Source organism: Convolutriloba macropyga, chromosome 13 (assembly GCF_964194025.1).
Source record: "Convolutriloba macropyga chromosome 13, txConMacr16.3, whole genome shotgun sequence".
NCBI lineage: Eukaryota > Metazoa > Xenacoelomorpha > Acoela > Convolutidae > Convolutriloba > Convolutriloba macropyga.
Genome location: NC_134480.1, coordinates 5,878,498 through 5,950,586, shown reverse-complemented (window position 1 = coordinate 5,950,586; position 72,089 = coordinate 5,878,498).

Genomic DNA, 72,089 nt, shown 5'->3' with positions numbered 1-72,089 from the left:
CGTCCACAATTGTCCATGATTCCAGAGTCTCGTTCACAATAGTCCGTGACTCCAGAGTCTCGTTTACAATAGTCCATGATTCGAGAGACTCCCTCACAAAAGTCAATGATTCCAGAGTCTCGTTTACAATTTTCCAAGATTCGAGAGTCTCGTTCACAATAGTCCACGATTCCAGAGTCTCGTTTACAATAGTCCATGATTCGAGAGTCTCGTTCACAATAGTCCACGATTCCAGAGTCTCGTTCACAATAGTCCATGCTTCGAGAGACTCGTTCACAATAGTCTATGATTCGAGATTCTCGTCCACAATAGTCCATGATTCCAGAGTCTCGTTCACAATAGTCCATGACTCCAGAGTCTCGTTTACAACAGTCCATATTCGAGAGACTCCTTCACAATAGTCCATGATTCCAGAGTCTCGTTTACAATATTCCATGATTCGAGAGTCTCGCTCACAATAGTCCACGATTCCAGAGTCTCGTTTACAATAGTCCATGATTCGAGAGTCTCGTTCACAAAATTCCATGATTCGAGAGACTCGTTCACAACAGTCCATGATTCCAGAGTCTCGTTCACAATAGTCCATGATTCGAGAGTCTCGTTCACAATAGTCCACGATTCCAGAGTCTCGTTTACAATAGTCCATGTTTCGAGAGACTCCTTCACAACAGTCCATGGTTCGAGAGTCTCGTTCACAATACTCCATGATTCGGGAGACTCGTTCACAATAGTCCATGATTCGAGACTCGTTCACAATAGTCCATGATTCGAGAGACTCGTTCACAACAGTCCATGATTCGAGAGACTCCTTCACAGCAGTCCATGATTCGAGAGTCTCCTTCACAACAGTCCATGATTCGAGAGACTCCTTCACAGCAGTCCATGATTCGAGAGTCTCGTTCACAATAGTCCATGATTCGAGAGTCTCGTTCACAATAGTCCATGATTCCAGAGTCTCGTTTACATTAGTCCATGATTCGAGAGACTTCTTCACAACAGTCCAGGATTCGAGAGTCTCGTTCACAATACTCCATGATTCGGGAGACTCATTCACAATAGTCCATGATTCGAGAGACTCGTTCACAATAGTCCATGATTCGAGAGACTCGTTCACAACAGTCCATGATTCGAGAGTCTCGTTCACAATAGTCCATGATTCCAGAGTCTCGTTCACAATAGTTCATGGCTCCAGAGTCTCGTTTACAATAGTCCATGATTCGAGAGACTCCTTCACAACAGTCCATGATTCGAGAGACTCCTTCACAGCAGTCCATGATTCGAGAGTCTCGTTCACAATAGTCCATGATTCGAGAGACTCGTTCACAATAGTCCATGATTCGAGAGACTCGTTCACAATAGTCCATGATTCGAGAGTCTCGTTCACAATTGTCCATGATTCGAGAGACTCGTTCACAACAGTCCATGATTCGAGAGACTCGTTTACAACAGTCCATGATTCGAGAGTCTCGTTCACAATAGTCCATGATTTGAGAGTCTCGTTAACAATAGTCCACGATTCCAGATTCTCGTTTACAATAGTCCATGATTCGGGAGACTCCTTCACAACAGTCCATGATTCGAGAGTCTCGTTCACAATACTCCATGATTCGAGAGACTCGTTCACAATAGTTCATGGCTCCAGAGTCTCGTTTACAATAGTCCATGATTCGAGAGACTCCTTCACAACAGTCCATGATTCGAGAGACTCCTTCACAGCAGTCCATGATTCGAGAGTCTCGTTCACAATAGTCCATGATTCGAGAGACTCGTTCACAATAGTCCATGATTCGAGAGACTCGTTCACAATAGTCCATGATTCGAGAGTCTCGTTCACAATTGTCCATGATTCGAGAGACTCGTTCACAACAGTCCATGATTCGAGAGACTCGTTTACAACAGTCCATGATTCGAGAGTCTCGTTCACAATAGTCCATGATTTGAGAGTCTCGTTAACAATAGTCCACGATTCCAGATTCTCGTTTACAATAGTCCATGATTCGGGAGACTCCTTCACAACAGTCCATGATTCGAGAGTCTCGTTCACAATACTCCATGATTCGAGAGACTCGTTCACAATAGTCCATGTTTCGAGAGACTCGTTCACAATAGTCCATGATTCGAGAGTCTCGTTCACAATAGTCCATGATTTTAGAGACCCTTCCACAATAGTCCATGATTCGAGAGACTCCTTCACAAAAGTCAATGATTCCAGAGTCTCGTTTACAATTTTCCATGATTCGAGAGTCTCGTTCACAATAGTCCACGATTCCAGAGTCTCGTTTACAATAGTCCATGATTCGAGAGTCTCGTTCACAATAGTCCGTGACTCCAGAGTCTCGTTTACAATATTCCATGATTCGAGAGACTCCTTCACAATAGTCCATGATTCCAGAGTCTCGTTTACAATATTCCATGATTCGAGAGTCTCGCTCACAATAGTCCACGATTTCAGAGTCTCGTTTACAATAGTCCATGATTCGAGAGACTTCTTCACAACAGTCCAGGATTCGAGAGTCTCGTTCACAATACTCCATGATTCGGGAGACTCGTTCACAATAGTCCATGATTCGAGAGACTCGTTCACAATAGTCCATGATTCGAGAGACTCGTTCACAACAGTCCATGATTCGAGAGTCTCGTTCACAATAGTCCATGATTCCAGAGTCTCGTTCACAATAGTTCATGGCTCCAGAGTCTCGTTTACAATAGTCCATGATTCGAGAGACTCCTTCACAACAGTCCATGATTCGAGAGACTCCTTCACAGCAGTCCATGATTCGAGAGTCTCGTTCACAATAGTCCATGATTCGAGAGACTCGTTCACAATAGTCCATGATTCGAGAGACTCGTTCACAATAGTCCATGATTCGAGAGTCTCGTTCACAATTGTCCATGATTCGAGAGACTCCTTCACAACAGTCCATGATTCGAGAGTCTCGTTCACAATACTCCATGATTCGAGAGACTCGTTCACAATAGTCCATGTTTCGAGAGACTCGTTCACAATAGTCCATGATTCGAGAGTCTCGTTCACAATAGTCCATGATTTTAGAGACCCTTCCACAATAGTCCATGCTTCGAGAGACTCGTTCACAATAGTCCATGATTCGAGAGTCTCGTCCACAATAGTCCATGATTCCAGAGTCTCGTTCACAATAGTCCGTGACTCCAGAGTCTCGTTTACAATAGTCCATGATTCGAGAGACTCCTTCACAAAAGTCAATGATTCCAGAGTCTCGTTTACAATTTTCCATGATTCGAGAGTCTCGTTCACAATAGTCCACGATTCCAGAGTCTCGTTTACAATAGTCCATGATTCGAGAGTCTCGTTCACAATAGTCCGTGACTCCAGAGTCTCGTTTACAATATTCCATGATTCGAGAGACTCCTTCACAATAGTCCATGATTCCAGAGTCTCGTTTACAATATTCCATGATTCGAGAGTCTCGCTCACAATAGTCCACGATTTCAGAGTCTCGTTTACAATAGTCCATGATTCGAGAGTCTCGTTCACAAAAGTCCATGATTCGAGAGACTCCTTCACAACAGTTCAATATTCGAGAGTCTCGTTCACAATAGTCCTTGATTTGAGAGTCTCGTGCACAATAGTTCATGATTCCAGAGTCTCGTTTACAACAGTCCATGATTCGAGAGTCTCGTTCACAATAGTCCATGATTCGAGAGATTCGTTCACAATAGTCCATGATTCGAGAGACTCGTTCACAACAGTCCATGATTCCAGAGTCTCGTTCACAATAGTCCATGATTCGAGAGTCTCGTTCACAATAGTCCACGATTCCAGAGTCTCGTTTACAATAGTCCATGATTCGAGAGACTCCTTCACAACAGTCCATGGTTCGAGAGTCTCGTTCACAATACTCCATGATTCGGGAGACTCGTTCACAATAGTCCATGATTCGAGAGACTCGTTCACAATAGTCCATGATTCGAGAGACTCGTTCACAACAGTCCATGATTCGAGAGTCTCGTTCACAATAGTCCATGATTCCAGAGTCTCGTTCACAATAGTTCATGGCTCCAGAGTCTCGTTTACAATAGTCCATGATTCGAGAGACTCCTTCACAATAGTCCATGATTCGAGAGACTCGTTCACAGCAGACCATGATTCGAGAGTCTCGTTCACAATAGTCCATGATTCGAGAGACTCGTTCACAATAGTCCATGAGTCGAGAGACTCGTTCACAATTGTCCATGATTCGAGAGACTCGTTCACAATAGTCCATGATTCGAGAGACTCGTTCACAACAGTCCATGATTCGAGAGTCTCGTTCACAATAGTCCATGATTTGAGAGTCTCGTTCACAATAGTCCATGATTTGAGAGACTCGTTCACAATAGTCCATGATTCGAGAGTCTCATTCACAATTGTCCATGATTCGAGAGACTCGTTCACAATAGTCCATGATTCGAGAGACTCGTTCACAACAGTCCATGATTCGAGAGTCTCGTTCACAATAGTCCATGATTTGAGAGTCTCGTTCACAATAGTCCACGATTCCAGATTCTCGTTTACAATAGTCCATGATTCGAGAGACTCCTTCACAACAGTCCATGATTCGAGAGTCTCAATCACAATACTCCATGATTCGAGAGACTCGTTCACAATAGTCCATGATTCGAGAGTCTCGTTCACAATAGTCCATGATTTTAGAGACTCGTTCACAATAGTCTATGCTTCGAGAGACTCGTTCACAATAGTCCATGATTCGAGAGTCTCGTCCACAATAGTCCATGATTCCAGAGTATCGTTCACAATAGTCCATGACTCCAGAGTCTCGTTTACAATAGTCCATGATTCGAGAGACTCCTTCACAATAGTCCATGATTCCAGAGTCTCGTTTACAATATTCCTTGATTCGAGAGTCTCGTTCACAATAGTCCACGATTCCAGAGTCTCGTTTACAATAGTCCATGATTCGAGAGTCTCGTTCACAATAGTCCATGATTCGCGAGAGTCCTTCACAACAGTCCAAGATTCGAGAGTCTCGTTCACAATACTCCTTGATTCGAGAGTCTCGTTCACAATAGTTCATGATTCCAGAGTCTCGTTTACAACAGTCCATGATTCGAGAGTCTCGTTCACAATAGTCCATGATTCGAGAGACTCCTTCACAATAGTCCATGATTCCAGAGTCTCGTTTACAATATTCCTTGATTCGAGAGTCTCGTTCACAATAGTCCACGATTCCAGAGTCTCGTTTACAATAGTCCATGATTCGAGAGTCTCGTTCACAATAGTCCATTATTCGCGAGAGTCCTTCACAACAGTCCAAGATTCAAGAGTCTCGTTCACAATACTCCTTGATTCGAGAGTCTCGTTCACAATAGTTCATGATTCCAGAGTCTCGTTTACAACAGTCCATGATTCGAGAGTCTCGTTCACAATAGTCCATGATTCGAGAGACTCGTTCACAACAGTCCATGATTCCAGAGTCTCGTTCACAATAGTCCATGGTTCGAGAGTCTCGTTCACAATTGTCCATGATTCGAGAGACTCGTTCACAATAGTCCATGATTCGAGAGACTCGTTCACAACAGTCCATGATTCGAGAGTCTCGTTCACAATAGTCCATGATTTGAGAGTCTCGTTCACAATAGTCCACGATTCCAGATTCTCGTTTACAATAGTCCATGATTCGAGAGACTCCTTCACAACAGTCCATGATTCGAGAGTCTCAATCACAATACTCAATGATTCGAGAGACTCGTTCACAATAGTCCATGATTCGAGAGTCTCGTTCACAATAGTCCATGATTTTAGAGACTCGTTCACAATAGTCTATGCTTCGAGAGACTCGTTCACAATAGTCCATGATTCGAGAGTCTCGTCCACAATAGTCCATGATTCCAGAGTATCGTTCACAATAGTCCATGACTCCAGAGTCTCGTTTACAATAGTTCATGATTCGAGAGACTCCTTCACAATAGTCCATGATTCCAGAGTCTCGTTTACAATATTCCTTGATTCGAGAGTCTCGTTCACAATAGTCCACGATTCCAGAGTCTCGTTTACAATAGTCCATGATTCGAGAGTCTCGTTCACAATAGTCCATGATTAGCGAGAGTCCTTCACAACAGTCCAAGATTCGAGAGTCTCGTTCACAATACTCCTTGATTCGAGAGTCTCGTTCACAATAGTTCATGATTCCAGAGTCTCGTTTACAACAGTCCATGATTCGAGAGTCTCGTTCACAATAGTCCATGATTCGAGAGACTCCTTCACAATAGTCCATGATTCCAGAGTCTCGTTTACAATATTCCTTGATTCGAGAGTCTCGTTCACAATAGTCCACGATTCCAGAGTCTCGTTTACAATAGTCCATGATTCGAGAGTCTCGTTCACAATAGTCCATTATTCGCGAGAGTCCTTCACAACAGTCCAAGATTCAAGAGTCTCGTTCACAATACTCCTTGATTCGAGAGTCTCGTTCACAATAGTTCATGATTCCAGAGTCTCGTTTACAACAGTCCATGATTCGAGAGTCTCGTTCACAATAGTCCATGATTCGAGAGACTCGTTCACAACAGTCCATGACTCCAGAGTCTCGTTTACAATAGTCCATGATTCGAGAGACTCCTTCACAATAGTCCATGATTCCAGAGTCTCGTTTACAATATTCCTTGATTCGAGAGTCTCGTTCACAATAGTCCACGATTCCAGAGTCTCGTTTACAATAGTCCATGATTCGAGAGTCTCGTTCACAATAGTCCATGATTCGCGAGAGTCCTTCACAACAGTCCAAGATTCGAGAGTCTCGTTCACAATACTCCTTGATTCGAGAGTCTCGTTCACAATAGTTCATGATTCCAGAGTCTCGTTTACAACAGTCCATGATTCGAGAGTCTCGTTCACAATAGTCCATGATTCGAGAGACTCCTTCACAATAGTCCATGATTCCAGAGTCTCGTTTACAATATTCCTTGATTCGAGAGTCTCGTTCACAATAGTCCACGATTCCAGAGTCTCGTTTACAATAGTCCATGATTCGAGAGTCTCGTTCACAATAGTCCATTATTCGCGAGAGTCCTTCACAACAGTCCAAGATTCAAGAGTCTCGTTCACAATACTCCTTGATTCGAGAGTCTCGTTCACAATAGTTCATGATTCCAGAGTCTCGTTTACAACAGTCCATGATTCGAGAGTCTCGTTCACAATAGTCCATGATTCGAGAGACTCGTTCACAACAGTCCATGATTCCAGAGTCTCGTTCACAATAGTCCATGATTCGAGAGTCTCGTTCACAATAGTCCACGATTCCAGAGTCTCGTTTACAATAGTCCATGATTCGAGAGACTCCTTCACAACAGTCCATGATTCGAGACTCTCGTTCACAGTACTCCATGATTCGGGAGACTCGTTCACAATAGTCCAGGATTCGAGAGACTCGTTCACAATAGTCCATGATTCGAGAGTCTCGTTCACAATAGTCCATGATTCGAGAGACACGTTCACAATAGTCCATGATTCGAGAGTCTCGTCCACAATAGTCCATGATTCGAGAGTCTCGTTCACAATAGTCCATGATTCGAGAGACTCGTTCACAATAGTCCATGATTCGAGATACTCGTTCACAACAGTCCATGATCCGAGAGTCTCGTTCACAATAGTCCACGATTCCAGAGTCTCGTTTACAATAGTCCATGATTCGAGAGTCTCGTTCACAATAGTCCATGATTCGCGAGAGTCCTTCACAACAGTCCAAGATTCGAGAGTCTCGTTCACAATACTCCTTGATTCGAGAGTCTCGTTCACAATAGTTCATGATTCCAGAGTCTCGTTTACAACAGTCCATGATTCGAGAGTCTCGTTCACAATAGTCCATGGTTCGAGAGTCTCGTTCACAATAATTCAATGATTCGGGAGACTCGTTCACAATAGTCCATGATTCGAGAGACTCGTTCACAATAGTCCATGATTCGAGAGACTCGTTCACAACAGTCCATGATTCGAGAGTCTCGTTCACAATAGTCCATGATTCCAGAGTCTCGTTCACAATAGTTCATGGCTCCAGAGTCTCGTTTACAATAGTCCATGATTCGAGAGACTCCTTCACAACAGTCCATGATTCGAGAGACTCCTTCACAGCAGACCATGATTCGAGAGTCTCGTTCACAATAGTCCATGATTCGAGAGACTCGTTCACAATAGTCCATGAGTCGAGAGACTCGTTCACAATTGTCCATGATTCGAGAGACTCGTTCACAATAGTCCATGATTCGAGAGACTCGTTCACAACAGTCCATGATTCGAGAGTCTCGTTCACAATAGTCCATGATTTGAGAGTCTCGTTCACAATAGTCCATGATTCGAGAGACTCGTTCACAATAGTCCATGATTCGAGAGACTCGTTCACAATAGTCCATGATTCGAGAGAATCGTTCACAACAGTCCATGATTCGAGAGACTCGTTCACAATAGTCCATGATTCGAGAGTCTCGCCCACAATAGTCCATGATTCCATAGTCTCGTTCACAATAATCCATGACTCCAGTTTCTCGTTTACAATAGTCCATGATTCGAGAGTCTCGTTCACAATAGTCCATGATTCGAGAGACTCGTTCACAATAGTCCATGATTCGAGATACTCGTTCACAACAGTCCATGATCCGAGAGTCTCGTTCACAATAGTCCACGATTCCAGAGTCTCGTTTACAATAGTCCAAGATTCGAGAGTCTCGTTCACAATAGTCCATGATTCGCGAGAGTCCTTCACAACAGTCCAAGATTCGAGAGTCTCGTTCACAATACTCCTTGATTCGAGAGTCTCGTTCACAATAGTTCATGATTCCAGAGTCTCGTTTACAACAGTCCATGATTCGAGAGTCTGGTTCACAATAGTCCATGGTTCGAGAGTCTCGTTCACAATACTCCATGATTCGGGAGACTCGTTCACAGTAGTCCATGATTCGAGAGACTCGTTCACAATAACCATGATTCGAGAGATTCGTTCACAACAGTCCATGATTCGAGAGTCTCGTTCACAATAGTCCATGATTCCAGAGTCTCGTTCACAATAGTTCATGGCTCCAGAGTCTCGTTTACAATAGTCCATGATTCGAGAGACTCCTTCACAACAGTCCATGATTCGAGAGACTCCTTCACAGCAGACCATGATTCGAGAGTCTCGTTCACAATAGTCCATGATTCGAGAGACTCGTTCACAATAGTCCATGAGTCGAGAGACTCGTTCACAATTGTCCATGATTCGAGAGACTCGTTCACAATAGTCCATGATTCGAGAGACTCGTTCACAACAGTCCATGATTCGAGAGTCTCGTTCACAATAGTCCATGATTTGAGAGTCTCGTTCACAATAGTCCATGATTCGAGAGACTCGTTCACAATAGTCCATGATTCGAGAGTCTCGTTCACAATTGTCCATGATTCGAGAGACTCGTTCACAATAGTCCATGATTCGAGAGACTCGTTCACAACAGTCCATGATTCGAGAGTCTCGTTCACAATAGTCCATGATTTGAGAGTCTCGTTCACAATAGTCCACGATTCCAGATTCTCGTTTACAATAGTCCATGATTCGAGAGACTCCTTCACAAGAGTCCATGATTCGAGAGTCTCAATCACAATACTCCATGATTCCATGATTCGAGAGACTCGTTCACAATAGTCCATGATTCGAGAGTCTCGTTCACAATAGTCCATGATTTTAGAGACTCGTTCACAATAGTCCATGCTTCGAGAGACTCGTTCACAATAGTCCATGATTCGAGAGTCTCGTCCACAATAGTCCATGATTCCAGAGTCTCGTTCACAATAGTCCATGACTCCAGAGTCTCGTTTACAATAGTCCATGATTCGAGAGACTCCTTCACAATAGTCCATGATTCCAGAGTCTCGTTTACAATATTCCTTGATTCGAGAGTTTCGTTCACAATAGTCCACGATTCCAGAGTCTCGTTTACAATAGTCCATGATTCGAGAGTCTCGTTCACAATAGTCCATGATTCGCGAGAGTCCTTCACAACAGTCCAAGATTCGAGAGTCTCGTTCACAATACTCCTTGATTCGAGAGTCTCGTTCACAATAGTTCATGATTCCAGAGTCTCGTTTACATCAGTCCATGATTCGAGAGTCTCGTTCACAATAGTCCATGATTCGAGAGACTCCTTCACAATAGTCCATGATTCCAGAGTCTCGTTTACAATATTCCTTGATTCGAGAGTCTCGTTCACAATAGTCCACGATTCCAGAGTCTCGTTTACAATAGTCTATGATTCGAGAGTCACGTTCACAATAGTCCATGATTCGCGAGAGTCCTTCACAGCAGTCCAAGATTCGAGAGTCTCGTTCACAATACTCCTTGATTCGAGAGTCTCGTTCACAATAGTTCATGATTCCAGAGTCTCGTTTACAACAGTCCATGATTCGAGAGTCTCGTTCACAATAGTCCATGATTCGAGAGACTCGTTCACAACAGTCCATGATTCCAGAGTCTCGTTCACAATAGTCCATGATTCGAGAGTCTCGTTCACAATAGTCCACGATTCCAGAGTCTCGTTTACAATAGTCCATGATTCGAGAGACTCCTTCACAACAGTCCATGATTCGAGAGTCTCGTTCACAGTACTCCATGATTCGGGAGACTCGTTCACAATAGTCCAAGATTCGAGAGTCTCGTTCACAATACTCCTTGATTCGAGAGTCTCGTTCACAATAGTTCATGATTCCAGAGTCTCGTTTACAACAGTCCATGATTCGAGAGTCTCGTTCACAATAGTCCATGATTCGAGAGACTCGTTCACAACAGTCCATGATTCCAGAGTCTCGTTCACAATAGTCCATGATTCCAGAGTCTCGTTCACAATAGTCCATGACTCCAGAGTCTCGTTTACAATAGTCCATGATTCGAGAGACTCCTTCACAATAGTCCATGATTCCAGAGTCTCGTTTACAATATTCCTTGATTCGAGAGTTTCGTTCACAATAGTCCACGATTCCAGAGTCTCGTTTACAATAGTCCATGATTCGAGAGTCTCGTTCACAATAGTCCATGATTCGCGAGAGTCCTTCACAACAGTCCAAGATTCGAGAGTCTCGTTCACAATACTCCTTGATTCGAGAGTCTCGTTCACAATAGTTCATGATTCCAGAGTCTCGTTTACAACAGTCCATGATTCGAGAGTCTCGTTCACAATAGTCCATGATTCGAGAGACTCCTTCACAATAGTCCATGATTCCAGAGTCTCGTTTACAATATTCCTTGATTCGAGAGTCTCGTTCACAATAGTCCACGATTCCAGAGTCTCGTTTACAATAGTCTATGATTCGAGAGTCACGTTCACAATAGTCCATGATTCGCGAGAGTCCTTCACAGCAGTCCAAGATTCGAGAGTCTCGTTCACAATACTCCTTGATTCGAGAGTCTCGTTCACAATAGTTCATGATTCCAGAGTCTCGTTTACAACAGTCCATGATTCGAGAGTCTCGTTCACAATAGTCCATGATTCGAGAGACTCGTTCACAACAGTCCATGATTCCAGAGTCTCGTTCACAATAGTCCATGATTCGAGAGTCTCGATCACAATAGTCCACGATTCCAGAGTCTCGTTTACAATAGTCCATGATTCGAGAGACTCCTTCACAACAGTCCATGATTCGAGAGTCTCGTTCACAGTACTCCATGATTCGGGAGACTCGTTCACAATAGTCCATGATTCGAGAGACTCGTTCACAATAGTCCATGATTCGAGAGCCTCGTTCACAATAGTCCATGATTCGAGAGACACGTTCACAATAGTCCATGATTCGAGAGTCTCGTCCACAATAGTCCATGATTCGAGAGTCTAGTTCACAATAGTCCATGATTCGAGAGACTCGTTCACAATAGTCCATGATTCGAGATACTCGTTCACAACAGTCCATGATCCGAGAGTCTCGTTCACAATAGTCCACGATTCCAGAGTCTCGTTTACAATAGTCCATGATTCGAGAGTCTCGTTCACAATAGTCCATGATCCGAGAGTCTCGTTCACAATAGTCCACGATTCCAGAGTCTCGTTTACAACAGTCCATGATTCGAGAGTCTCGTTCACAATAGTCCATGATTCGAGAGACACGTTCACAATAGTCCATGATTCGAGAGTCTCGTCCACAATAGTCCATGATTCGAGATACTCGTTCACAACAGTCCATGATCCGAGAGTCTCGTTCACAATAGTCCAAGATTCGAGAGTCTCGTTCACAATAGTCCATGATTCGAGAGACTCGTTCACAACAGTCCATGATTCCAGAGTCTCGTTCACAATAGTCCATGATTCGAGAGTCTCGATCACAATAGTCCACGATTCCAGAGTCTCGTTTACAATAGTCCATGATTCGAGAGACTCCTTCACAACAGTCCATGATTCGAGAGTCTCGTTCACAGTACTCCATGATTCGGGAGACTCGTTCACAATAGTCCATGATTCGAGAGACTCGTTCACAATAGTCCATGATTCGAGAGCCTCGTTCACAATAGTCCATGATTCGAGAGACACGTTCACAATAGTCCATGATTCGAGAGTCTCGTCCACAATAGTCCATGATTCGAGAGTCTAGTTCACAATAGTCCATGATTCGAGAGACTCGTTCACAATAGTCCATGATTCGAGATACTCGTTCACAACAGTCCATGATCCGAGAGTCTCGTTCACAATAGTCCACGATTCCAGAGTCTCGTTTACAATAGTCCATGATTCGAGAGTCTCGTTCACAATAGTCCATGATTCGAGATACTCGTTCACAACAGTCCATGATCCGAGAGTCTCGTTCACAATAGTCCACGATTCCAGAGTCTCGTTTACAACAGTCCATGATTCGAGAGTCTCGTTCACAATAGTCCATGATTCGAGAGACACGTTCACAATAGTCCATGATTCGAGAGTCTCGTCCACAATAGTCCATGATTCGAGATACTCGTTCACAACAGTCCATGATCCGAGAGTCTCGTTCACAATAGTCCAAGATTCGAGAGTCTCGTTCACAATACTCCATGATCCGAGAGTCTCGTTCACAATAGTCCACGATTCCAGAGTCTCGTTTACAATAGTCCATGATTCGAGAGACTCGTTCACAATAGTCCATGATTCGAGATACTCGTTCACAACAGTCCATGATCCGAGAGTCTCGTTCACAATAGTCCACGATTCCAGAGTCTCGTTTACAATAGTCCATGATTCGAGAGTCTCGTTCACAATAGTCCATGATTCGCGAGAGTCCTTCACAACAGTCCAAGATTCGAGAGTCTCGTTCACAATACTCCTTGATTCGAGAGTCTCGTTCACAATAGTTCATGATTCCAGAGTCTCGTTTACAACAGTCCATGATTCGAGAGTCTCGTTCACAACAGTCCATGATTTCAGAGTCTCGTTCACAATAGTCCATGATTCGAGAGTCTCGTTCACAATAGTCCACGATTCCAGAGTCTTGTTTACAATAGTCCATGATTCGAGAGACTCCTTCACAACAGTCCATGATTCGAGACTCTTGTTCACAGTACTCCATGATTCGGGAGACTCGTTCACAATAGTCCATGATTCGAGAGACTCGTTCACAATAGTCCATGATTCGAGAGTCTCGTTCACAATAGTCCATGATTCGAGAGACACGTTCACAATAGTCCATGATTCGAGAGTCTCGTCCACAATAGTCCATGATTCGAGAGTCTCGTTCACAATAGTCCATGATTCGAGAGACTCGTTCACAATAGTCCATGATTCGAGATACTCGTTCACAACAGTCCATGATCCGAGAGTCTCGTTCACAATAGTCCATGATTTGAGAGTCTCGTTCACAATAGTCCACGATTCCAGATTCTCGTTTACAATAGTCCATGATTCGAGAGTCTCGTTCACAATAGTCCACGATTCCAGAGTCTCGTTTACAATAGTCCATGATTCGAGAGACTCCTTCACAACAGTCCATGATTCGAGACTCTTGTTCACAGTACTCCATGATTCGGGAGACTCGTTCACAATAGTCCATGATTCGAGAGACTCGTTCACAATAGTCCATGATTCGAGAGTCTCGTCCACAATAGTCCATGATTCGAGAGTCTCGTTCACAATAGTCCATGATTCGAGAGACTCGTTCACAATAGTCCATGATTCGAGATACTCGTTCACAACAGTCCATGATCCGAGAGTCTCGTTCACAATAGTCCATGATTTGAGAGTCTCGTTCACAATAGTCCACGATTCCAGATTCTCGTTTACAATAGTCCATGATTCGAGAGACTCTTTCACAACAGTCCATGATTCGAGAGTCTCGTTCACAATACTCCATGATTCGAGAGACTCGTTCACAATAGTCCATGATTCGAGAGACTCGTTCACAATAGTCCATGATTCGAGAGTCTCGTTCACAACAGTCCATGATTTCAGAGTCTCGTTCACAATAGTCCATGATTCGAGAGTCTCGTTCACAATAGTCCACGATTCCAGAGTCTCGTTTACAATAGTCCATGATTCGAGAGACTCCTTCACAACAGTCCATGATTCGAGACTCTTGTTCACAGTACTCCATGATTCGGGAGACTCGTTCACAATAGTCCATGATTCGAGAGACTCGTTCACAATAATCCATGATTCGAGAGTCTCGTTCACAATAATCCATGATTCGAGAGACACGTTCACAATAGTCCATGATTCGAGAGTCTCGTCCACAATAGTCCATGATTCGAGAGTCTCGTTCACAATAGTCCATGATTCGAGAGACTCGTTCACAATAGTCCATGATTCGAGATACTCGTTCACAACAGTCCATGATCCGAGAGTCTCGTTCACAATAGTCCACGATTCCAGATTCTCGTTTACAATAGTCCATGATTCGAGAGACTCTTTCACAACAGTCCATGATTCGAGAGTCTCGTTCACAATACTCCATGATTCGAGAGACTCGTTCACAATAGTCCATGATTCGAGAGACTCGTTCACAATAGTCCATGATTCGAGAGTCTCGTTCACAATAGTCCATGATTTTAGAGAATCGTTCACAATAGTCCATGCTTCGAGAGACTCGTTCACAATAGTCCATGATTCGAGAGTCTCGTCCACAATAGTCCCTGATTCCAGAGTCTCGTTCACAATAGTCCATGACTCCAGAGTCTCGTTTACAATAGTCCATGATTCGAGAGACTCCTTCACAATAGTCCATGATTCCAGAGTCTCGTTTACAATATTCCATGATTCGAGAGTCTCGTTCACATTAGTCCACGATTCCAGAGTCTCGTTTACAATAGTCCATGATTCGAGAGTCTCGTTCACAATAGTCCATGATTCGCGAGAGTCCTTCACAACAGTCCAAGATTCGAGAGTCTCGGTCACAATACTCCTTGATTCGAGAGTCTCGTTCACAATAGTTCATGATTCCAGAGTCTCGTTTACAACAGTCCATGATTCGAGAGTCTCGTTCACAATAGTCCATGATTCGAGAGACACGTTCACAATAGTCCATGATTCGAGAGTCTCGTCCACAATAGTCCATGATTCGAGAGTCTCGTTCACAATAGTCCATGATTCGAGAGACTCGTTCACAATAGTCCATGATTCGAGAGACTCGTTCACAACAGTCCATGATTCGAGAGTCTCGTTCACAATAGTCCATGATTTGAGAGTCTCGTTCACAATAGTCCACGATTCCAGATTCTCGTTTACAATAGTCCATGATTCGAGAGATTCCTTCACAACAGTCCATGATTCGAGAGTCTCGTTCACAATACTCCATGATTCGAGAGACTCGTTCACAATAGTCCATGATTCGAGAGACTCGTTCACAATAGTCCATGATTCGAGAGTCTCGTTCACAATAGTCCATGATTTTAGAGACTCGTTCAAAATAGTCCATGCTTTGAGAGACTCGTTCACAATAGTCCATGATTCGAGAGTCTTGTCCACAATAGTCCATGATTCCAGAGTCTCGTTCACAATAGTCCATGACTCCAGAGTCTCGTTTACAATAGTCCATGATTCGAGAGACTCCTTCACAATAGTCCATGATTCCAGAGTCTCGTTCACAATAGTCCACGATTCCAGAGTCTCGTTTACAATAGTCCATGATTCGAGAGTCTCGTTCACAATAGTCCATGATTCGAGAGTCTCGTCCACAATATTCCATGATTCGAGAGTCTCGTTCACAATAGTCCACGATTCCAGAGTCTCGTTTACAATTGTCCATGATTCGAGAGTCTCGTTCACAATAGTCCATGATTCGCGAGAGTCCTTCACAACAGTCCAAGATTCGAGAGTCTCGTTCAAAATACTCATTGATTCGAGAGTCTCGTTCACAATAGTTCAGGATTCCAGAGTCTCGTTTACAACAGTCCATGATTCGAGATTCTCGTTCACAATAGACCATGATTCGAGAGACTCGTTCACAACAGTCCATGATTCCAGAGTCTCGTTCACAATAGTCCATGATTCGAGAGTCTCGTTCACAATAGTCCACGATTCCAGAGTCTCGTTTACAATAGTTCATGATTCCAGAGTCTCGTTTACAACAGTCCATGATTCGAGAGTCTCGTTCACCATAGTCCATGATTCGAGAGACTCGTTCACAACAGTCCATGATTCCAGAGTCTCGTTCACAATAGTCCATGATTCGAGAGTCTCGTTCACAATAGTCCACGATTCCAGAGTCTCGTTTACAATAGTCCATGATTCGAGAGACTCCTTCACAACAGTCCATGATTCGAGACTCTCGTTCACAGTACTCCATGATTCGGGAGACTCGTTCACAATAGTCCATGATTCGAGAGACTCGTTCACAATAGTCCATGATTCGAGAGTCTCGTTCACAATAGTCCATGATTCGAGAGACACGTTCACAATAGTCCATGATTCGAGAGTCTCGTCCACAATAGTCCATGATTCCAGAGTCTCGTTTACAATAGTCCATGATTCGAGAGACTCAATCACAATAGTCCATGATTCGAGAGTCTCGTTCACAATAGTCCATGATTCGAGAGACTCGTTCACAATAGTCCATGATTCGAGAGACTCGTACATAATAGTCCATGATTCGAGAGACTCGTTCACAATAGTCCATGATTCGAGAGTCTCGTCCACAATAGTCCATGATTCCAGAGTCTCGTTCACAATAATCCATGACTCCAGTTTCTCGTTTACAATAGTCCATGATTCGAGAGACACCTTCACAACAGTCCATGATTCGAGAGACTCCTTCACAACAGTCCATGATTCGAGAGTATTGTTCACAATAGTCCATGATTCGAGAGACTCGTTCACAATAGTCCATGATTCGAGAGACTCCTTCACAATAGTCCATGATTCCAGAACCTCGTTCACAATAGTCCATGATTCGAGAGTCTCGTTCACAATAGTCCACGAATTCAGAGTCTCGTTCACAATAGTCCATGATTCGAGAGACTCGTTCACAACAGTCCATGATTCCAGAGTCTCGTTCACAATAGTCCATGATTCGAGAGTCTCGTTCACAATAGTCGGCGATTCCAGAGTCTCGTTTACAATAGTTCATGATTCCAGAGCCTCGTTTACAACAGTCTATGATTCGAGAGTCTCGTTCACAATAGTCCATGATTCGAGAGACTCGTTCACAACAGTCCATTATTCCAGAGTCTCGTTCACAATAGTCCATGATTCGAGAGTCTCGTTCACAATAGTCCACGATTCCAGAGTCTCGTTTACAATAGTCCATGATTCGAGAGACTCCTTCACAACAGTCCATGATTCGAGACACTCGTTCACAGTACTCCATGATTCGGGAGACTCGTTCACAATAGTCCATGATTCGAGAGACTCGTTCACAATAGTCCATGATTCGAGAGTCTCGTTCACAATAGTCCATGATTCGGGAGACACGTTCACAATAGTCCATGATTCGAGAGTCTCGTCCACAATAGTCCATGATTCCAGAGTCTCGTTTACAATAGTCCATGATTCGAGAGACTCAATCACAATAGTCCATGATTCGAGAGTCTCGTTCACAATAGTCCATGATTCGAGAGACTCGTTCACAATAGTCCATGATTCGAGAGACTCGTAAATAATAGTCCATGATTCGAGAGACTCGTTCACAATAGTCCATGATTCGAGAGTCTCGTCCACAATAGTCCATGATTCCAGAGTCTCGTTCACAATAATCCATGACTCCAGTTTCTCGTTTACAATAGTCCATGATTCGAGAGACTCCTTCACAACAGTCCATGATTCGAGAGACTCCTTCACAACAGTCCATGATTCGAGAGTCTTGTTCACAATAGTCCATGATTCGAGAGACTCGTTCACAATAGTACATGATTCGAGAGACTCGTTCACAATAGTCCATGATTCCAGAACCTCGTTCACAATAGTCCATGATTCGAGAGTCTCGTTCACAATAGTCCACGAATTCAGAGTCTCGTTTACAATAGTCCATGATTCGAGAGACTCAATCACAATAGTCCATGATTCGAGAGTCTCGTTCACAATAGTCCATGATTCGAGAGACTCGTTCACAATAGTCCATGATTCGAGAGATTCGTTCACAATAGTCCATGATTCGAGAGTCTCGCCCACAATAGTCCATGATTCCATAGTCTCGTTCACAATAATCCATGACTCCAGTTTCTCGTTTACAATAGTCCATGATTCGAGAGACTCCTTCACAACAGTCCATGATTCGAGAGACTCCTTCACAACAGTCCATGATTCGAGAGTCTCGTTCACAATAGTCCATGATTCGAGAGACTCGTTCACAATAGTCCATGATTCGAGAGACTCGTTCACAATAGTCCATGATTCCAGAACCTCGTTCACAATAGTCCATGATTCGAGAGTCTCGTTCACAATAGTCCACGATTTCAGAGTCTCGTTTACAATAGTCCATGATTCGAGAGACTCAATCACAATAGTCCATGATTCGAGAGTCTCGTTAACAATAGTCCATGATTCGAGAGACTCGTTCACAATAGTCCATGATTCGAGAGACTCGTTCACAATAGTCCATGATTCGAGAGTCTCGTCCACAATAGTCCATGATTCCAGAGTCTCGTTCACAATAATCCATGACTCCAGTTTCTCGTTTACAATAGTCCATGATTCGAGAGACTCCTTCACAACAGTCCATGATTCGAGAGACTCCTTCACAACAGTCCATGATTCGAGAGTCTCGTTCACAATAGTCCATGATTCGAGAGACTCGTTCACAATAGTCCATGACTCGAGAGACTCGTTCACAATAGTCCATGATTCCAGAACCTCGTTCACAATAGTCCATGATTCGAGAGACTCGTTCACAATAGTCCATGATTCCAGAACCTCGTTCACAATAGTCCATGATTCGAGAGTCTCGTTCACAATAGTCCACGATTTCAGAGTCTCGTTTACAATAGTCCATGATTCGAGAGACTCAATCACAATAGTCCATGATTCGAGAGTCTCGTTAACAATAGTCCATGATTCGAGAGACTCGTTCACAATAGTCCATGATTCGAGAGACTCGTTCACAATAGTCCATGATTCGAGAGTCTCGTCCACAATAGTCCATGATTCCAGAGTCTCGTTCACAATAATCCATGACTCCAGTTTCTCGTTTACAATAGTCCATGATTCGAGAGACTCCTTCACAACAGTCCATGATTCGAGAGTCTCGTTCACAATAGTCCACGATTTCAGAGTCTCGTTTACAATAGTCCATGATTCGAGAGACTCAATCACAATAGTCCATGATTCGAGAGTCTCGTTAACAATAGTCCATGATTCGAGAGACTCGTTCACAATAGTCCATGATTCGAGAGACTCGTTCACAATAGTCCATGATTCGAGAGTCTCGTCCACAATAGTCCATGATTCCAGAGTCTCGTTCACAATAATCCATGACTCCAGTTTCTCGTTTACAATAGTCCATGATTCGAGAGACTCCTTCACAACAGTCCATGATTCGAGAGACTCCTTCACAACAGTCCATGATTCGAGAGTCTCGTTCACAATAGTCCATGATTCGAGAGACTCGTTCACAATAGTCCATGACTCGAGAGACTCGTTCACAATAGTCCATGATTCCAGAACCTCGTTCACAATAGTCCATGATTCGAGAGTCTCGTTCACAATAGTCCACGATTTCAGAGTCTTGTTTACAATAGTCCATGATTCGAGAGACTCAATCACAATAGTTCATGATTCGAGAGTCTCGTTCACAATAGTCCATGATTCGAGAGACTCGTTCACAATAGTCCATGATTCGAGAGACTCGTTCACAACAGTCCATGACTCGAGAGACTCGTTCACAATAGTCCATGATTCGAGAGTCTCGCCCACAATAGTCCATTATTCCATAGTCTCGTTCACAATAATCCATGACTCCAGTTTCTCGTTTACAATAGTCCATGATTCGAGAGACTCCTTCACAACAGTCCATGATTCGAGAGACTCCTTCACAACAGTCCATGATTCGAGAGTCTCGTTCACAATAGTCCATGATTCGAGAGACTCGTTCAAAATAGTCCATGATTCGAGAGACTCGTTCACAATATTCCATGATTCCAGAACCTCGTTCACAATAGTCCATGATTCGAGAGTCTCGTTCACAATAGTCCACGATTTCAGAGTCTCATTTACAATAGTCCATGATTCGAGAGACTCAATCACAATAGTTCATGATTCGAGAGTCTCGTTCACAATAGTCCATGATTCGAGAGACTCGTTCACAATAGTCCATGATTCGAGAGACTCGTTCACAATAGTCCATGATTCGAGAGACTCGTTCACAATAGTCCATGATTCGAGAGTCTCGTCCACAATAGTCCATGATTCCAGAGTCTCGTTCACAATAGTCCATGACTCCAGAGTCTCATTTACAATAGTCCACGAATTCAGAGTCTCGTTTACAACAGACCATGATTCGAGAGACTCAATCACAATAGTCCATGATTCGAGAGTCTCGTTCACAATAGTCCATGATTCGAGAGACTCGTTTACAATAGTCCATGATTCGAGAGACTCCTTCACAACAGTCCATGATTCGAGAGACTCCTTCACAACAGTCCATGATTCGAGAGTCTCGTTCACAATAGTCCATGATTCGAGAGACTCGTTCACAATAGTCCATGATTCGAGAGACTCGTTCACAATATTCCATGATTCCAGAACCTCGTTCACAATAGTCCATGATTCGAGAGTCTCGTTCACAATAGTCCACGATTTCAGAGTCTCATTTACAATAGTCCATGATTCGAGAGACTCAATCACAATAGTTCATGATTCGAGAGTCTCGTTCACAATAGTCCATGATTCGGGAGACTCGTTCACAATAGTCCATGATTCGAGAGACTCGTTCACAATAGTCCATGATTCCAGAGACTCGTTCACAATAGTCCATGATTCGAGAGTCTCGTCCACAATAGTCCATGATTCCAGAGTCTCGTTCACAATAGTCCATGACTCCAGAGTCTCATTTACAATAGTCCACGAATTCAGAGTCTCTTTTACAATAGACCATGATTCGAGAGACTCAATCACAATAGTCCATGATTCGAGAGTCTCTTTCACAATAGTCCATGATTCGAGAGACTCGTTCACAAAAGTCCATGATTCGAGAGACTCGTTCACAATAGTCCATGATTCGAGAGACTCGTTCACAATAGTCCATGATTCGAGAGTCTCGTCCACAGTAGTCAATGATTCCATAGTCTCGTTCACAATAGTCCATGACTCCAGATTCTCGTTTACAATAGTCCATGATTCGAGAGATTCCTTCACAACAATCCATGATTCGAGAGACTCCTTCACAACAGTCCATGATTCGAGAGACTCCTTCACAACAGTCCATGATTCGAGAGTCTCGTTCACAATAGTCCATGATTCCTGAGACTCGTTCACAATAGTCCATGATTCGAGAGACTCGTTCACAATAGTCCATGATTCCAGAACCTCGTTCACAATAGTCCATGATTCGAGAGTCTCGTTCACAATAGTCCACGATTTCAGAGTCTCGTTTACAATAGTCCATGATTCGAGAGACTCAATCACAATAGTCCATGATTCGAGAGTCTCGTTCACAATAGTCCATGATTCGAGAGACTCGTTCACAATAGTCCATGATTCGAGGGACTCGTTCACAATAGTCCATGATTCGAGAGTCTCGTCCACAATAGTCCATGATTCCAGAGTCTCGTTCACAATAATCCATGACTCCAGTTTCTCGTTTACAATAGTCCATGATTCGAGAGACTCCTTCACAACAGTCCATGATTCGAGAGACTCCTTCACAACAGTCCATGATTCGAGAGTCTCGTTCACAATAGTCCATTATTCGAGAGACTCGTTCACAATAGTCCATGACTCGAGAGACTCGTTCACAATAGTCCATGATTCCAGAACCTCGTTCACAATAGTCCATGATTCGAGAGTCTCGTTCACAATAGTCCACGATTTCAGAGTCTTGTTTACAATAGTCCATGATTCGAGAGACTCAATCACAATAGTTCATGATTCGAGAGTCTCGTTCACAACAGTCCATGATTCGAGAGACTCGTTCACAATAGTCCATGATTCGAGAGACTCGTTCACAACAGTCCATGATTCGAGAGACTCGTTCACAATAGTCCATGATTCGAGAGTCTCGCCCACAATAGTCCATGATTCCATAGTCTCGTTCACAATAATCCATGACTACAGTTTCTCGTTTACAATAGTCCATGATTCGAGAGACTCCTTCACAACAGTCCATGATTCGAGAGACTCCTTCACAACAGTCCATGATTCGAGAGTCTCGTTCACAATAGTCCATGATTCGAGAGACTCGTTCACAATAGTCCATGATTCGAGAGACTCGTTCACAATATTCCATGATTCCAGAACTTCGTTCACAATAGTCCATGATTCGAGAGTCTCGTTCACAATAGTCCACGATTTCAGAGTCTCATTTACAATAGTCCATGATTCGAGAGACTCAATCACAATAGTTCATGATTCGAGAGTCTCGTTCACAATAGTCCATGTTTCGGGAGACTTGTTCACAATAGTCCATGATTCGAGAGACTCGTTCACAATAGTCCATGATTCGAGAGACTCGTTCACAATAGTCCATGATTCGAGAGTCTCGTCCACAATAGTCCATGATTCCAGAACCTCGTTCACAATAGTCCATGATTCGAGAGTCTCGTTCACAATAGTCCACGATTTCAGAGTCTTGTTTACAATAGTCCATGATTCGAGAGACTCAATCACAATAGTTCATGATTCGAGAGTCTCGTTCACAATAGTCCATGCTTCGAGAGACTCGTTCACAATAGTCCATGATTCGAGAGACTCGTTCACAACAGTCCATGATTCGAGAGACTCGTTCACAATAGACCATGATTCGAGAGTCTCGCCCACAATAGTGCATGATTCCATAGTCTCGTTCACAATAATCCATGACTCCAGTTTCTCGTTTACAATAGTCCATGATTCGAGAGACTCCTTCACAACAGTCCATGATTCGAGAGACTCCTTCACAACAGTCCATGATTCGAGAGTCTCGTTCACAATAGTCCATGATTCGAGAGACTCGTTCACAATAGTCCATGATTCGAGAGACTCGTTCACAATATTCCATGATTCCAGAACCTCGTTCACAATAGTCCATGATTCGAGAGTCTCGTTCACAATAGTCCACGATTTCAGAGTCTCATTTACAATAGTCCATGATTCGAGAGACTCAATCACAATAGTTCATGATTCGAGAGTCTCGTTCACAATAGTCCATGATTCGGGAGACTCGTTCACAATAGTCCATGATTCGAGAGACTCGTTCACAATAGTCCATGATTCGAGAGACTCGTTCACAATAGTCCATGATTCGAGAGTCTCGTCCACAATAGTCCATGATTCCAGAGTCTCGTTCACAATAGTCCATGACTCCAGAGTCTCGTTTACAATAGTCCACGATTTCAGAGTCTCGTTTACAATAGACCATGATTCGAGAGACTCAATCACAATAGTCCATGATTCGAGAGTCTCGTTCACAATAGTCCAAGATTCGAGAGACTCGTTCACAAAAGTCCATGATTCGAGAGACTCGTTCACAATAGTCCATGATTCGAGAGTCTCGTCCACAGTAGTCAATGATTCCATAGTCTCGTTCACAATAGTCCATGACTCCAGATTCTCGTTTACAATAGTCCATGATTCGAGAGATTCCTTCACAACAATCCATGATTCGAGAGACTCCTTCACAACAGTCTATGATTCGAGAGTCTCGTTCACAATTGTCCATGATTCGAGAGACTCGTTCACAATAGTCCATGATTCGAGAGACTCGTTCACAATATTCCATGATTCGAGAGTCTCGTTCACAATAGTTTATGACTCGAGAGTCTCGTTGAAAATAGTCCACGATTCCAGAGTCTCGTTTACAATAGTCCATGATTCGAGAGACTCCTTCACAACAATCCATGATTCGAGAGACTCCTTCACAACAGTCCATGATTCGAGAGTCTCGTTCACAATAGTCCATGATTCGAGAGACTCGTTCACAATAGTCCATGATTCGAGAGACTCGTTCACAATATTCCATAATTCGAGAGTCTCGTCCACAATAGTCCATGATTCCAGAGTCTCGTTTACAATAGTCCACGATTTCAGAGTCTCGTTTGCAATAGTCCATGATTCGAGAGACTCAATCACAATAATCCATGATTCGAGAGTCCCGTTCACAATTGTCCATGATTCGAGAGACTCGTTCACAATAGTCCATGATTCGAGAGACTCGTTCACAATTGTCCAAGATTCGAGAGTCTCGTCCACAATAGTCAATGATTCCATAGTCTCGTTCACAATAGTCCATGACTCCAGATTCTCGTTTACAATAGTCCATGATTCGAGAGTTTCCTTCACAACAATCCATGATTCGAGAGACTCCTTCACAACAGTCCATGATTCGAGAGACTCGTTCACAATTGTCCATGATTCGAGAGACTCGTTCACAATAGTCCATGATTCGAGAGACTCGTTCACAATATTCCATGATTCGAGAGTCTTGTTCATAATAGTCCATGACTCGAGAGTCTCGTTGAAAATAGTCCACGATTCCAGAGTCTCGTTTACAATAGTCCGTGATTCGGGAGACTCCTTCACAACAGTCCATGATTCGAGAGTCTTGTTCACTATAGTCCATGATTCGAGAGACTCGTTCACAATAGTTCATGATTCGAGAGACGCGTTCACAATAGTCCATGATTCGAGAGTCTCAATCACAATAGTCCATGATTCGAGAGACTCGTTCACAATAGTCCATGTTTCGAGAGACTCGTTCACAATAGTCCATGATTCGAGAGTCTCGTCCACAATAGTCCATGATTCCAGAGTCTCGTTCACAATAGTCCATGACTCCAGAGTCTCGTTTACAATAGTCCATGGTTCGAGAGACTCCTTCACAACAGTCCATGGTTCGAGAGACTCCTTCACAACAGTCCATCATTCGAGAGTCTCGTTCACAATATTCCATGATTCGAGAGTCTCGTTCACAATAGTCCATGATTCCAGAGTCTCGTTTACAATAGTCCAAGATTCGAGAGACTCCTTCACAACAGTACATGATTCGAGAGTCTCGTTCACAATAGTCCATGATTCGAAAGTCTCGTTCACAATAGTCCATGATTCGAGAGTCTCGTTCACAATATTCCATGATTCGAGAGTCTTGTTCACAATATTCCATGATTCCAGAGTCTCGTTCACAATAGTCACTGAATCCAGAGTCTCGTTTACAATAGTCCATGATTCGAGAGACTCCTTCACAACAGTGCATGATTCGAGAGTCTCGTTCACAATAGTCCATGATTCGAGAGACTCGTTCACAATAGTCCATGATTCGAGAGTCTCGTTCACAATAGTCCATGATTGGAGAGGCTCGTTCACAATAGTCCATGATTCGAGAGACTCGTTCACAATAGTCCATGATTCGAGAGTCTCGTTCACAATAGTCCATGATTCGAGAGGCTCGTTCACAATAGTCCATGATTCCAGAGACTCGTTCACAATAGTCCATGATTCGAGAGTCTCGTTCACAATAATCCATGATTCGAGAGTCTCGTTCACAATAGTTCATGATTCCAGAGTCTCGTTTACAATAGTCCATGATTCGAGAGACTCCTTCACAACAGTCCATGATTCAAGATTCTCGTTCACAATAGTCCATGATTCGAGAGACTCGTTCACAATAGTCCATGATTCGAGAGTCTCGTTCGCAATAGTCCTTGATTCGAGAGACTCCTTCACAACAGTCCATGATTCGAGAGTCTCGTTCACAATAGTCCATGATTCGAGAGACTTGTTCACAATAGTCCATGATTCGAGAGACTCGTTCACAATAGTCCATGAATCGAGAGTCACGTTCACAATAGTCCATGATTCGAGAGTCTCGTTGGCAATAGTCCTTGATTCGAGAGACTCTTTCACAACAGTTCATGATTCGAGAGTTTCGTTCACAATAGTCCATGATTCGAGAGACTCGTTCACAATAGTCCATGATTCGAGAGACTCGTTCACAATAGTCCATGAATCGAGAGTCACGTTCACAATAGTCCATGAGTCGAGAGACTCGTTCACAATGGTCCATGTTTCCAGAGTCTCTTTCACAATAGTCCATGATTCGAGGGACTCGTTCACAATAGTCCATGATTCGAGAGACTCGTTCACAAAAGTCCATGATTCGAGAGACTCGTTCACAATAGTCCATTATCCGAGATTATCATTCACAATAGTCCCTGATTCGAGAGACTCGTTCACAATAGTCCATGATTCGAGAGACTCGTTCACAATAGTCCATGAATCGAGAGTCACGTTCACAAAAGTCCATGATTCGAGAGTCTCGTTCGCAATAGTCCTTGATTCGAGAGACTCCTTCACAACAGTCCATGATTCGAGAGACTCGTTCAAAATAGTCCATGATTCGAGATTCTCGTTCACAATAGTCCATGATTCGAGGGACTCGTTCACAATAGTCCATGAATCGAGAGTCACGTTCACAATAGTCCATGATTCCACAGTCTCGTTCAAAATAGTCCATGATCCCAGAGTCTCGTTTACAATAGTCCATGATTCGAGAGACTCCTTCACAACAGTCCATGATTCAAGATTCTCGTTCACAATAGTCCATGATTCGAGAGACTCGTTCACAATAGTCCATGATTCGAGAGTCTCGTTCGCAATAGTCCTTGATTCGAGAGACTCCTTCACAACAGTCCATGATTCGAGAGTCTCGTTCACAATAGTCCATGATTCGAGAGACTCGTTCACAATAGTCCATGATTCGAGAGACTCGTTCACAATAGTCCATGAATCGAGAGTCACGTTCACAATAGTCCATGATTCGAGAGTCTCGTTGGCAATAGTCCTTGATTCGAGAGACTCCTTCACAACAGTTCATGATTTGAGAGTCTCGTTCACAATAGTCCATGATTCGAGAGACTCGTTCACAATAGTCCATGATTCGAGAGACTCGTTCACAATAGTCCATGAATCGAGAGTCACGTTCACAATAGTCCATGAGTCGAGAGACTCGTTCACAATGGTCCATGTTTCCAGAGTCTCTTTCACAATAGTCCATGATTCGAGGGACTCGTTCACAATAGTCCATGATTCGAGAGACTCGTTCACAAAAGTCCATGATTCGAGAGACTCGTTCACAATAGTCCATTATCCGAGATTATCATTCACAATAGTCCATGATTCGAGAGACTCGTTCACAATAGTCCATGATTCGAGAGACTCGTTCACAATAGTCCATGAATCGAGAGTCACGTTCACAAAAGTCCATGATTCGAGAGTCTCGTTCGCAATAGTCCTTGATTCGAGAGACTCCTTCACAACAGTCCATGATTCGAGAGACTCGTTCAAAATAGTCCATGATTCGAGAGTCTCGTTCACAATAGTCCATGATTCGAGGGACTCGTTCACAATAGTCAATGATTCGAGGGACTCGTTCACAATAGTCCCTGATTCGAGGGACTCGTTCACAATAGTCAAAGATTCGAGAGACTCGTTCACAAAAGTCCATGATTCGAGAGACTCGTTCACAATAGTCCATTATCCGAGATTATCATTCACAATAGTCCATGATTCGAGAGACTCGTTCACAATAGTCCATGATTCGAGAGACTCGTTGACAATAGTCCATGAATCGAGAGTCACGTTCACAAATGTCCATGATTCGAGAGTCTCGTTCGCAATAGTCCTTGATTCGAGAGACTCCTTCACAACAGTCCATGATTCGAGAGACTCGTCCAAAATAGTACATGATTCGAGAGTCTCGTTCACAATAGTCCATGATTCGAGGGACTCGTTCACAATAGTCCATGATTCGAGAGACTCGTTCACAATAGTCCCTGATTCGAGGGACTCGTTCACAATAGTCCATGATTCGAGAGACTCGTTCACAAAAGTCCATGATTCGAGAGACTCGTTCACAATAGTCCATTATCCGAGATTATCATTCACAATAGTCCATGATTCGAGAGACTCGTTCACAACAGTCCATGATTCGAGAGACTCGTTGACAATAGTCCATGAATCGAGAGTCACGTTCACAAAAGTCCATGATTCGAGAGTCTCGTTCGCAATAGTCCTTGATTCGAGAGACTCCTTCACAACAGTCCATGATTCGAGAGTCTCGTTCACAATAGTCCATGATTCGAGAGACTCGTTCACAATAGTCCATGATTCGAGAGACTCGTTCAAAATAGTCCATGATTCGAGAGTCTCGTTCACAATAGTCCATAATTCGAGGGACTCGTTCACAATAGTCCATGATTCGAGGGACTCGTTCACAATAGTCCATGATTCGAGAGACTCGTTCACAAAAGTCCATGATTCGAGAGACTCGTTCACAATAGTCCATGGTTCGAGAGTCTCGTTCACAATAGTCTATGATTCGAGGGACTCGTTCACAATAGTCCATGATTCGAGAGACTCGTTCACAAAAGTCCATGATTCGAGAGACTCGTTCACAATAGTCCATTATCCGAGATTATCATTGACAATAGTCCATGATTCGAGAGAATCGTTCACAATAGTCCATGATTCGAGAGACTCGTTCCCAATAGTCCATGAATCGAGAGTCACGTTCACAAACGTCCATGATTCGAGAGTCTCGTTCGCAATAGTCCTTGATTCGAGAGACTCCTTCACAACAGTCCATGATTCGAGAGTCTCGTTCACAATAGTCCATGATTCGAGAGACTCGTTCACAATAGTCCATGATTCGAGAGACTCGTTCACAATAGTCCATGAATCGAGAGTCACGTTCACAATAGTCCATGATTCGAGAGACTCGTTCACAATAGTCCATGATTCGAGAGTCTCGTTCACAATAGTCCATGTTTCCAGAGTCTCTTTCACTATAGTCATTGACTCCAGAGTCTCGTTTACAAAAGTCCATGATTCGAGAGACTACTTCACAACAGTCCATGATTCGAGAGACTCGTTCAAAATAGTCCATGTTTCGAGAGTCTCGTTCACAATAGTCCATGATTCGAGGGACTCGTTCACAATAGTCCATGATTCGAGGGACTCGTTCACAACAGTCCATGATTCGAGAGACTCGTTCACAATAATCCATTATTCGAGAGTATCGTTCACAATAGTCCATGATTCCAGAGTCTCGTTCACAATAGTCCATGATTCCAGAGTCTCGTTTACAATAGTCCATGATTCGAGAGACTCCTTCACAACAGTCCATGATTCGAGAGTCTCGTTCACAATAGTCCATGATTCGAGAGACTCGTTCACAATAGTCCACGATTCGAGAGACTCGTTCACAATAGTCCATGAATCGAGAGTCTCCTTCACAATTGTCCATGATTCGAGAGACTCGTTCACAATAGTCCACGGTTCGAGAGACTCGTTCACAATAGTCTATGAATCGAGAGTCTCGCTCACAATAGTCCATGATTCGAGAGACTCGTTCACAATAGTCCATGATTCGAGAGATTCGTTCACAATAGTCCATGATTCGAGAGACTCGTTCACAATAGTCCACGGTTCGAGAGACTCGTTCACAATAGTCCATGATTCGAGAGTCTCGTCCACAATAGTCCATGATTCCAGAGTCTCGTTCACAATTGTCCATGATTCGAGAGACTCGTTCACAATAGTCCACGATTCGAGAGACTCGTTCACAATAGTCCATGAATCGAGAGTCTCGTTCACAATAGTCCACGATTCGAGAGACTCGTTCACAATAGTCCATGAATCGAGAATCTCGTTCACAATTGTCCATGATTCGAGAGACTCGTTCACAATAGTCCACGATTCGAGAGACTCGCTCACAATAGTCCATGAATCGAGAGTCTCGTTCACAATTGTCCATGATTCGAGAGACTCGTTCACAACAGTCCACGATTCGAGAGACTCGTTCACAATAGTCTATGAATCGAGAGTCTCGTTCACAATAGTCCATGATTCGAGAGACTCGATCACAATAGTCCATGATTCGAGAGATTCGTTCACAATAGTCCATGATTCAAGAGACTCGTTCACAATAGTCCACGATTCGAGAGACTCGTTCACAATAGTCCATGATTCGAGAGTCTCGTCCACAATAGTCCATGATTCGAGAGACTCGTTCACAATAGTCCATGATTCGAGAGATTCGTTCACAATAGTCCATGATTCGAGAGACTCGTTCACAATAGTTCATGATTCGAGAGACTCGTTCACAATAGTCCACGATTCGAGAGACTCGTTCACAATAGTCCATGAATCGAGAGACTCGTTCACAATAGTCCATGATTCGAGAGACTCGTTCACAATAGTCCATGATTCGAGAGATTCGTTCACAATAGTCCATGATTCGAGAGACTCGTTCACAATAGTCCAGGATTCGAGAGACTCGTTCACAATAGTCCATGAATCGAGAAGCTCGTTCACAATTGTCCATGATTCGAGAGACTCGTTCACAATAGTCCATGATTCGAGAGACTCGTTCAAAATAGTCCATGATTCGAGAGTCTCGTTCACAATAGTCCATAATTCGAGGGACTCGTTCACAATAGTCCATGATTCGAGGGACTCGTTCACAATAGTCCATGATTCGAGAGACTCGTTCACAAAAGTCCATGATTCGAGAGACTCGTTCACAATAGTCCATGATTCGAGAGTCTCGTTCACAATAGTCTATGATTCGAGGGACTCGTTCACAATAGTCCATGATTCGAGAGACTCGTTCACAAAAGTCCATGATTCGAGAGACTCGTTCACAATAGTCCATTATCCGAGATTATCATTGACAATAGTCCATGATTCGAGAGACTCGTTCACAATAGTCCATGATTCGAGAGACTCGTTCCCAATAGTCCATGAATCGAGAGTCACGTTCACAAACGTCCATGATTCGAGAGTCTCGTTCGCAATAGTCCTTGATTCGAGAGACTCCTTCACAACAGTCCATGATTCGAGAGTCTCGTTCACAATAGTCCATGATTCGAGAGACTCGTTCACAATAGTCCATGATTCGAGAGACTCGTTCACAATAGTCCATGAATCGAGAGTCACGTTCACAATAGTCCATGATTCGAGAGACTCGTTCACAATAGTCCATGATTCGAGAGTCTCGTTCACAATAGTCCATGTTTCCAGAGTCTCTTTCACTATAGTCATTGACTCCAGAGTCTCGTTTACAAAAGTCCATGATTCGAGAGACTACTTCACAACAGTCCATGATTCGAGAGACTCGTTCAAAATAGTCCATGTTTCGAGAGTCTCGTTCACAATAGTCCATGATTGGAGGGACTCGTTCACAATAGTCCATGATTCGAGGGACTCGTTCACAACAGTCCATGATTCGAGAGACTCGTTCACAATAATCCATTATTCGAGAGTATCGTTCACAATAGTCCATGATTCCAGAGTCTCGTTCACAATAGTCCATGATTCCAGAGTCTCGTTTACAATAGTCCATGATTCGAGAGACTCCTTCACAACAGTCCATGATTCGAGAGTCTCGTTCACAGTAGTCCATGATTCGAGAGACTCGTTCACAATAGTCCACGATTCGAGAGACTCGTTCACAATAGTCCATGAATCGAGAGTCTCCTTCACAATTGTCCATGATTCGAGAGACTCGTTCACAATAGTCCACGGTTCGAGAGACTCGTTCACAATAGTCTCTGAATCGAGAGTCTCGCTCACAATAGTCCATGATTCGAGAGACTCGTTCACAATAGTCCATGATTCGAGAGATTCGTTCACAATAGTCCATGATTCGAGAGACTCGTTCACAATAGTCCACGGTTCGAGAGACTCGTTCACAATAGTCCATGATTCGAGAGTCTCGTCCACAATAGTCCATGATTCCAGAGTCTCGTTCACAATAGTCCATGAATCGAGAGTCTCGTTCACAATAGTCCACGATTCGAGAGACTCGTTCACAATAGTCCATGAATCGAGAATCTCGTTCACAATTGTCCATGATTCGAGAGACTCGTTCACAATAGTCCACGATTCGAGAGACTCGCTCACAATAGTCCATGAATCGAGAGTCTCGTTCACAATTGTCCATGATTCGAGAGACTCGTTCACAACAGTCCACGATTCGAGAGACTCGTTCACAATAGTCTATGAATCGAGAGTCTCGTTCACAATAGTCCATGATTCGAGAGACTCGTTCACAATAGTCCACGATTCGAGAGACTCGTTCACAATAGTCCATGAATCGAGAATCTCGTTCACAATTGTCCATGATTCGAGAGACTCGTTCACAATAGTCCACGATTCGAGAGACTCGCTCACAATAGTCCATGAATCGAGAGTCTCGTTCACAATTGTCCATGATTCGAGAGACTCGTTCACAACAGTCCACGATTCGAGAGACTCGTTCACAATAGTCTATGAATCGAGAGTCTCGTTCACAATAGTCCATGATTCGAGAGACTCGTTCACAATAGTCCATGATTCGAGAGATTCGTTCACAATAGTCCATGATTCAAGAGACTCGTTCACAATAGTCCACGATTCGAGAGACTCGTTCACAATAGTCCATGATTCGAGAGTCTCGTCCACAATAGTCCATGATTCGAGAGACTCGTTCACAATAGTCCATGATTCGAGAGATTCGTTCACAATAGTCCATGATTCGGGAGACTAGTTCACAATAGTTCATGATTCGAGAGACTCGTTCACAATAGTCCACGATTCGAGAGACTCGTTCACAATAGTCCATGAATCGAGAGACTCGTTCACAATAGTCCATGATTCGAGAGACTCGTTCACAATAGTCCATGATTCGAGAGATTCGTTCACAATAGTCCATGATTCGAGAGACTCGTTCACAATAGTCCAGGATTCGAGAGAATCGTTCACAATAGTCCATGAATCGAGAATCTTGTTCACAATTGTCCATGATTCGAGAGACTCGTTCACAATAGTCCACGATTCGAGAGACTCGTTCACAATAGTCCATGAATCGAGAGACTCGTTCACAATAGTCCATGATTCGAGAGTCTCGTTCACAATAGTCCATGATTCGAGAGACTCGTTCACAATAGTCCATGATTCGAGAGATTCGTTCACAATAGTCCATGATTCGAGAGACTCGTTCACAATAGTCCATGATTCGAGAGATTCGTTCACAATAGTCCACGATTCGAGAGACTCGTTCACAATAGTCCAGGAATCGAGAATCTCGTTCACAATTGTCCATGATTCGAGAGACTCGTTCACAATAGTCCACGATTCGAAAGACTCGTTCACAATAGTCAATGAATCGAGAGTCTCGTCCACAATTGTCCATGATTCGAGAGACTCGTTCACAATAGTCCACGATTCGAGAGACTCGTTCACAATAGTCTATGAATCGAGAGTCTCGTTCACAATAGTCCACGATTCGAGAGACTCGTTCACAATAGTCCATGATTCGAGAGTCTCGTCCACAATAGTCCATGATTCCAGAGTCTCGTTCACAATAGTCCATGATTCGAGAGACTCGTTCACAATAGTCCACGATTCGAGAGACTCGTTCACAATAGTCCATGAATCGAGAGTCTCGTTCACAATTGTCCATTATTCGAGAGACTCGTTCACAATAGTCCACAATTCGAGAGACTCGTTCACAATAGTCCATGAATCGAGAGTCTCGTTCACAATAGTCCATGATTCGAGAGACTCGTTCACAATAGTCCATGATTCGAGAGATTCGTTCACAATAGTCCATGATTCGAGAGGCTCGTTCACAATAGTCCACGATTCGAGAGACTCGTTCACAATAGTCCATGAATCGAGAGTCTCGTTCACAATTGTCCATGATTCGAGAGACTCGTTCACAATAGTCCACGATTCGAGAGACTCGTTCACAATAGTCCATGAATCGAGAGTCTCGTTCACAATAGTCCATGATTCGAGAGACTCGTTCACAACAGTCCATGATTCCAGAGTCTCGTTCACAATAGTCCATGACTCCAGAGTCTCGTTCACAATAGTCCATGATTCGAGAGACTCGTTCACAATAGTCCACGATTCGAGAGACTCGTTCACAATAGTCCATGAATCGAGAGTCTCGTTCACAATTGTCCATGATTCGAGAGACTCGTTCACAATAGTCCACGATTCGAGAGACTCGTTCACAATAGTCCATGAATCGAGAGTCTCGTTCACAATAGTCCATGATTCGAGAGACTCGTTCACAATAGTCCATGATTCGAGAGATTCCTTCACAATAGTCCATGATTCGAGAGACTCGTTCACAATAGTCCACGATTCGAGAGACTCGTTCACAATAGTCCATGAATCGAGAGTCTCGTTCACAATTGTCCATGATTCGAGAGACTCGTTCACAATAGTCCACGATTCGAGAGACTCGTTCACAATAGTCCATGAATCGAGAGTCTCGTTCACAATAGTCCATGATTCGAGAGACTCGTTCACAATAGTCCATGATTCGAGAGATTCGTTCACAATAGTCCATGATTCGAGAGACTCCTTCACAACAGTCCATGATTCGAGAATCTCGTTCACAATAGTCCATGATTCGAGAGACTCGTTCACAATAGTCCATGATTCGAAAGACTCGTTCACAACAGTTCATGATTCGAGAGACTCGTTCACAATAGTCCATGAATCGAGAGTCACGTTCACAATAGTCCATGATTCGAGAGTCTCCTTCACAACAGTCCATGATTCGAGAGACTCGTTCAAAATAGTCCATGTTTCGAGTGTCTCGTTCACAATAGTCTATGATTTGAAGGACTCGTTTACAATAGTCCATGATTCGAGTGACTCGTTCACAAAAGTCCATGATTCGAGAGACTCGTTCACAATAGTCCATTATTCGAGAGTATCGTTCACAATAGTCCATGATTCGAGAGTCCTGTTCACAATAGTCCATGATTCCACAGTCTCGTTCAAAATAGTCCATGATCCCAGAATCTCGTTTACAATAGTCCATGATTCGAGAGACTCCTTCACAACAGTCCATGATTCGAGAGTCTCGTTCACAATAGTCCATGATTCGAGAGACTCGTTCACAATAGTTCACGACTCGAGAGACTCGTTCACAATAGTCCATGAATCGAGAGTCTCGTTCACAATTGTCCATGATTCGAGAGACTCGTTCACAATAGTCCACGATTCGAGAGACTCGTTCACAATAGTACATAATTCGAGAGTCTCGTTCACAATAGTCCATGATTCGAGAGACTCGTTCACAATAGTCCATGATTCGAGAGACTCGTTCACAATAGTCCATGATTCGAGAGACTCCTTCACAACAGTCCATGATTCGAGAATCTCGTTCACAATAGTCCATGATTCGAGAGAATCGTTCACAATAGTCCATGATTCGAGAGACTCGTTCACAATAGTCCATGATTCGAGAGACTCGTTCACAATAGTCCATGAATCGAGAGTAACGTTCACAAAAGTCCATGATTCCAGAGTCTCTTTCACTATAGTCATTGACTCCAGAGTCTCGTTTACAATAGTCCATGATTCGAGAGACTCCTTCACAACAGTCCATGATTCGAGACACTCGTTCAAAATAGTCCATGTTTCGAGAGTGTCGTTCACAATAGTCCATGATTCGAGAGACTCGTTCACAATAGTCCATGATTCGAGGGACTCGTTCACAATAGTCCATGATTCGAAAGACTCGTTCACAATAGTCCATGAATCGAGAGTCACGTTCACAATAGTCCATGATTCGAGAGACTCGTTCACAATAGTCCATGATTCGAGAGTCTCGTTCATAATAGTCCATGTTTCCAGAGTCTCTTTCACTATAGTCATTGACTCCAGAGTCTCGTTTACAATAGTCCATGATTCGAGGGACTCGTTCACAATAGTCCATGATTCGAAAGACTCGTTCACAATAGTCCATGAATCGAGAGTCACGTTCACAATAGTCCATGATTCGAGAGACTCGTTCACAATAGTCCATGATTCGAGAGTCTCGTTCATAATAGTCCATGTTTCCAGAGTCTCTTTCACTATAGTCATTGACTCCAGAGTCTCGTTTACAATAGTCCATGATTCGAGAGACTCCTTCACAACAGTCCATGATTCGAGAGACTCGTTCACAATAGTCCATGATTCGAGAGACTCGTTCACAATAGTTCACGACTCGAGAGACTCGTTCACAATAGTCCATGAATCGAGAGTCTCGTTCACAATTGTCCATGATTCGAGAGACTCGTTCACAATAGTCCACGATTCGAGAGACTCGTTCACAATAGTACATAATTCGAGAGTCTCGTTCACAATAGTCCATGATTCGAGAGACTCGTTCACAATAGTCCATGATTCGAGAGACTCGTTCACAATAGTCCATGATTCGAGAGACTCCTTCACAACAGTCCATGATTCGAGAATCTCGTTCACAATAGTCCATGATTCGAGAGAATCGTTCACAATAGTCCATGATTCGAGAGACTCGTTCACAATAGTCCATGATTCGAGAGACTCGTTCACAATAGTCCATGAATCGAGAGTAACGTTCACAAAAGTCCATGATTCCAGAGTCTCTTTCACTATAGTCATTGACTCCAGAGTCTCGTTTACAATAGTCCATGATTCGAGAGACTCCTTCACAACAGTCCATGATTCGAGACACTCGTTCAAAATAGTCCATGTTTCGAGAGTGTCGTTCACAATAGTCCATGATTCGAGAGACTCGTTCACAATAGTCCATGATTCGAGGGACTCGTTCACAATAGTCCATGATTCGAAAGACTCGTTCACAATAGTCCATGAATCGAGAGTCACGTTCACAATAGTCCATGATTCGAGAGACTCGTTCACAATAGTCCATGATTCGAGAGTCTCGTTCATAATAGTCCATGTTTCCAGAGTCTCTTTCACTATAGTCATTGACTCCAGAGTCTCGTTTACAATAGTCCATGATTCGAGAGACTCCTTCACAACAGTCCATGATTCGAGAGACTCGTTCAAAATAGTCCATGTTTCGAGAGTCTCGTTCACAATAGTCCATGATTCGAGGGACTCGTTCACCATAGTCCATGATTCGAGGGACTCGTTCACAATAGTCCATGATTCGAGAGACTCGTTCACAATAGTCCATTATTCGAGAGTATCGTTCACAATAGTCCATGATTCGAGAGTCTTGTTCACAATAGTCCATGATTCCAGAGTCTCGTTCAAAATAGTCCATGATTCCAGAGTCTCGTTTACAAAAGTCCATGATTAGAGAGACTCCTTCACAACAGTCCATGATTCGAGAGTCTCGTTCACAATAGTCCTTGATTCGAGAGACTCGTTCACTATAGTCCACGATTCGAGAGACTCGTTCACATTAGTCCATGAACCGAGAGTCTCGTTCACAATTGTCCATGATTCGAGAGACTCGTTCACAATAGTGCACGATTCGAATAACTCGTTCACAATAGTCCATGAACCGAGAGTCTCGTTCACAATAGTCCATGAATCGAGAGTCTCGTTCACAATAGTCCATGATTCGAGAGACTCGTTCACAATAGTCCATGATTCGAGAGATTCGTTCACAATAGTCCATGATTCGAGAGACTCCTTCACAACAGTCCATGATTCGAGAATCTCGTTCACAATAGTCCATGATTCGAGAGACTCGTTCACAATAGTCCATGATTCGAGAGACTCGTTCACAATAGTCCATGATTCGAGAGACTCGTTCACAATAGTCCATGAATCGAGAGTCACGTTCACATTAACCATGATTCGAGAGACTCGTTCACAATAGTCCATGATTCGAGAGTCTCCTTCACAACAGTCCATGATTCGAGAGACTCGTTCAAAATAGTCCATGTTTCGAGAGTCTCGTTCACAATAGCCTATGATTCGAAGGACTCGTTCACAATAGTCCATGATTCGAGGGACTCGTTCACAAAAGTCCATGATTCGAGAGACTCGTTCACGATAGTCCATTATTCGAGAGTATCGTTCACAATAGTCCATGATTCGAGAGTCTTGTTCACAATAGTCCATGATTCCACAGTCTCGTTCAAAATAGTCCATGATTCCAGAGTCTCGTTTACAATAGTCCATGATTCGAGAGACTCCTTCACAACAGTCCATGATTCGAGAGTCTCGTTCACAATAGTCCATGATTCGAGAGACTCGTTCACAATAGTTCACGATTCGAGAGACTCTTTCACAATAGTCCATGAATCGAGAGTCTCGTTCACAATTGTCCATGATTCGAGAGACTCATTCACAATAGTCCACGATTCGACAGACTCGTTCACAATAGTACATAATTCGAGAGTCTCGTTCACAATAGTCCATGATTCGAGAGACTCGTTCACAATAGTCCATGATTCGAGAGACTCGTTCACAATAGTCCATGATTCGAGAGACTCCTTCACAACAGTCCATGATTCGAGAATCTCGTTCACAATAGTCCATGATTCGAGAGACTCGTTCACAATAGTCCATGATTCGAGAGACTCGTTCACAATAGTCCATGATTCGAGAGACTCGTTCACAATAGTCCATGAATTGAGAGTAATGTTCACAAAAGTCCATGATTCCAGAGTCTCTTTCACTATAGTCATTGACTCCAGAGTCTCGTTTACAATAGTCCATGATTCGAGAGACTCCTTCACAACAGTCCATGATTCGAGAGACTCGTTCAAAATAGTCCATGTTTCGAGAGTCTCGTTCACAATAGTCCATGATTCGAGAGACTCGTTCTTAATAGTCCATGATTCGAGGGACTCGTTCACAATAGTCCATGATTCGAAAGACTCGTTCACAATAGTCCATGAATCGAGAGTCACGTTCACAATAGTCCATGATTCGAGAGACTCGTTCACAATAGTCCATGATTCGAGAGTCTCGTTCATAATAGTCCATGTTTCCAGAGTCTCTTTCACTATAGTCATTGACTCCAGAGTCTCGTTTACAATAGTCCATGATTCGAGAGACTCCTTCACAACAGTCCATGATTCGAGAGACTCGTTCAAAATAGTCCATGTTTCGAGAGTCTCGTTCACAATAGTCCATGATTCGAGGGACTCGTTCACAATAGTCCATGATTCGAGGGACTCGTTCACAATAGTCCATGATTCGAGAGACTCCTTCACAACAGTCCATGATTCGAGAATCTCGTTCACAATAGTCCATGATTCGAGAGACTCGTTCACAATAGTCCATGATTCGAGAGACTCGTTCACAATAGTCCATGATTCGAGAGACTCGTTCACAATAGTCCATGAATTGAGAGTAATGTTCACAAAAGTCCATGATTCCAGAGTCTCTTTCACTATAGTCATTGACTCCAGAGTCTCGTTTACAATAGTCCATGATTCGAGAGACTCCTTCACAACAGTCCATGATTCGAGAGACTCGTTCAAAATAGTCCATGTTTCGAGAGTCTCGTTCACAATAGTCCATGATTCGAGAGACTCGTTCTTAATAGTCCATGATTCGAGGGACTCGTTCACAATAGTCCATGATTCGAAAGACTCGTTCACAATAGTCCATGAATCGAGAGTCACGTTCACAATAGTCCATGATTCGAGAGACTCGTTCACAATAGTCCATGATTCGAGAGTCTCGTTCATAATAGTCCATGTTTCCAGAGTCTCTTTCACTATAGTCATTGACTCCAGAGTCTCGTTTACAATAGTCCATGATTCGAGAGACTCCTTCACAACAGTCCATGATTCGAGAGACTCGTTCAAAATAGTCCATGTTTCGAGAGTCTCGTTCACAATAGTCCATGATTCGAGGGACTCGTTCACAATAGTCCATGATTCGAGGGACTCGTTCACAATAGTCCATGATTCGAGAGACTCGTTCACAATAGTCCATTATTCGAGAGTATCGTTCACAATAGTCCATGATTCGAGAGTCTTGTTCACAATAGTCCATGATTCCAGAGTCTCATTCAAAATAGTCCATGATTCCAGAGTCTCGTTTACAAAAGTCCATGATTAGAGAGACTCCTTCACAACAGTCCATGATTCGAGAGTCTCGTTCACAATAGTCCTTGATTCGAGAGACTCGTTCACTATAGTCCACGATTCGAGAGACTCATTCACAATAGTCCATGAAACAGAGTCTCGTTCACAATTGTCCATGATTCGAGAGACTCGTTCACAATAGTGCACGATTCGAATAACTCGTTCACAATAGTCCATGAATCGAGAGTCTCGTTCACAATAGTCCATGATTCGAGAGCCTCGTTCACAATAGTCCATGATTCGAGAGACTCGTTCACAATAGTCCATGATTCGGGAGACTCCTTCACAACAGTCCATGATTCGAGAATCTCGTTCACAATAGTCCATGATTCGAGAGACTCGTTCACAATAATCCATGGTTCGAGAAACTCGTTCACAATAGTCCATGAATCGAGAGTCACGTTCACATTAGTCCATGATTCGAGAGACTCGTTCACAATAGTCCATGATTCGAGAGTCTCGTTCACAATAATCCATGTTTCCAGAGTCTCTTTCACTATAGTCATTGACTCCAGAGTCTCGTTTACAATAGTCCATGATTCGACAGACTCCTTCACAACAGTCCTTGATTCGAGAGACTCGTTCAAAATAGTCCATGTTTCGAGAGTCTCGTTCACAATAGTCCATGATTCGAGGGACTCAATCACAATAGTCCATGATTCGAGGGACTCGTTCACAATAGTCCATGATTCGAGAGACTCGTTCACAAAAGTCCATTATTCGAGAGTATCGTTCACAATAGTCCATGATTCGAGAGTCTTGTTCACAATAGTCCATGATTCCAGAGTCTCGTTCACAATAGTCCATGATTCGAGAGTCTCGTTCAGAATAGTCCTTGATTCGAGAGACTCGTTCACTATATTCCACGATTCGAGAGACTCGTTCACAATAGTCCATGAACCGAGAGTCTCGTTCACAATAATCCATGTTTCCAGAGTCTCTTTCACTATAGTCATTGACTCCAGAGTCTCGTTTACAATAGTCCATGATTCGACAGACTCCTTCACAACAGTCCATGATTCGAGAGACTCGTTCAAAATAGTCCATGTTTCGAGAGTCTCGTTCACAATAGTCCATGATTCGAGGGACTCAATCACAATAGTCCATGATTCGAGGGACTCGTTCACAATAGTCCATGATTCGAGAGACTCGTTCACAATAGTCCATTATTCGAGAGTATCGTTCACAATAGTCCATGATTCGAGAGTCTTGTTCACAATAGTCCATGATTCCAGAGTCTCGTTCACAATAGTCCATGATTCGAGAGTCTCGTTCACAATAGTCCTTGATTCGAGAGACTCGTTCACTATATTCCACGAATCGAGAGACTCGTTCACAATAGTCCATGAACCGAGAGTCTCGTTCACAATTGTCCATGATTCGAGAGACTCGTTCACAATAGTGCACGATTCGAATAACTCGTTCACAATAGTCCACGAATCGAGAGTCTCGTTCACAATAGTCCATGATTCGAGAGCCTCGTTCACAATAGTCCATGATTCGAGAGACTCGTTCACAATAGTCCATGATTCGGGAGACTCCTTCACAACAGTCCATGATTCGAAAATCTCGTTCACAATAGTCCATGATTCGAGAGACTCGTTCAAAATAGTCCATGTTTCGAGAGTCTCGTTCACAATAGTCCATGATTCGAGGGACTCGTTCACAATAGTCCATGATTCGAGAGACTCGTTCACAATAGTCCATTATTCGAGAGTATCGTTCACAATAGTCCATGATTCGAGAGTCTTGTTCACAATATATCCATGATTCCAGAGTCTCGTTCACAATAGTCCATGATTCGAGAGTCTCGTTCACAATAGTCCTTGATTCGAGAGACTCGTTCACTATATTCCACGATTCGAGAGACTCGTTCACAATAGTCCATGAACCGAGAGTCTCGTTCACAATTGTCCATGATTCGAGAGACTCGTTCACAATAGTGCACGATTCGAATAACTCGTTCACAATAGTCCATGAATCGAGAGTCTCGTTCACAATAGTCCATGATTCGAGAGACTCGTTCACAATAGTCCATGATTCGAGAGACTCGTTCACAATAGTCCATGATTCGGGAGACTCCTTCACAACAGTCCATGATTCGAGAATCTCGTTCACAATGGTCCATGATTCGAGAGACTCGTTCACAATAGTCCATGGTTCGAGAAACTCGTTCACAATAGTCCATGAATCGAGAGTCACGTTCACATTAGTCCATGATTCGAGAGACTCGTTCACAATAGTCAATGATTCGAGAGTCTCGTTCACAATAATCCATGTTTCCAGAGTCTCTTTCACTTTAGTCATTGACTCCAGAGTCTCGTTTACAATAGTCCATGATTCGACAGACTCCTTCACAACAGTCCATGATTCGAGAGACTCGTTCAAAATAGTCCATGTTTCGAGAGTCTCGTTCACAATAGTCCATGATTCGAGGGACTCAATCACAATAGTCCATGATTCGAGGGACTCGTTCACAATAGTCCATGATTCGAGAGACTCGTTCACAATAGTCCATTATTCGAGAGTATCGTTCACAATAGTCCATGATTCGAGAGTCTTGTTCACAATAGTCCATGATTCCAGAGTTTCGTTCACAATTGTCCATGATTCGAGAGACTCGTTCACAATAGTGCACGATTCGAATAACTCGTTCACAAAAGTCCATGAATCGAGAGTCTCGTTCACAATAGTCCATGATTCGAGAGACTCGTTCACAATAGTCCATGGTTCGAGAGACTCGTTCACAATAGTCCATGATTCGAGAGACTCCTTCACAACAGTCCATGATTCGAGAATCTCGTTCACAATGGTCCATGATTCGAGAGACTCGTTCACAATAGTGCACGATTCGAATAACTCGTTCACAAAAGTCCATGAATCGAGAGTCTCGTTCACAATAGTCCATGATTCGAGAGACTCGTTCACAATAGTCCATGGTTCGAGAGACTCGTTCACAATAGTCCATGATTCGAGAGACTCCTTCACAACAGTCCATGATTCGAGAATCTCGTTCACAATGGTCCATGATTCGAGAGACTCGTTCACAATAGTCCATGATTCGAGAGACTCGTTCACAATAGTCCATGATTCGAGAGTCTCGTTCACAATAGTCCATGATTCGAGAGACTCGTTCACAATAGTCCATGATTCGAGAGACTCGTTCACAATAGTCCATGAACCGAGAGTCTCGTTCACAATTGTCCATGATTCGAGAGACTCGTTCACAATAGTGCACGATTCGAATAACTCGTTCACAATAGTCCATGAATCGAGAGTCTCGTTCACAATAGTCCATGATTCGAGAGACTCGTTCACAATAGTCCATGATTCGAGAGACTCGTTCACAATAGTCCATGATTCGGGAGACTCTTTCACAACAGTCCATGATTCGAGAATCTCGTTCACAATAGTCCATGATTCGAGAGACTCGTTCACAATAGTCCATGGTTCGAGAAACTCGTTCACAATAGTCCATGTATCGAGAGTCACGTTCACATTAGTCCATGATTCGAGAGACTCGTTCACAATAGTCCATGATTCGAGAGTCTCGTTCACAATAGTCCATGATTCGAGAGACTCGTTCACAATAGTCCATTATTCGAGAGTATCGTTCACAATAGTCCATGATTCGAGAGTCTTGTTCACAATAGTCCATGATTCCAGAGTCTCGTTCACAATAGTCCATTATTCCAGAGTCTCGTTTACAAAAGTCCATGATTAGAGAGACTCCTTCACAACAGTCCATGATTCGAGAGTCTCGTTCACAAAAGTCCTTGATTCGAGAGACTCGTTCACTATAGTCCACGATTCGAGAGACTCGTTCACAATAGTCCATGAATCGAGAGTTTCGTTCACAATTGTCCATGATTCGAGAGACTCGTTCACAATAGTGCACGATTCGAATAACTCGTTCACAAAAGTCCATGAATCGAGAGTCTCGTTCACAATAGTCCATGATTCGAGAGACTCGTTCACAATAGTCCATGATTCGAGAGACTAGTTCACAATAGTCCATGATTCGAGAGACTCCTTCACAACAGTCCATGATTCGAGAATCTCGTTCACAATGGTCCATGATTCGAGAGACTCGTTCACAATAGTCCATGATTCGAGAGACTCGTTCACAATAGTCCATGATTCGAGAGTCTCGTTCACAATAGTCCATGATTCGAGAGACTCGTTCACAATAGTCCATGAATCGAGAGACTCGTTCACAATAGTCCATGAACCGAGAGTCTCGTTCACAATTGTCCATGATTCGAGAGACTCGTTCACAATAGTGCACGATTCGAATAACTCGTTCAGAATAGTCCATGAATCGAGAGTCTCGTTCACAATAGTCCATGATTCGAGAGACTCGTTAACAATAGTCCATGATTCGAGAGACTCGTTCACAATAGTCCATGATTCGGGAGACTCCTTCACAACAGTCCATGATTCGAGAATCTCGTTCACAATAGTCCATGATTCGAGAGACTCGTTCACAATAGTCCATGGTTCGAGAAACTCGTCCACAATAGTCCATGAATCGAGAGTCACGTTCACATTAGTCCATGATTCGAGAGACTCGTTCACAATAGTCCATGATTCGAGAGTCTCGTTCACAATAATCCATGTTTCCAGAGTCTCTTTCACTATAGTCATTGACTCCAGAGTCTCGTTTACAATAGTCCATGATTCGACAGACTCCTTCACAACAGTCCATGATTCGAGAGACTCGTTCAAAATAGTCCATGTTTCGAGAGTCTCGTTCACAATAGTCCATGATTCGAGGGACTCAATCACAATAGTCCATGATTCGAGGGACTTGTTCACAATAGTCCATGATTCGAGAGACTCGTTCACGATAGTCCATTTTTCGAGAGTATCGTTCACAATAGTCCATGATTCGAGAGTCTTGTTCACAATAGTCCATGATTCCAGAGTCTCGTTCACAATAGTCCATGATTCCAGAGTCTCGTTTACAAAAGTCCATGATTAGAGAGACTCCTTCACAACAGTCCATGATTCGAGAGTCTCGTTCACAAAAGTCCTTGATTCGAGAGACTCGTTCACTATAGTCCACGATTCGAGAGACTCGTTCACAATAGTCCATGAATCGAGAGTTTCGTTCACAATTGTCCATGATTCGAGAGACTAGTTCACAATAGTGCAGGATTCGAATAACTCGTTCACAAAAGTCCATGAATCGAGAGTCTCGTTCACAATAGTCCATGATTCGAGAGACTCGTTCACAATAGTCCATGATTCGAGAGACTCGTTCACAATAGTCCATGATTCGAGAGACTCCTTCACAACAGTCCATGATTCGAGAAACTCGTTCACAATGGTCCATGATTCGAGAGACTCGTTCACAATAGTCCATGATTCGAGAGACTCGCTCACAATAGTCCATGAATCGAGAGCCACGTTCACAATAATCCATAATTCGAAAGACTCGTTCACAATAGTTCATGAGTCGAGAGTCTCGTCCACAAAAATCCATGTTTCCAGAGTCTCTTTCACTATAGTCATTGACTCCAGAGTCTCGTTTACAATAGCCTATGATTCGAGAGACTCCTTCACAACAGTCCATGATTCGAGAGACTCGTTCAAAATAGTCCATGTTTCGAGAGTCTCGTTCACAATAGTCTATGATTCGAGGGACTCAATCACAAAAGTCCATGATTCGTGGGACTCGTTCACAATAGTCCATGATTCGAGAGACTCGTTCACAATAGTCCATTATTCGAGAGTATCGTTCACAATAGTCCATGATTCGAGAGTCTTGTTCACAATAGTCCGTGATTCCAGAGTCTCGTTTACAAAAGTCCATGATTAGAGAGACTCCTTCACAACAGTCCATGATTCGAGAGTCTCGTTCACAAAAGTCCTTGATTCGAGAGACTCGTTCACTATAGTCCACGATTCGAGAGACTCGTTCACAATAGTCCATGAATCGAGAGTTTCGTTCACAATTGTCCACGATTCGAGAGACTCGTTCACAATAGTCCACGATTCGAGAGACTCCTTCACAACAGTCCATGATTCGAGAGTCTCGTTCACAATAGTCCATGAATCGAGAGTCTCGTTCACAATAGTCCATGATTCGAGAGACTCGTTCACAATAGTCCATGATTCGAGAGACTCGTTCACAATAGTCCATGATTCGAGAGACTCCTTCACAACAGTCCATGATTCGAGAAACTCGTTCACAATGGTCCATGATTCGAGAGACTCGTTCACAATAGTCCATGATTCGAGAGACTCGCTCACAATAGTCCATGAATCGAGAGCCACGTTCACAATAATCCATAATTCGAAAGACTCGTTCACAATAGTTCATGAGTCGAGAGTCTCGTCCACAATAATCCATGTTTCCAGAGTCTCTTTCACTATAGTCATTGACTTCAGAGTCTCGTTTACAATAGCCTATGATTCGAGAGACTCCTTCACAACAGTCCATGATTCGAGAGACTCGTTCAAAATAGTCCATGTTTCGAGAGTCTCGTTCACAATAGTCTATGATTCGAGGGACTCAATCACAAAAGTCCATGATTCGTGGGACTCGTTCACAATAGTCCATGATTCGAGAGACTCGTTCACAATAGTCCATTATTCGAGAGTATCGTTCACAATAGTCCATGATTCGAGAGTCTTGTTCACAATAGTCCATGATTCCAGAGTCTCGTTCACAATAGTCCGTGATTCCAGAGTCTCGTTTACAAAAGTCCATGATTAGAGAGACTCCTTCACAACAGTCCATGATTCGAGAGTCTCGTTCACAAAAGTCCTTGATTCGAGAGACTCGTTCACTATAGTCCACGATTCGAGAGACTCGTTCACAATAGTCCATGAATCGAGAGTTTCGTTCACAATTGTCCACGATTCGAGAGACTCGTTCACAATAGTGCACGATTCGAATAACTCGTTCACAAAAGTCCATGAATCGAGAGTCTCGTTCACAATAGTCCATGATTCGAGAGACTCGTTCACAATAGTCCATGATTCGAGAGACTCGTTCACAATAGTCCATGATTCGAGAGACTCCTTCACAACAGTCCATGATTCGAGAATCTCTTTCACAATGGTCCATGATTCGAGAGACTCGTTCACGATAATCCATGATTCGAGAGACTCGCTCACAATAGTCCATGAATCGAGAGCCACGTTCACAATAGTCCATAATTCGAAAGACTCGTTCACAATAGTTCATGAGTCGAGAGTCTCGTCCACAATAATCCATGTTTCCAGAGTCTCTTTCACTATAGTCATTGACTCCAGAGTCTCGTTTACAATAGCCTATGATTCGAGAGACTCCTTCACAACAGTCCATGATTCGAGAGACTCGTTCAAAATAGTCCATGTTTCGAGAGTCTCGTTCACAATAGTCTATGATTCGAGGGACTCAATCACAATAGTCCATGATTCGAGGGACTCGTTCACAATAGTCCATGATTCGAGAGACTCGTTCACAATAGTCCATTATTCGAGAGTATCGTTCACAATAGTCCATGATTCGAGAGTCTTGTTCACAATAGTCCATGATTCGAGAGACTCGTTCACAATAGTCCATTATTCGAGACTATCGTTCACAATAGTCCATGATTCGAGAGTCTTGTTCACAATAGTCCGTGATTCCAGAGTCTCGTTTACAAAAGTCCATGATTAGAGAGACTCCTTCACAACAGACCATGATTCCAGAGTCTCGTTCACAATAGTCCTTGATTCGAGAGACTCGTTCACTATAGTCCACGATTCGAGAGACTCGTTCACAATAGTCCATGAATCGAGAGTCTCGTTCACAATTGTCCATGATTCGAGAGACTCGTTCACAATAGTGCACGATTCGAATAACTCGTTCACAATAGTCCATGAATCGAGAGTCTCGTACCCAATAGTCCATGATTTGAGAGACTCGTTCACAATAGTCCATGATTCGAGAGACCCGTTCACAATAGTCCATGATTCGAGAGACTCCTTCACAACAGTCCATGATTCGAGAATCTCGTTCACAATAGTCCGTGATTCGAGAGACCTGTTCACAATAGTCCTTGATTCGAGAGACTCGTTCACAGTAGTCCATGAATCGAGAGTCACGTTCACAATAGTCCATGATTCGAGAGACTTGTTCACAAAAGTCCATGATTCGAGATTCTCGTTCACAATAGTCCATTTTTCGAGAGTCTCGTTCACAATAGTCCATGATTCGAGGGACTCGTTCACAATAGTCCATGATTCGAGGGACTCGTTCACAAAAGTCCATGATTCGAGAGACTCGTTCACAATAGTCCATTATTCGAGAGTATCTTTCACAATAGTCCATGATTCGAGAGTCTTGTTCACAATAGTCCATGATTCCAGAGTCTCGTTCACAATAGTCCATGATTCCAGAGTCTTGTTTACAATAGTCCACGATTCGAGAGACTCCTTCACAACAGTCCATGATTCGAGATTCTTGTTCACAATAGTCCATGATTCGAGAGACTTGTTCACAATAGTCCACGATTCAAGAGACTCGTTCACAATAGTCCATGAATCGAGAGTCTCGTTCACAATTGTCCATGATTCGAGAGACTCGTTCACAATAGTCCACGATTCGAGAGACTCGTTCAAAATAGTCCATGAATCGAGAGTCTCGTTCACAATAGTCCATGATTCGAGAGACTCGTTCGCAATAGTCCATGATCCGAGAGACTCCTTCACAACAGTCCATGAGTCGAGAGACTCCTTCACAACAGTCCATGATTCGAGAATCTCGTTCACAATAGACCATGATTCGAGAGACTCGTTCACAATAGTCCATGATTCGAGAGTCTCGTTCACAATAGTCCATGATTCCAGAGTCTCGTTTACAATAGTCCATGATTCGAGAGACTCCTTCACAACAGTCCATGATTCAAGAGTCTCCTTCACAATAGTCCATGATTCGAGAGACTCGTTCACAATAGTCCATGATTCGAGAGTCTCGTTCAAAATAGTCCTTGATTCGAGAGACTCCTTCACAACAGTCCATGATTCGAGAGTCTCGTTCACAATAGTCCATGATTCGAGAGACTCGTTCACAATAGTCCATGATTCGAGGGACTCGTTCACAAAAGTCCATGATTCGAGAGACTCGTTCACAATAGTCCATTATTCGAGAGTATCGTTCACAATAGTCCATGATTCGAGAGTCTTGTTCACAATAGTCCATGATTCCAGAGTCTCGTTCACAATAGTCCATGATTCCAGAGTCTTGTTTACAATAGTCCACGATTCGAGAGACTCCTTCACAACAGTCCATGATTCGAGATTCTTGTTCACAATAGTCCATGATTCGAGAGACTTGTTCACAATAGTCCACGATTCAAGAGACTCGTTCACAATAGTCCATGAATCGAGAGTCTCGTTCACAATTGTCCATGATTCGAGAGACTCGTTCACAATAGTCCACGATTCGAGAGACTCGTTCAAAATAGTCCATGAATCGAGAGTCTCGTTCACAATAGTCCATGATTCGAGAGACTCGTTCGCAATAGTCCATGATCCGAGAGACTCCTTCACAACAGTCCATGAGTCGAGAGACTCCTTCACAACAGTCCATGATTCGAGAATCTCGTTCACAATAGACCATGATTCGAGAGACTCGTTCACAATAGTCCATGATTCGAGAGTCTTGTTCACAATAGTCCATGATTCCAGAGTCTCGTTCACAATAGTCCATGATTCCAGAGTCTTGTTTACAATAGTCCACGATTCGAGAGACTCCTTCACAACAGTCCATGATTCGAGATTCTTGTTCACAATAGTCCATGATTCGAGAGACTTGTTCACAATAGTCCACGATTCAAGAGACTCGTTCACAATAGTCCATGAATCGAGAGTCTCGTTCACAATTGTCCATGATTCGAGAGACTCGTTCACAATAGTCCACGATTCGAGAGACTCGTTCAAAATAGTCCATGAATCGAGAGTCTCGTTCACAATAGTCCATGATTCGAGAGACTCGTTCGCAATAGTCCATGATCCGAGAGACTCCTTCACAACAGTCCATGAGTCGAGAGACTCCTTCACAACAGTCCATGATTCGAGAATCTCGTTCACAATAGACCATGATTCGAGAGACTCGTTCACAATAGTCCATGATTCGAGAGTCTCGTTCACAATAGTCCATGATTCCAGAGTCTCGTTTACAATAGTCCATGATTCGAGAGACTCCTTCACAACAGTCCATGATTCAAGAGTCTCCTTCACAATAGTCCATGATTCGAGAGACTCGTTCACAATAGTCCATGATTCGAGAGTCTCGTTCAAAATAGTCCTTGATTCGAGAGACTCCTTCACAACAGTCCATGATTCGAGAGTCTCGTTCACAATAGTCCATGATTCGAGAGACTCGTTCACAATAGTCCATGACTCGAGAGACTCGTTCAAAATAGTCCATGATTTGAGAGTCTCGTTCAGAATAGTCCATGATTCGAGGGACTCGTTCACAATAGTCCATGATTCGAGAGACTCGTTCAAAAAAGTCCATGATTCGAGAGACTCGTTCACAATAGTCCATGAATCGAGAGTTTCTTTCACAATTGTCCACGATTCGAGAGACTCGTTCACAATAGTGCACGATTCGAATAACTCGTTCACAAAAGTCCATGAATCGAGAGTCTCGTTCACAATAGTCCATGATTCGAGAGACTCGTTCAGAATAGTCCATGATTCGAGAGACTCGTTCACAATAGTCCATGATTCGAGAGACTCCTTCACAACAGTCCATGATTCGAGAATCTCGTTCACAATGGTCCATGATTCGAGAGACTCGTTCACAATAGTCCATGATTCGAGAGATTCGTTCACAATAGTCCATGATTCGAGAAACTCGTTCACAATAGTCCACGATTCGAGAGATTCGTTCACAATAGTCCATGATTCGAGAGTCTCGTCAACAATAGTCCATGATTCGAGAGTCTCGTCCACAATAGTCCATGATTCGAGAGACTCGCTCACAATAGTCCATGAATCGAGAGCCACGTTCACAATAGTCCATAATTTGAAAGACTCGTTCACAATAGTTCATGAGTCGAGAGTCTCGTCCACAATAATCCATGTTTCCAGAGTCTCTTTCACTATAGTCATTGACTCCAGAGTCTCGTTTACAATAGCCTATGATTCGAGAGACTCCTTCACAACAGTCCATGATTCGAGAGACTCGTTAAAAATAGTCCATGTTTCGAGAGTCTCGTTCACAATAGTCTATGATTCGAGAGACTCCTTCACAACAGTCCATGATTCGAGAGTCTCGTTCACAATAGTCCATGATTCGAGAGACTCGTTCACAATAGTCCATGATTCGAGAGACTCGTTCAAAATAGTCCATGATTTGAGAGTCTCGTTCAGAATAGTCCATGATTCGAGGGACTCGTTCACAATAGTCCATGATTCGAGAGACTCGTTCAAAAAAGTCCATGATTCGAGAGACTCGTTCAGAATAGTCCATTATTCGAGAGTATCGTTCACAATAGTCCATGATTCGAGAGTCTTGTTCACAATAGTCCATGATTCGAGAGTCTTGTTCACAATAGTTCATGATTCCAGAGTCTCGTTCACAATAGTCCATGATTCCAGAGTCTCGTTCACAATAGTCCATGATTCGAGAGACTCGTTCATAATAGTCCATGAATCGAGAGTCTCGTTCACAAATGTCCATGATTCGAGAGACTCGTTCACAATAGTCCACGATTCGAGAGACTTCTTCACAATAGTCCATGAATCGAGAGTCTCGTTCACAATAGTCCATGATTCGAGAGGCTCGTTCACAATAGTCCATGATTCGAGAGTTTCGTTCATAATAGTCCATGATTCGAGAGACTCGTTCACAATAGTCCTTGATTCGAGAGACTCGTTCACAAAAGACCATGATTCGAGAAACTCGTTCATAATAGTCCATTATGCGAGGGTCTCGTTCACAATAGTCCATGATTCGAGAGTCCGTTTACAATAGTCCATGATTCGAGAGACTGGTTCACAATAGTCCATGGTTCGAGGAACATAATGGCAGCAGGTGCTTTGTAGTTTTTTAAAGGGGGGTATGGAAGCAGCTAGATCTCATTGCCGGAGGTTGCCGATTAGCTGAAAATCGTCGAAAATTACCAGAGTTGCCGGAAAATGCTGATAATAGCCACAAAACGCCCAAAACAGCAAAATATGCAAAAAATCACCATAGAACACCGAAGATCAGCGGAAGTTGCCGAAACGGCTTAAAAATGTCAAAAGTTGCATAAAGTTGCCAAAAAAAACGCAAAAAACGCCTAGAACGACGAATTTGCTGAAACTCGTTGTTTCCAGTTGCTCCACCACGTCTAGTTTTTCTTGCAACCAACTGATTTTTCTATGGAAAAATATCAAGAAAAATTTGAAAGTAGATTATAGCAAGAGTTAAAAAACATAGTTTGGGGGGGGGGGGATGGTGTCGATTTTTTTGCGCCATCGTATAGAAAAAATGATATAAAAACAAAAATTTTCGATATTTTCACTACTTTTGTCTCCTTTCAAGTTTCCACCAGTTTCACTTGCATCCAACTAATATTTTGCAAAATTGCAAGTTTTATTTGAAAGTAGATTACATCAAGAGTTCAAAAACCTAGGTTGGGGTTGATTTTTCATTCCATGATACAGAAAAAGTGATTTAAAAATGAAAATGCTGGTTAACTGCTTTAATTTTGTCTCCTTTCAACACTTTCTGGTTTCACTTGCATCCAACTGATTTTTTTTTGAAACCTTGCAGTTAAAATTTGAAAGTACATTACATTAAGAATTCAAAAACCTAGGTTGGGGGTTCCAATTTTTCTTTCCATCATATAGACAAAATGATTTAAAATTTAAAGTTTCTGATATTTGCAATAATTTTGCCTCCTAGGTTGGAGGGGTTTGATTTTTCGCTCCATCATATAGAAAAAATGAGTTAAGAATCCAGTTTCACTTGCATACATCTCATTTTTTTGAAAAGTTGCAGTTATAAATTGAAAGTTGATTACATCAGGAGTCCAAAAACTTAGTCCGGGGGTAAATTTTGTGTTCCATCATCCAAAAAAAATTAAAAATGAAAATTTTTGATCTTTGCAATAATTTTGTATCCTTTCAACCTTTTCCCGTGTCACTTGCATCCATCTGATTTTTTTTAAAAAAAAAACTGCAAGTAGAATTTGAAAGCAGATTACCAGAAACCTGGGTTGGGGGTTGATTTTTTGCTCAATCATATATAAAAAATGATTTAAAAAGGAAAATTTTCGATTATTATTGTCTCCTTTCAACACATTCGAGTTTCACTTGTATCCAACTGATTTTTTAAAAAAAATTCCCAATGCAGTTTGAAAGTAAATTACATCAAGAATTCAAAAACCTAGCTTTGGGGCTCTATTTTTCGCTCCATCATTTAGAAAAATTGACTTAAAAATGAAAATTTTCGATAACTACACTTATTTTGTCTCCATTCAACACCTTCCAGTTTCACTTGCATCGAACTGATTTTTTTTGAAAAGTTGCAGTTATAATTGGAAAGTAGATTACAAAAAATTCCAAAAACCTAGGTTGGGTGTAATTTTTTTGTTCCATCATACAGTAAAATATTAAAAATTAAAATTTTTGATATTTGCAATAATTTTGTCTCCTTTCAAACTTTTCCCGTTTCACTTTCCTCCAACTGATTTTTTTTAGAAAAACTGCAAGTAGGCTTTGAAAGTAGATTACAGCAACAGTTCAGAAACCTAGGTTGGGGGTCGATTTTTTTGCTCAATCATATACAAAAAATGATTTAAAAATGAAAATTTTCGATTATTGCTCTAATATTGTCTCCTTTCAACACATTCGAGTATCACTTATATCCAACTAATTTTTTTAAGAAAAATTGCTAGTATAATTTGGAAATAAATTGCATCAAGAATTCAATGGCTAGGTTCGCGTGGTCGACTTTTCGCTCCTTCATATAGAAAAATCGACCTAAAAATGAAAATTTCCGATAACTAAACTATTTTTGTCTCCACTCAACACCTTCCAGTTTCACTTGCAGCGAACTGATTTTTTTTTTGAAAAGTTGCAGTTTTAATCGGAAAGTAGGTTACAACAAGAGTCCAAAAACCTAGAAATGGGGGTAATTTTTTGTTTCATCATGGAGAAAAAAAGACTTAAAAATAATTAGTTTTGATATTTGCAATAATTTCGTCTCCTTTCAAACTTTTCCGGTTTCACTTGTATCCATCTCATTTTTTTTGAAAAACTCTCAGTGTAGTTTAAAAGTTATTTACACCAAGAATTCAAAAACTTAGGTTGGGGGGTCGATTTTTTGCTCCATCCTATAGAAAAATCGACTTAAAAATGAAATTTTCGATAACTACACTAATTTTGTCTACTTTCAACACCTTCCGGTTTCACTTGCATCGAACTGAATTTTTTGAAAACTTGCAGTTATAATTGGAAACTAGATTACAACAAAAGTCCAAAAACCTAGGTTGGGGGTATATTTTTCGTTCCATCATACAGAAAAAGGGATAAAAAAATGAAACTTTTGATATTTGCAAAATATTGTCTCCTTTCAACCCTTTCCTGTTTCAATTGTATCCAACTCATTGTTTTGAAAAACTGCCAGTGTAGTTTGAAAGTAGATTACATCAACAATTTAAAAACCTAGGTTGGGGGTCGATTTTTTGCTCCATCCTATAGAAAAATCGGCCTAAAAAAAGAAAATTTTCGATGACTACGCTAATTTTGTCTCCTTTCAACTCTTTCCAGTTTCTTTTTCAAAAAACTGGCTTTTGCAAAAAAATAAATGAAAATACATATGTACATAGAAAATTTATATAAATATAAATATAAATATAAACATAAATAAAAATAAAAAAATAAAGGATCTTTTCCGTTTGTGCACCCACCTGTACGTTATGCGCCCCCAGTTACAGAGCACGTGTCATTACATAGTAAATCATTACGTTAAAATATGGCACATGCGTCGGGGGCAATTAATATGCGCCCATTAAGGGGGGGGGCACAAACGGAATAAGATCCCTTTTTTGATACTTAGTTTGTGGTATTTGTAAACCACATTCATTGCTAAAGAGCTAGAGCTTAAAGACCTGCAATTTCATCAGTACTATGATCTAGTTTGCTACTATTTTGATATTATAGCTCTAGTGAAACTCTAACTTCGTTAATTTTATAATCCACAGGCTCGGATTTACGCTGTCTGCTCTAGTGTTCAGTTTTTATAATGTATTTTGTGGATTGAAATTTCCAAAATTTAGCGCTATCTAAAGCTGAAATTGGGGTAAAAGATTTCAAAGTAAGGGTGAGGGGTGCAATCGGTTAACCAATGCCTCCCCTCCCCCAGCTTAAACGTCATTTAACATAGCCCTCATCATGGTAGCGGAGATAGATCGTTTTATTTTGCCTAATTTTCACAAAGATTTCATGTAATTTGAATGAATCGTTATCCTCAAATTGATTTCAGTATACTTGAGAACGTGTATCTTTTTACCCTGGATTTGGTTTGAATTACTGTAATTACGACGCATTGTCAGTGTGAATAACGATGGGATGAGAGATGGTTAGCTAAAGGTGACAATCATTTTTATCGAAGGTGCAGACAGGTCAAGGAGAATACTGGAGCAGCAAGATGACCCAACTTAGTTTATTTGATGTTGGGTTGTGAACAGTTTGGGATATAGAGAATGTTTCAAGAAATCAGAAGCAAAGATGCCTAAAGTAATGAAGAATAGCAGTTCTCTTCACTTTTCATATTATATAATGTTCGTTTTGGAAATGCTGTTTTCTTCATTTGTATACCCTAAAGCAGGCGTAACCATTAATTGTTATCGATGCTTTGAAAACTTGAAACCGCTGTATTTATTCATCTCAGATTTTGGTTTGTGTTGTTGTATAGCGCTTAACTAAATAAAACAAGCACGGGGCCGAAACAGAATATGCTCTGCGTTCTCTGACCTTTATTGCTTTTAATATTTCATTCTCATGTAACTCTGCGTGAATTGAATTGATAAGTTTCAGATCAGCTGAGTAGATTTCCTGTATTGAACCACGTCGTTCGACTGATTCAGATAAACAAGACAAAAGACAACGTCAAATTAAAAAGTTGTGTACTTTTTTAGTCTAGTTCTCGCCATCGTGTTGTTTAGACATCATAAAGTGATATTTATGAACGACAAGCTAACAAGAAAGAGAAATTTTTTGTGACGCTCATAATTAGAACTTGGTTTCAGTTTTTGTAAACATGTTGATCTTTTTTGTATGCAAAATTTTCACTTTTTGTCCAAATTTTTTAAGAAGGAGTGGTGATCTTGGTCACGCCGAAACAGGAAGCGGAGCGAAAAAGCTAGTAGTTTTGCGGCGTGAACTTTTTTCGCTCTAATTTTAGAGTAGTATGAGAAAACAGTGTTTTAACAAAAATTCGTTTTCTCGCCGGGGGTTTTTTTCACATGCGGCATTTCAAATTTGATTTGCAGTTTTTATTTTTTTTAATCTTATTATAGAAATGGTTTTCCAAATCACTCATAGTCCGTTCTAGGTCTAGTTTTTGTTTAGTCAGTAAATGTCTTTGAATTATCTGCCCTGCTATGTTTTTTTTATTTCGTCGTAAGATTTTTGTTACGGCCATATAACGTCGCAATCACTTCAAATCTGCCTCTTTGTTCTTTCGTTCATGCAATTTGCGTGACGTCATTTTTCACTCTTACTGTTGCGTGTTTTTTTGATTAATCGATTTAACGAAGTTTTCAGTCACACGTGCTTCACTTCACTCTCAAAAATGACTTCCTCACTCTGAAATTTACTTTTCTTTACTATAATTCAAAGAAATAAATTCAAAAGAGTGCGTGTCACTACTGTAAATGAATGGGATTTGAGGGCATCTATTAGAAGTGTAGCAATAAATTAAACAGATTCTCCACCAAAATATAACATAAAAAGCTTGATGTTTTTTTAGTCTGTTTCTTTTATTACACATTTGAGACTGCAGTTCTTAGAAGCTCTCGTGGCTATTTTCTGGCAATCTGCCAGCTATGTCATTAAAAAAGAAACAGAATAAGAAATCAAACAAAATTCCGAATCTTCGACTAATTTTTGTCTTAGGCGAATCTTGACATTAAATACAAAATCCTGCCGGAATTCTCTTGCCAGATTGTCAAAACGTCTTTAGATTTTTTTAATCTTTTCCATTCTCCTTTTCAAAAGTAGAGTTTTGCAAATTGCATTTGAAAAATCATACATAAATGAATTTTAATCCTTTTAAGGCCTCAAATGAATTCTTTTTGACCCATCTCTCGGGAAGTTCACTCAATTTGAAAGGGAGTAACAAGGTTATGGGATCTTTTCCGTTTGTGCCCCCAAGCTTAGCGGGTGCATGTTATTTGCACACCCACCCCCTCCCCAAGACGCACGTGCCTTATTGTAACAAGGGCTTACTGTTTAATGGCACATGCTCTGTAACTGGGGGCGCATAACTTACTGGGATGGGGACACAAACGGAAAAGATCCAGGTTATGATTATTTTGCTCTTGAATTTCCTAAGATTTTGAACCTTACCCTTTGAACTTGCATGCCCTTGGGACTTGATGTGAAACTATCATAACCGATTATTGGATAATTGGACGAAAAGATCAAAGAGTATTGGGTAAGTTGCCATTGGCAAAAAATACAGGTTGGATAAAATGGCATTGGATTTTTTTTCTCTATCTTCTCTTTCGTTTCTCTTCTTTTGGTTGTCTTTCTCCCTTTTCTTTTCTGCCATTTTATCTTTCGTTTCTTCCTTTTCTCTTTCTTTCGTCTGTTTTTCACTCTTGCTTTTCGCTTTCCGTTGCCTTTTTCTCTTTCTTTCGCTTTTTTTCTGTTCCTCTCTTCTGCCTTTCTGTTCTCTTCTTTTTTATAGTCTCGAAGCGATAGCTGAGGCTCCATTATTGGCCCTCTCTTGGTTTTTTCTTATTTCGTCGTCAAGATTTTTGTTACGACCATATGACGTCAGAGCCAATTCAAATCTGTGTTTGTTCTTTGAGCGAGATTTTTTGAGCGAGATTCTTCTTGGTGCGAGATTTTTGGATTAATGTTTTGGTCACTTGTTACATCACTCACTCTTAAAAATGACTTCCTCACTCTGAAAGTGACTTCTTTACATTATGTCAAAGGGATAAGTTCAAGTGAATGTATCACTCTAATTGAATCTAATTGAAGCAGCTAATTGAAGCATCAATCAGTTACGAGATTGATTCAGTTTTATTTTTTATTTTATGCTTTTTAACGTTTATTACAATTTTTATATTTTTTTTTTGGATTTTTTTTTAATTAGGTACCACTCACGACTAAACTAGGCCTCAAAAGACTTGAGCTCACACTACGGCTTTTAGAGCAATTCCTCTGACAGTTTTCAGTTTTAATTTATTAAAAGCCATCGTCAGTCTCCCATCGGCTATCATTTAGGCACTTTCTTTTTTTTGCGCAATGGTCAGTGTCAGTAGAGCAAAATCAATGAAACGGTGTAAATTAATTAACCCGGGTCTTTGAACATAAAGGTTATCAATGTTGTTTTTTTGAGTCTTTCCTACTGATATTAGTATTAACGTTATTAGCTTTCAGTTTAGAATTCACTTTAGGTTTTAGACTCTAACTGACATTGCACGCGGAATTAGAACACTTGACACTGAGAAAAACCAGATTATATCAATTTCCTTTTTCTTTTTCTGTTTATATCCCGATGTGCATCAACCACGTAAAAGTTGGATATTTTTGACATTTTGCGGCCCATATTATCTGTTCCCAAAACTCTTCAGTTAACATTCTTAATGTTTGATTGTAATCTTTCATGATTGTATCTGAAAACAGATAGAACCTATATCCTATTTTAAAAATAATATTTGCTAAGTGTTTCTATGTCGTTCGTTTGGTGTTGCAATCAATTCTGCGACGATTCAACTGAACGCATTTTAATTATCTTTACGCATTCAATTCCGCAATAGAGTGATTTCGGCAGTCAATGTTTAAAGAGCTGAATCAAAGGTAACGGGATAAACCGATGTAGCCCCTCATTAAGTTGTAGTGCATTAAGTTATCAAAGTTCATTTGTGCGATTGCTGGCTGATATTAGTGTCAAGCTTAATAGCATCGAGTTAAGAAGGTATAAGGTAAGAATCTAACACACTGAGTTAGAGCAATTTCGAATTTAGAGAAAAATTCTTTGGATTTCTATCTTTTTTCCCGTTTAAATTCCGATGCACGTTTACGGCTTCTCTTTTCCGGCGACCTGTCGGCTATGTTACTAATCTTTTCGTTATACTCCAGCTTTATCTTAAAAAGGCTTCGAAAATTTTTAGATTTTTGTGGGAAATGTCTCAAGGTTGTCCTCAGGGATCAGTTCAACCTACGGTTCATTTAGAATCAAATTACGTTTTTTCGTTCTTTTATGAGTCGGATCAATCGTTTAACTATTACAATAGCATATGCACAAGTTGTCCTGCTAAGATTTCTGACAACGCAAAGAAGTTAAGTTTGGAAAAACACCAGAGAGGGCAAATGAAAGTAGGCGAAGTTATTTTCACAAGGCATAGTCTGATAAACGATATAGCAGTTTAAGAAAGAGTTTTGAACGCACAAATACACCGTGGAATCTCATTCGAACATATGAATTTGTCCAACGCACATACATATTACTTAAGTCGAGAAGCTGCCTGTGTTTCACCCGCTGCTGAACACTCAAAGAAAGGCACAGATCGGAAAGCAAACTTGGGAGAACCTAGTGTTAGTGTCTCCAAGAGACCTAAAAATTTCGATGATCTTGACTTGATCTTTTCGAAAACAACGATCAAGGTAATGATGAGGAAGATGAAACAGAAAGCGATTTGATAAATGAAATGATGCGGAAGACTAACAATTGCGTTGACGCTAATTTACTCGAGCTGCGTCGTTCCTTAGGACCAGAGGGCGCAAATTGTAATGAGAAAGAGCAGCTTTGTGGAAAGTGTCCGAAATTTACAAAGGCCTATCAACAAGAGAAGGTTATCTTGCGTTTTATAGAAAAAAATTTAGGGTATTATTAATGATCTATCAGTCGCAACTGAGGTACGTGTGCTCAGAAACAATATTTGAAAGTAAAAAAATGAAGTCGGAACAAAAAATTGACCGGTTACTTTGAAAACATCCTAAGTGAAACGGTTAACATGCGCAACTGCGGTCCACCTGGCATTTTCTTCCTCTCCATCAGAATATGGGATACCTAATTTAAAACAATTTGTTCTATAATTAATTTTTTCTTAGACCGCAACGGAGGTACTCTCCATTCTGTTTGCTTGCAAAAATGAATGTTCTTTTCCAGCTGAATGCGCTGACTGGCTTCAATCAATTGATGCAGAGAATTGAGGGTCGTCTGGCTGCAGATGCTTATTTTATCAAAGAATCATCAAAATTCCTTAAGAAGGCATCTGTTCAAATAGGCCAGTTTCCCGATCATTTTGCAACAAATGAAAGCCAGGCGATTAATGAGGAACAAACTCTGGTTACCTCAGAGCTGGAACACAAAGGTGTTAATCTTTTGAGCTTGGGCGAAATGAACGACTCTGAAAAATGCCTGCGAGTGGCTAGGCAGCCTTGTGAACCAGAAGAGCTACGAAGTTATGTGATCGATCCAAGACGCACGGCAAATATCAGAGGAAAAACTGATCCCGAACGAACTGAATTGTCCAAAAAAACCGTCCGTGCATTGCGGGGTGTAAGATACTCCGAAGTCTGTTATAGTTATTCTTTGTCTCTGATCAATCAAATTTGTTTAAATATGAAGGATCAAGCAGAAGAGGAAAAAGAAAATTCTCAGGAATTTCCGGGTACCAATGATCAAGTAGTTGAACTCGCAAAAAATGAAGAAAACAATGGGCTGGTGATTCTAAAAGGTCATAACTCTAAGAGTAAATCGAATCGATTTAGTCATCTGCAAGAAACAAAACTCCCACCTCCTCAATACGGTCGTCGAGAAACGGAAAAGTAACTAGTGTTAATTTCCTTGAGTCTCAGTTGTATAATAGTTTGAAGAACTTTTGTATTGTTGCGTAGTTGCTCTAATCAAATTTTGGTGTCTGGTCTTCTCTAAATTTAAACAGTTTTTTTGTATAAGATTCTTTTAAAAATCGCCTGTACTTTTTAACTTTCTAATTTTCACTTTGTCTTTCAGAGGTCTTGATTTCATTTTCAAAAATGTCAGTAATATCAGGCGAAAGTTCTTCTTTCGAAGAAACAATAGTGGAAAAGGCTTACTCCTCTTTACTTCAAGGGGTCGGTTGAAAACAGTAAATCATTGGTTGCTATCCACAATTTTCTGGTTTTCTTCACCAGAAGAAAGGTTCGAAGAAAGGTGTTTTTTGCGCTCCTTTGAATCGACCTTGAAAAATTCTTTTTACTATAAAGTTTTAATTTCTGAGTACTTTAGTTCACTGGTACAGCAAAAATGTGACTGATTTTTAAACGCATCATTATTAAACTTTGACACCCGTTGGTTTTTGCTTTTCAACCCTTACTGATTTTTTAACAAGCAAAAAAACTAACGAATTACTTTTGGAAACTTTGTTTCCTCTAGAACATCTTGAAAGTGCGCAGCTTGGCCGTTAATAGTGAGGATGAAAAGAAAGTCATTTTGTGGAGAGGCTAAAAATCTGCTGGAGTTTAGCGGTGACGCTGATAACCACACTGAAGTTAGACGCTACTTAGCTCGGAAATTGCTTACCTTGGAAAAGAGAAAATCAATGTGCTAATTCCCCAGCAAACGGCAATTGATACAGTTCGGACGAGCAAAAGTGACCGTGGAGGGCAAAAAGTGCTTCAAAGGTACAGTGCAATTATTAGTATTTCATATTAAGTAATAAGTTTCACAAGTTGACAAGTAGCTCGGACTGAAACCTCTCCACATAATTTAGATTTTCTTGCCAACTTCTCTCTAATGGAGGAAGTTGGTGCCATTTCTTCTCCAAACTACATGTCAACTCCTATTTCTCTATATCAATTTGAGAACATTTTTGAAAAACTTGCAAAATTTTATAGGATAATTAAGTACTAAGTTAGTTATTAAATATTGCAAAGCAACTGAAGTACTTGTCTATAAGCGTAATATAACTTTTTCTGATAGTTAATTAGTCAAAAAGGTTTTTCTCAAGTTTGACCTTCTCACTATTATATAAAAAACTTGAATTTCGTTCACAGCCTTTTTTAGACAATGTTTTACATTTGTGTGGACGAAGTAGGTTTGCATTCCGCAGAGCGAAAGATGCAGCCAAAAATTTGAGCCTGTACGAACGACGGGTTGACAAACAAAACTGCTCGAAAAGTTCTTGAATTAACCTTATTTGGATTCAACGCTTTTAGTTTTATTCCTTGGTCTCTACTTTTTTGGCGAATTATAATAGCTTTTAAAAAACTATCACTTAAAACATTTTAAGATACAATGAACTCAAATTCTTTCAAAAATGTTTCAAAAAAGAAACTGAACTGGAAAGTGCTAGCAAAGGTTGAAAGCAAGCTTATGGAGGAGTTAGTTGATTCTAAGGAAATTAAAGGGTATAAAATCGATGTTCAACTATTCAAAGAGGCTGACAAAGATGATCAAGCTCTTCTTGAGACATTTCTGAGGAGTGAGTATCAGATGTGCCTCCAAATGTGAAAGTTTGAAATTGTACCATATTTATCACATGAAACGTTTAGCCCACTTGGTTTTGTAGCCGATCAAATTTTTGCTAAAAGAATATGTATTCCTGATTTGAGCGGATTCCTGAGTGAAGTGCGGAGTGACGAAATAGTTCCTTTATATAACGATTTTTTCCCTTATTGCAGCAAACTGATGAAAACTCCGTGGTTAATGCTAGGACCAATTTCGTTTGTGATTCATTCGTGTGTTTCAAATATTAGGTTTGATAGGATCGCTTCTGCCATGAAGTGCATAAGCGTTCGTGGAAAGAAAGAATGAGATGAGATATTAGTTATATACGATAGAATTTACTTTGGTCAGTTCAATGTAGATTGCTGTTGCCCTGACAGGATGTTGCATCAAAATCCAAGTCCGCCTTCACCTGAACCTCGACGAAAAAAAGAATAAAAACGCTTCTTTTAGCGTATCCACCCCAATTTCAGGTTCTTCAGGTGTTCGGGAAAAACTTTCTAATTCCGATGTTTGTAGCCGCTTAATTAAAAAAAGAGATTTTTAGGCAGTAGCAGGAGTTTGTGGACTATGAAAACATGTACGGCCCATAGGAGCCGCTCAGGTCTTTTACAGAAAACAGTGAAAACAATGTTATTGAGAGCCCTCATAACATAAGCTTCATAAGCTATAAATCAACAGTATCTAATGGTAATGGTATAGAAAATCGCTTACCTACTGAGACCTCTCTACAGAAATTAGATTTTCTTGCAACCTGCTCTCAAATGGAGGAAGTTGGAGCCATTTCTTTTCCAAACTACATGTCAACTCCAATTTCTCTACAAAAATTTGAGAATCCTTTAGAATCACATGCTAAATTTTATAGCATAACAGATACGCTGGCGGATGATAGCGAAGAGGGGACGAATTTTTCATTGGCTCTAGCTTATCAACAGAAAGGTTTTAAAGAAATTTTGATTGTCTTAGAGACAAACATAAACTCTCCAAGATGATCTATTGAAACTTTTTTCTGTAGTTTTACCGCAACCCAACAATATCAAAAGCAAAAGTTATATCCCTTTTATACCAAATCTAATTGTCGCCGAACTTTGGAGTAGCACATTTGTGACTATTGATTGATTTGTTAACTCAATTGCAAAAAATAGTAGGGAGGAATATCAAAAGCATTGAGATGTCTTGGTCAGCTAGTTACTCATGGTGTGACCCATTGGATCATTTCAAAAATAGAGAAATTCAGTTAGTGTTAAATATTGATGGTGCGTCAGTTTTCAAGTCAAGGAACATTTCTGTTTGGCCTGTTTGGGTGCCGATACTAAACCTACCACCTTTGCTCAGGTGTTCTGTTAAAAATATGACTCTCCTAGCAGTGTGGCACGGAGAAGGTAAACCAGATTTTTTGAAATTTTTCTCGATAAAAATGTGTACAAGATGAAAACTGTTTTAAATAGATGCTTTGATTTTGTAGGTATTGAAAAAATGTCACATGTTGCACACTCGTTTGTGTGTGATATGCCTGCAACAGCGTATTCGTTATGCATGTCTCAGCATTTGGGCTACTTCAGTTGCACCTTTTTTGTGTAATGAAAGGGATACGTTATAAAAGTCGAATGGTTTTCCCCGTAAAGGCTCCAATTTTTTTGCATTCAAATGAAATGTTTATCTGCTGTTCCGAGCAATCTGAAGAACAAGGCCCACCAATTTTAGGTAAAAAATCAAAAACACCCATCAACGAATTTTTTTTCCTGAGAACGCGCCAGTTGATGCAATGCACCAAGTGGGTTTAGGAACGGGAAAAGTGTTAACAAAAATGGTTGTAGCTGTCTTGCGGAAATCGAACGAGCAAACTTTGAAAACAACGTTAAAAATGTGCTCTGTTCCAATCGATTTTCAATACCGGCCAAAACATTTAGATGATATGCAACACTGGAAAGCGGTGGACTTCTTTTCTCATTGTTCTTTTTTCATATAGGTCCTTCAGTACTTTCTAACAAAACTTATTCAACATAACTGTATTGGCAATATAACAGAATTTAGGCGACTATCGTATGCAATAGGACTCCTTTCATGAGCTTCTGTTACGGATTGTGATATAGAGAGCGCCGAACATCTTATTAAAAAGTTTTTTGAAACTTTTGTTAGACACTTTGGCATTGATTCACGATCCTTTAATTTTCATACAAAGCATCACTCAACGTGAGTCTGCTCATCTTGAGCTATTGACTGCTTGTTCGAGAACTATCAGGAGCGCAAGAACATTAGTTGAAAAGCTTCTCAAACGGCAAGACAGAATGAACAATTTTTTTGAGCGAAAAAGAAAGCTAGGTTTTCCCGTTGGACTTGCAGTTCAAATATTTACACGCGTTTCTCAGGAGTGTAGAAATTTTTTAACGACAACACCAATTTAGTTTTTTTGGAAGATATGTTAGTTCTGAGTGCAAAATTTTGGGGTCTCTGGCATATACAAGGCTAGGTGAGAACTCTGGTCATTTTATATTCCAAACAGTGAAGCAAAAACTGGTTTTCGTGTAAATTTACGTTTCTATAGACCATGAGATGTTCTCTTTGCTACGAATTTTGAGCAAACAGAGAAAATCTTATTAAACAAAAATGAGGCATCCTATGGTCTTCTAAATAACATTGATAATGTAGGAGAACTGCATTGTGTTTGGGTGAATGATCTAAAATTTAAATGCGTGGCCTTCAAGCTATCTAAAACAGCTTATCGGGTAAGTGTCATAAGGAGGGTTTCCAACACAATTAATTTTAATACCTCAAAACCGTTCTCCAACATTTTTGTTCATCTAAGTCTATGTTTGCTTTTTAAACTGCGCTTCAAATTGAGTCTGTATTTCAGTCATCGAATTCTCATTATTGGCGACAGTAACCTGGTTCGCTTGGAAACTGAGCTCGATGGTGACAACATGTTACTGCAATTCAATACAGAATTGTTGGCAAGAATAGGATACAGGGTATCATTTCTGTGGGCAAATGAAAGTCTCATAGCAAAACACTTCACCATGTAATAATAAATTGCGGAAAAAATGAAATTGGAGTTCACCACAGAAACGTTTCCCCACAGAGAAGTTGTTTCCCCACAGAAACGCCAGTTGAAACTGCGTCTAGACTTATCGCTTTTCACAATGTTTTATCTGAAGCCGGTGTAAAAGTAGCAGTTGTAGGTCTTATGGTCAGGCTGGACTTCCTGAACAAGAAACCTCTAGTTCTTGAAGCTAAAGAATACTTAAAAAAAGTCAGTTGACTCATATGTGGGTCGAAGACATATACAATCTCACGTCTTTTATGCCATGATCCAGCCCATTTAAATGCTGGAGTTCGGAAAAGTGTTCGCGCTCTTCTGCTCAACATAATTAAGAATAAGTTTCATCCATAATACCTGAAGCGAAAAAAAAACGACTTGTATTGAGTATGCTAAATGAATTTTTATTGATTGATAAGTGACCTGCCAGTTACGATCAGAACGCTCTCTTTAGAAACAGAACTGAAATAAAAGTTTTAATTGCAATCGGCCGTGTCCGGACGAAACAGTCCCAGACAAAAACAGTCCCAAACAGTGAATAATACCCTGAGAATATAGTCCAATAAAAGCACACAAAAAAGCCGCAGACAAAATGGTCTCAATTTAATATCGAAAAAAATTCTGTATAATGTACAACTAACAAACATAGTCTATGAACTAAGCTTCTGAATGCAATGTTTTCATAGGATTACCTTCGAATTAAACCAAAAACTGATTTCAAAATACTTTAATTTGAAAAAAAAAATGTTCTAATCAGCATAATATTTACACCGACTTGAGACTCAGAGCATTTCAGCACTGAACCAGTCTAATTCAATAGTATACACAAAATTCAGTTTTGAAGCATAAAGTTTCTTTATGTACAGTTTCATTTACTTATGATTATATTGAGGTCATGGAGTTCGCCCAGGAAAAAATTACCCTTTGTAGTCTGAACATTATCTATACCCTAAAAGTAAGTCTGAACACAATAATGTCACACTTGTGTAGCTTTTAACTGGTATTTATTTTTTATACATAAGTAAAAACTATTTACACATAAGCTAAACTGTTTTAGGCAATTACGACGAAGACCACTTAGCTTTGTGGTTATGACTTGCTATGCAATTTAAATGTCACAATCACCCACGCCAAAGTATCGAATGTAAAGCATACCTTGTTGGCGGGCGAAATTTGAACATATTACTTTTCATGCAATAAATTTTACTCAAAAATGAAGACAAGCCAGTGTAAATTGTGACACGAACAGAGTACTGGCTATCCTAAAAAACAGAATGTCTCCAGACTGATTCAGCGCTGAGTTGCTCTGCGACCAACCTCCGGGTGTTCAATGAGGTACAGTTATTTGAATAACTTAAGACTACTGGGTATTGTTATGACCGGGACTGTTTTGTCTGTTCACCCAATCGGCAGGCATTGTTTGCTGTTAATAATAACAGAAAATAATTCACTGGATGAAAATGTCTTGGTGTGCTTTCGCTTTCAATAAAATTATACAATTTAAGCAAGGTTTATAGACAATATATTATAGAGCCCTTTTTTTAAGCTTAAATTTGGCTGCAACTGAGGTACAGCCTCTTGGACTTGAATGCTCTCTAGCTCTAGCTTTTATTCTCTTTGCTGCTCCAATTTATTTGGACTTAACACCTTCCCCTGGCAACACCTTTTGGCCGGTGGCTAGGTAGTGCAGCTTGCTTCGTTTTCATCAGTGTTCTCCCTCCTCACAGTGACAGCGATGCCCAGTGACAGTGATACACAGTGACAGTGATGCGCAGTGACAGTGATGCCCAGTGACAGTGACGCACAGTGACAGTGATGCGCAGTGACAGTGATGCCCAGTGAGAGTGATGATAGTGACGATAAACCCATTTGACAGTGACCCCACATCCAGTGGTCGACTTCCTACAGATCGATACTCAAATTGTGCGTCCACGTGAAGCTCGAAATGCCAATAGAAGTGAAAATTTAACCTCGAATTTGGGATACATTTAAACAATTTTTCTCAAACTGTGGATACAAATGAGCATTTTGTCTCAAAATGTGGATATGAGTGAACAATTTTTCTCAAACTGTGGATACAAGTGAACACTTTGTCTCGAAATGTGGATATAAGTGAACAATTTATCTTAAATTGTGGATAAAAGTTCTGAAACTCATAAAGCAAACGAACAAATTGAACACAATGATTCTGGAATCGGCACATAATAACTTCCTTGAAATAAAATTTGAAAACAAAACAACCGGGATGAGATGATTTCCTTTTTGTTGCATTGTTGAATCTTGTTAAAATACTTGTGGTTTGCTTGACACTATAATATTGTCAGATTGAAATTGAAAAAAAAAGAGAAAAAAACATGCTATTCTGATAGGGTGTGCCATTATTTCAAAATTAACTTGCATTTGTAGGAAATGAAACTGTTTGGAAATATTTTTATTGGGGCATGTTTTTTTCGTGCTGATCTTTTGATGTGATAAGCGTTGATGCTAGTTGAAAACATTCCGAAAAATGCTACAGAAATATTTCATTAAACTTCTTGCTGCTGATATGTTTTAATCTGTTACTGTTTCTTTTTGCTTGATACTTTAATTAATATTGTCAGATTGAACTAAAAAAAACAAAGAAACATGCTCCAAGAAAAATATCCCGTCCATTTACATTTCATAACGATTAATGATGCATGTCAAATTTGAAGTAGTGGCCCACCCTATCGGAATATATTCTGATAGGGTGGGCTACTACTTCAAATTTGACATGCATCATTACTCGTAATGAAATGTGAATGGACGGGATATTTTCCTTGGAGCATGTTTTTTGGTTTTTTTTTCGTGCTGATCTCCTGGATATGATCAGCGTTTCTGCGAGTTGAATATATTTTTCAGAAAAAGCTATAGAATTATTGCATTACCATTCTTGCTGCGGATTTATTTTAATCTATTACTGTTTCGTTTTGCTTGATACTATAATATTGTCAGATTGAATTTTAAAAAAAAACAGAAAAAAACATGCTCCTAGTCTGATAGGGTGGACCATTTTTTCACATTTGACATGCATTTGACATGCAAGTAATCGTTATGAAATGAAACTGGGTGGGGGTATTTTCCTTGGAGCATGTTTTTTTTTTCGTGGTGATCATGTGGATTTGATCAGCGTTGCTGCTAGTTGAATTTATTCAGAAAAAGCTGTAGAAATATTACATTAAATTTCTCACTGCTGATTTGTTTTTACATATTAGTGATTTGTTCTGCTTGATGCTTCAATATTGTAAGATTGAATTAAAAAAAATAGAAAAAACATGCTCCTATTCTGATAGGGTGGGCCATCAGTGGTTATTATATCCGACTGGGTGGAATATTTTTCTCGGAGCATGTTTTTTCCACATTCGAAGCTCTGATAATAGTTTAATCAAACGTTATTTACTAGTAGTTTTTCTTATTTCTTTTTTATTCGTTTAAATTTTCCAGCAAGAAGTTTTCTTCAAATTTATAATTCAGCTGTAAATATTTTCGAAAATAATGCATTTTTTTTATGAATATTTACAAATAATTTGCGAACTTTTGTCTCTTAATTTATAAAAAGTTAGCCAATTTTTGAAATGATTTATATTTTACAATTTTTGTATTTATTCATAAAAGCAAAATTATATATTAAAGCAAAAATTGTAAAATGTTCATAAATCATTGCAGAAGTTGGCACACTTTCTATAAATTAAGACAAAAATTTGCAAATTATTTGTAAATATTTATAAAAATAATGAATTATCTTCGCAAAAATTTACAACTGTTTTATAAATTTTTGCAAATTATCCATTAATTTTTGACTGGGGCGTTGCTCGTGACTGTGACGACCGAAATGCTTCGCCATTAATTTTGACCTATGCTAGTTATCACATTTTTTCGTAATTTATGATCGATGACTTATTGGCCGATTTTTTCAAAATTCATGCAGGGCAACTAGTGTGTTTTGACATCAATTTTGAAAACTACTATTGAGTTAGTGCCTTTTTGAATGTGTAGCTTTCTTTATTCAGCGCTCTTTAATTTTTTAATTGTAATTTTTCAGCAATGTCGGTTTTGTAGGCCGAGTTTTTGGCCCTTATATTGAGGAATTACGGGATTTTTTGAAACCGAAGCTTAGAAAACGAAAAGTTTCCTTGGTACAGATTTCATCGTCCCTATTCTTTACTCAATCATTTTTGTTACTAGGTTTTGATTGTCTGTCTTGTCGTTGGGAAGAAAGGGAGTGTTTCGTTTCAATTCGCCCAAAAAAGTTGCAATATCAGCACAAAAAATATTGGTTGAAACTTTAGCCGCATTCCAGTCTATTAAACCAAAAAAGATTGACAGTTCTGAAGCTCTTGTCTTTGATTTCCTGTCGCGGTTTCTGTTTTTCTCTTTTGCAGTCAATTTTGTGATAGAATATTTTATAGAGATTTGGTGAGATCTTTATTCATATATTTTGATTTTATTGAAACTCTAAATCCGTTCGTACAGTCGCGATGAACATTAGCTGATCTGATTTGTGATAGTGTACACTGTCTTGGATATCTTATTTGATAAAAAAAAAGTAATTGTTGGTGTCATTATTCAATGGAAACTGAGTTGACTTCGGCTAAACTTGACTATTGATAGACACTGAAGCAATCTTTTTCGAACCCCAATATAATTTCCATATCGGCCATTGTTCTAAGTTTCCGCAGGTTTTTTCTGTAATCGAAATTTTCTCAACACTAGGTTCCTAACTGCCCAAACAATATCTCTTCCAGGTAGTCTTAATGCTTTTGTCCAATTGTGTTCTCTTGAATTACGTCAACAGTTAAACGTCTTCCCGTTTTTCAACATCTGAACATGTTACCAGTTCTCAAAAATAGCAGTTTGTTGATTACCTGTATTTGCAAGGGGAAAAGAACTCTAAGGGCGCTGATTTAGAAAATGGTCAGGTTGATTAGGAGGGTCCTGATTTCAGAAAAGGTGCAAGCTCAAGTTTTATAGTCGCGAATATGTTATAAGAGAAATGTTTACAGTAAATGACAACCATGATTGACTCCAAAAAAGTGAAATTAGATTATTCCCGATTTCTCATGATTCTTGAACCCTAAGAAATAGTTGACATATCAAATTAGACGGCCCTTGTTACAAACAACACAATGCGGTATGCGTTAAAACCTGTTTTTGGTATAGTGTTTTGTTGAAAATTATATTGGGGGCACAAAGATTCAATGCTGTGTAAAATGAACAATCTTGATCGTTATCCAAAATGAACTAGATGTGATTGTGTATCGAGTGTTCATCCCGCTTCTATTCAGACCATACAATTTCTAAAGATTTCTATGCTCTCAAGAGTTAATCTATACGGCGTAAATCGAGCGTTTGATGCTCATGTGTGAAAAGAGTAGGCTGTAATCAGAGGTCGTTTTAGTCTGGGAACTCGACTTGGGAGAGAGATTTTTTATTCTCCCATAGTCACCAATTACGTTCTCACTTTATATCCAATTTTGACATAAATAGCCCTAACTTCTACTCATCTTTATTGATTTTCGGATCTTTTCTGTTTGCCCCCCCCCTTGTAGTGAGCGTATACTTATTGCACTCCCCCAACCCAAACACACGCACACTTTTTAAAAAAGTTATTTACTATGTAATGGCACCTGCTCTGTAACCGGGGCGGATAACGTACTGGGAGGGCATCAACGGAAAAGATCCGATATTCCTTGTAGGATGCCGAATATGTTCAAAGTTTCATTTAGTTTGAATCGATAAAAGCAGAGAACCCTTTATCAGGCCATATGATCAAATAATCGTTTTTTGGTGTTGAAATTAGACTAAAAATTTATTCAAAAAAAAGTGTCGGAGGTGGAAGAAAAAATATGCATAAAATAAACCTCGTTTTGACTTTAAAGGATTCAAAGGAGATGTAACAAATAAAAGTAAGAAAAATAGGTATGATTAATTAGTAGCGTTAAAAAATGCCACGCAGACTTGATTAAAAAATACACTCCACCTAATA